Genomic DNA, 53,049 nt, shown 5'->3' with positions numbered 1-53,049 from the left:
TGCCACGTCAATGTTCCAGACAAGTTATTGCGGGACCTGCTCCCTGGACCAGTGACTCTGGTCTTGCAGCGTTCAGAAGAGCTCAATAAAGACTTGAATCCATTCACATCGGTAGGTCTTGGCTGCAGGATTGATCTTTGGGGACAGGGGGCTGGTTTTGTGTTGCTGCTGCTGTAATGTTTGTTCTTACCTGTCCCCTGAAGTGGTGCCTGTGCTGTCCTGCTGTCTGTGACTGACCTGGACATGGCCTAACCCAGCACTAAGGCCTGACTTAGTCWTGTGTTATTGCTGGTTCATCAGATGTAGATCTGTCAGTTCTCTAGATCTTCAGCTTTTAAGTCAGGAGAACTTTAGGCAATGCAAAATTAAAACCAGTTGATGTAAAACTCTCCTCTCCTTCCCTACAGCTGGTTGGTGTTCGCATTCCAAACCACCCRTTCATGAGAGACCTGGCACGAGCCTGCTCGGGGCCGCTGGCTTTGACAAGCGCCAAYATCAGCTCCCAGGGCAGCACCCTGACCGTGTTGGTGAGGCTCTTTCATCCCTYGTGGATGTCACTGGGGCAGTTTGGCAGAGCCCCAGGCTCTCTCAGTGAGCTCAGCTTGAGCAATAAACCAAGGATTGCTCTGTTGCTATATTTTTATTTGTTTTAAATGATAGTCACAAACCACTGTCAGGACTGTTACCCGCAGCTGTCTTGCAGGAATTCCAGGAGTTGTGGCCTCAGCTGTCCTTGATCATCGATGGAGGCCCCATAGGAGACATCCAGAGCCCAGAGTGTCGCTTGGGATCGACTGTGGTTGACTTRTCTGTGTCAGGGAAATTCTCCATCATCCGGCCTGGCTGGTGAGTGTACCTGGGGCTTTTCCTTTGCTTTAAATGAAACAAAGCTTTTSAATAGGGGTGGGTCATGCWTTGCTTTGCTTTGCATTGCTCTGCTTTGTTTGCTTTGCTTTGTGTCCCTCCCCAGAGCACTTCCACCTTCCCATTAATATTAACTTAATTACTAGAAAGAATAAAGAAATAAGAAATCCTCAAGAGCTCTCAAATTCCCCTTTCTCACAGCTTCTGTGTGAAACTGTAGTTTCTGGAAGTCATGTTCTTGGTTCTGAGTGCAGTCCTGTGCCTTGCTGATTGCTCCTCCCCAGCAAATGCATTTCAACACTCCAAGTCCCTTTTTCTGATGGCTCTGTTTCTCCCTGCAGTGCACTGACACCCACRGTTGAAATCCTGAAGAAGTATGGCTTGGTAGCAGAATCTTCCTAACCCTTGGGACTAGGAGCTGGTGGAGCTGGGCACTGTGTGCCTGTGCACTCAGGAGTGTGTGATTATGGCCTTGTTTAATAAGGTCGATGGGTTATATCAAGGTAAATAAAAAAAAAGTTTTAAAAAAACCCTAGAAAACCCTTTCTGACCTCTTTGTGTTGCTGTACCTTTCCCAAATGTGTGTTCTGTTATCCTGGTCAGGCTTTGTGAATACAGTGATTATGAAAATTAAACTACCCTACCCTAATGCCCTACCCATTTCTGAGTGCTCATTCCATGCCATCTGCACTTGAAGGAAAGCAAACATGGGATAGAGGGGTTTGGAGCTTTGAGGGTGTTACAGCTGTGGTGTTCTCTGTCTGCTGTTTTCTGTTCTAAACGTGATCAAAGCCTACTACTGAGATGAAACTGTCACTGCTTCTGAAAATTTGCAGTATTCAGATAACCTGGGCCAGAGCTGCTCAGAACAACCTGCTTCCACCTAATGCAGAGAATGAAACAAGCTCTTGKCATGATGATCTTCCTTCATTTAAATGTGGAATTCTCTCTTGATTTTGCTCTGAAGTGGTGATAAGCTGAAGTAAACAGGGAATGGATGAAAGTGTCCACTGGTGTTTATCATTCATGGAAAAGTGAAGTCACTGGGAAGTCAGGAGAGGGTGGGTTGGGCTGTGTAGCCAGGGTGCTGTATCTGAGTGGAATGGCTCTGCTGAGCTCCCTGTGCTGCCCATATGTGCAGTGAGTGGGGTTTGGGCTGGTTTGTTTCCTGCCTGCACCCAGCCCTTGCACAGCTATGCTGGGGTGATTTGTCTGTGTCTTGAGGGCCATGGAGAGGTTTTCTGTTGTTACTGCTCACGAGCAGCTCTCTCAGGCACTGCTAATGGATTGTACTCACACACAGCTGACCCCTGAGTCATCATTGCCTGTCTGGAGTTGCTGTAAAATTCCTGAAGCACCAGGCTGGATCAGTTACTGTCATTTGCAGATTGAGTGCATGAAGGGTCTGTGGCTGCTTCCTCTTTCCTGCATCTCTGTTCTTACCTCGCCTTTCCCAGTCAAGTATCCTGGAGGATGAAGGGGCTGAAGGAATCAGAGGGGACATTTCCTTTTGCTGTGCAGGAGCCCTTGTCCTGCCTGCCTAGGCAGGCACTGCTCTGAGCAGAGGCTCTGGGGTTGTAGATGGTACTGAGTGGGGCACAGTGGTYCCTCTGAGGGCTCTGCTGGGCAGTGGATCTGGGCAGTGGATCTYCACATCCCCCAGTTCACACCAGCAATGAGCAGAGCCAGAACCACTGCCCTGGTGCCCTCACATGGGGGGTGCAAAAGGCTGTTTGGGGGCTCACTGTAACCTCCACCACAGTGAGCAATTTTTCTGTTGGATTCGCACTGTGAGCAGCCCCCACCTTATTYCTCAGCTCATCAGCTATTCATTGATCCTTGCTGGGCTCCTCCAGCTCTCATCCATCACTCTCACACCTGCCATCCACTTTCCAAATGTTTCCTGTTTTCCCAGCCATGTATTTCCCTGCTCAGACAAGCTGATCCTGCAGCATCAATAACCGGGTGCAGMTGTGCCCTGCCCTCTGTGCTGGCACAGGCTCTGCCCCATGCCAGTGGAGCAGCTCAGCCACGGTGGCTGCTTGAACCTTGCAGCCTCCAGGAGCTGCTGCTGTGGCTGCAGGGGCTCTGCTGCAGCAGGTCCTTCTCCCCCTTAGGGGCTCTGAAATGTGCAGGTGGAGCTGGTGCCCTCACAGCCAGGAGGGGCTCATTCCCACTGCTGGGTGGGGAGTGATGGTTCCTCAGGTGAGGCACAGCCCCAAGGAAGGGCAGCCTTTCCTGAACAGGACTGGCTCTGGAGTGTGCTCTGGGATGCCCAGAACCCCATCTTGGTCACAACTGGAGTGGCATTTGTGAGCAGCCTTGGCAGGCAGAAAACTGGAGAAACACGTCACCAACTCAGCTGGTGCCTCTGCTCATGGCAGTGTTCAGTGTCCCTGCRAGTGACAGCTTTATTTGTACCACCACCATCAAGAGGATGAACCACACAACAGGCACGGGTGAAAAGGGCTGCTGCTGTCRTTCCCTTGCAGAAATTGCAGGCACTATAAATCCCTCTTTCCTCTGCCTTCTGGCTGTCTGCAGGGCACTGTGCTGTCAGCGTGATGTGCTCAGCACCAGCTGAAGTGACAAACCTGTGCATCAGCATCAGGGCACTGTCAGCACCTCTGGAACGCACCAGCATGAAGCAAAGCTGGGATTTGTTGCTTACTCAGGTGTCCTTGGTACTTCCCAAACTGGGACCCTGCTGCTACACTGAGTGACTGCAGAGTCCTGTGTGTTGTGAGCGAGGGATGTGGCAGTGGGATCTGAAACATGATGACATGTCTGCTGGGACACAGTGAAAAAACTCGCCAGCCCAGCCAGGACATGGGGATCAGCTTCTGCTAGAGCAGGGAGGTTCCTTGAGAGCTCTGGTAGGTTGGACTATAAACACCCTCATAAATCCACTCACAGGCCAGGGTGACCCTTGTGTTTGCAGCCTTATGGAAATCACGCTGGTGYGAGCACTCAGAGCAGGAGATACATGGTTTGCATTTTAATCAGCACTTGCCCTGCAAACAAAAACACATCTATAGAGCCTCTCTGGCACAGTCAGCTCAAACTCGTGGAGCAATGGTTAAAATGARCAACACCAGGCCAGGCTGCCTGGGCCAGGGCTGGTATTGGAGGTGAATCTGCTTTCCTTTACCATCACTGCAGGRTGAGAGAGATCTGTGATGCTTGCTGCTACTGCCCTCATTCCACTTCCCAATACTATGAAAACCAGACTTGGGCTAATTAAGCTAGAAGCACAAAATTGCAATTTGCAGCTGATGAAGTCTTTCAAACGATATTTATGTTAATCTTCTGATTGATTTTCTTGTAATGCCTTGACTAGGAGATAATCTGCTGCATGGGGAGATGCTTCCAGATGGAGCCCAGCCCACCCTGCCAGATGCTCAGTGAGGGTTTCTCAGCCCACAGCCAGGAAAGATGATCTTGTCTGTCTGGGCCAGGCCTGAATGCAGAGGGAATGCTGAGGTCCAGTTGTTGGTTTTGCTGCAGAGTGAGTCCATCTGTGTCAGGACAGGGCTGTCAAACAGTGCTTGGGAAGGGACACACACTGGAAAACCAATTCTTGGCTGGGGTGGTTCTGTCTCTCCTGCACCTCCCAGCCACTGCTTTGCTGTCACACGAGGAGGCTGCTGTGAAATGCTCCTTTGAGTTTATCCTTGCAGACATAACGGTCTRTTGCAAAAACCCAGTTTCCTTCTGCACACTGCCCTTGCATATCCACTTGGATTGTCCTCCAGCCCTTCTTCCAGCTCCAGTGTTGGCAGAGTGCCTGGCAGATTTGCACAGGATACTGATTTAAGGAATTAATCTGTAGAAGYGTAGATGATAGAGACAGAAGGGACCTTAAGGCCATCAGCATCCCCTCTTCCAGGTTACCCCAGGTACATTTGTAAGATTTGCTCTCAGCTCCCTTTTCTGGAGGAAGTTCTGCCTGGCTGCTCTTCTTCCTATTTTCCAGTTTCTCAAAAAAGTATTTCTTTGGACTGGAATTTTTCAGGGGTTTAAAGGTAACATGGTCTGCGTTCACCCACCTCTTCTCCATTTTTTCCCTTTTTCAGAATGGCTGTGGTTTCCATGTGTTGGGGATGGCTGCAGGGAGTCCCTGGGGTGGGGGTTCAAGGCAGCCCAGGTTGAGGTGGGGAAGTGCTGGGGTGCCATAGGATGTCACTGCTGCCAGAGCCATGAACAGCCCCTGCGTGCAGGGAGGACAGCTCCAGAGGTCAAGGGCTTTTAACTGTGGAATTGTTAAATTAACTATTAATTTAATTTTGATTAAGTTAGACCCTCTTTTTTTTTTTTTTTTTTTTTTTTTTTTTTTTTTTTTTTTTTAATTTTACCAGCAAATGATTCTCTGCATAATTAATGCTGGCTGAGACTGCTGATTCACWTGCTGCTKCGTAACAGAGCATTCASTTGCAGTCCAAACTGTGCTGGGCTCCAGGAGCAGTCCTGTAGGAAAGCCACACATGGCCCTGGGGAGCATTTTCGTCCCCAGGACAAGGAAAGCACTGGATCAGATCCTCCCTTGCAATGAAATATTCATTTTTATTGATGAGCCCACTCTGCCTGGGGTCTGGGGTGATGCTCCCCACTAACTCTGCCCACAGGAGCTGGGAATGGCCTGGCTGCAGCTCTGTCAAGTGCAAGTTCTTCATTACTCCATGATGCAGGCTGTCATCAGCCACAGCTTGATTAGATGAGATTTCTGAGGAATGAAGAGTTCCCAAGCTTGTGGCAGTTACCAGCCCAATGCAGGCAGAGGAGAATTTTCAGGTTTTTCTCCWTGGTGTATAATTGTATCCTCTAAACACCCTTCAAACACTGACAAGKCTTCCCAAGGTGTGGAGAGAGCACTTCCCTGCCTCCAGGAGTCTGAAGGCAAAAGAAATTATGAGTTCACAGGGATTTGGGGTTTTAATAATAAAACATCATCTTTTAAAACCTGCAGTGTGAGTGGCACAGTTGGTTTCATTATCCTGAGCTTGTTTGGCCAAAATCCTTTGCTGATTAGCAGCCATCCATTGCCCTGTGCTGTGTGCAGCTTTGGGGAGATGAGTGGTGGGGCAGGGATGAGRGATGGAGCAGGGATGGAGCAGGGATRGAGGYTGGACTGGGATGAGCTGTGCCCAGGACAAGCTGCTGTTAATTCCTTTGCATCTTAAARCTCTTTGAARATGWAAGCATGGCACAGTGCTGCATAGTCTTATCTCTGGCAGRGTCTGTCACCTGCAGATGTTTCTGGCATATTCAAGAGCATGGCAAAGGCTCATCCCTGCTGGGACTGAGTTCCTGGAGTGTGTCCCCTCYCCATATGGTGCTTTTCCAGTTGTCAGAGCAGTTGTGTGTGGTGAGAGGCACCATCAAGGTACTGCTGGAGCTGGGAACAGGCTGGTCCTTKCTGGTGAGAAGAGCATTCAGTGCAGAGTTTGCTCTACTCGTGCCCTCTGTGGTTAACACTCTGCAAATAACTTCTTGGCAAAGATTCCAATTAGGCCAGGACATCTCCCTGTAATCTGGATCCCTGTTGTGCTGTCAAACTCAATTCAAATTTAATTTGCTGAAGGTGTGTATCAGGCAGCTTTTTTCCTTAGCACAAAACWGAGGGGAAGATATCATTGATTGAAAAAATAATACAAGTTCATATTCTTCTTACCTTAAGGATGGAAAAGAGATGCCAGAAAACTTGGCCAAATTTACATTTTAATGGGAAATGTTCTGACTGCCTGCTCCGACAAACACAAATTGCTATCCAGATGGGACCCTCACTTTGTACCAAAGTGCAGGGAATTAAATCCAGCAGTCTCTGATGAGATGAAAGGGATATCTGGAGCCTCAACCCCCACACCAGCCAGTGGCAAGGACAAGGTTGTCCTGTTGAGACTGGGGGCACAGGCAGCTGCTGGGACTGATGGACACTGCTCCAGGCTCCAGGGGCTGCAGGTGTCATTCTGGGGGGTGGGGGGCTGTTTGCTATGTTACCTTGAAAGGCCAGTTTTTAATAATGACACAGACACGGTTACAGGGATAAAAAGGGTTTTACCTCGGKATTTGGGATCCCAGGTGCACAACTTGATGGCAGAATGCACACCGTGTACAGCACGGGTACAAGTTTTATAGGTTTCAGGAATTAGCATATCTATCTAGGATTCTCTAATAAGAAACTTCACAAATGCAGTAATGTCCCCATATTCTAATGAATCCTTCCCCTGGATGAGGTCAGAGCCCAGTTTACACAAGATGTTCCAGACAGAAGGCTTCACCCAAGGCTGGAGCTCAGGTTTAAGATGGCACAGGGCACACTGAGCCCTTCCTCAGGATGTTTGGTCTCTCTGCCCTGCAGAACTCCTAAACTAAGCTGGAATATCAGGATACAGGAATGACAAGCATGTGGGCTAAGGGGTACAGAAGGAGGTACATAGAGGGTACAGCAAATGTAAAAAGAAAAACCAAAAATCATCAGGCATCAGCTATGTGTTTCAAACCCTGGGTGACTGTGCCCCTGCCCCTGCTGTGTACCCCAGCACATTTTGGGGGTGCTGACAGAGGGAGGGCTGGCTCAGAGGGCTCTGTCCTCATTTCTGTGTGGCTCAGAGGGTCTCCTCTGCAGTAACTGCCCCAGCACAAGCACCATTTCAGCCATTCCTGTTGGCAGCTGCAGTGGGAGCCCCTGAGTGCYCATGCCCAAGGCAGTTCTGCTCTCCAGGGTCTCTGCCCTCTTGTCTGCTCCTCATCACAGCAGCTCAGGCTCCAGCAGCCTCTCTGCAGTGCCAGCTCAGTGTCTCAGGCTCCCATGCAGCCACAAAAGCTGTGCCCAGGAGAAGCTGCTGTTAATTCCTTTGAATTTTAAAGCCCTTTGAAGATGAAAGCATGGCACAGTGCTGCATAGTCTTATCTCTGGCAGGGTCTGYCACCTGCAGATGTTTCTGGCATATTCAAGAGTATGGCAAAGGCTCATCCCTGCTGGGACTGAGTTCCTGGAGTGTGTCCCCTCCCCATATGGTGCTTTTCCAGTTGTCAGAGCAGTTGTGTGTGCTGGAGAGGATGTAAATTCAGTGTCCTATGGCAAAGGCATTACTCAGACAAGGAGACAACATGCTTATTGGGGATGCTTTCAATCCAATAAAATAAGCAAAATCTTYCCTGTTAGAGGCTCAATCAGAGCAGATGTGCTGGCACCCACAAGGCTGCTTCCCTGGGGGAAAGACTGTCACTGTCTGGAAAGCAAGACAGTGATAAATCATAGGTGACCTTCAGTAATTTGTTACTGCCTTGTGCAGAACGCTGCTGCTCCTCTGGGCCAGTCCTGGGCATCTGCCTGGGATGACAATAATTCCAATCTTTACTATCATAATGGGTTTGTCATGGGTTAGATAATGACAAAAAGCTGCAGATGCAGGAGAACACAGATGTGCARCTGCTGGCAGCAGAGCAGAGGTGGACCAGTGGCAGGTACTGGCAGTGTTTTCTGCTGTGGGGAGAGCCCTGCTGGGGCTGCAGGTGGGGCAGGGTGGTTCAGAGGTTCTGGTGCCTCTTGTGCTGGGACAGAGGTGATTTCTCACATTACAGATTGCCAGACATCACCAGCTCAGTCCTTCCTCACACTCTGTTGGTAGCAGCAGAACGAACTCTGTTAGTGGAGCAGCAGGAGCAGCACGGGGCACTCATGATGAGTGTAGAATGGCAGATGTTCTGGTAAAGAACATCTCAATGGTAAAGCTGGGAATTTGGGTTTCACAGTGATGTGCTGAACTCCTGCCCAAATGTGGAGCCACATTTGAGGGAGATGGGTGGGTGCTGTGGAGCTTGTTGGTCACACACAGGAACTGTTGGGGTGAAGCTGTGGACTGGAGCTGCATTACAGGGTCATGGTGGAGGAGAAGATGTTGGACTCTTCAAAAACATCAGTGGGCATCTAGTTGGATCCAAATTACAGGTTTCAGTGCCATGATGGAGGAGAAGGTGTTGGACTCTTCGAAAACATCAGTGGGCACCTGGTTGGATCCAAATTACAGGTTTCAGTGCTTCCCCTTCGATAAGCAGTCTTGCACTGTTCTCCCTGGCAGCAGCATGCTCTGCACTGAAATACAGGGAGGGCTGGGACCCCCTGGCCATGCTGGTGTGAGCTGCCAGGGGTGCTCATGGGGTTCTTGAAAACCACACCAGCATTTAAGAGAATTCTGGGCACTCCCTGCAGTGACTCAGGGCAGGCCCAGAAGCAGGTGCCTGAGTTTAACCAGCTTGAATGTGACAAGGATACTGTGGGCTTGGCTGGAGTGAGTGTTATTCCCTCCCAAAAAAAATCACAGGGAGACAAAACACCTCCTAAAAYCAAAACTTCCCATGGTGCTTCAATTGTGAAGGGAAATTTATGTTTTGATTTTGGAAATCAATGGCAATTCACAAATTAGTCTCCTGTGCTGCCACAGGTCATCTGTCAGCGTTGGTCTCTGCTTGACAGGAGCCATTACGGGTTTCATTTGGTTGTTTGTTCGATAGCAGTGGTTTGTTCAGCTGCTCTTCAGGTCAGCACGGTAATGACAAATTACAGACTCATGGGCTTTTTTACCAAACAGTKTTAGAAAATGCAGCTGGATGACATCATCCCAGTGCCACTGAGCACACCTGTAAGAGACCGTACGGAAGTCCCTCATCTGTCTCACGATCATCTAGATATTCAGAGACTGAACACCCCAAAAACCCCAAGGGGGGGAAGGGGGACTTTTGCTCAAAGGGGTCCAGGCCAGTTCAAGGTGGGATGTCTGCCAAGTGGAGGTGCCCAGGCTGCTGAACAAGGTGTAAGCTATGGATGGCTGCACTGTTGTTACTGCGAAGGCGAAGGAGAACTGCATGCTCTGTGCTGTACACCTTACAAAATAATGGACATTCTTTCCCCACCTCTGGGCCATTTTTCCTCTGCTTTGGAACCCCTTGGCCTGAACACCCTGATGAGATCTCCCCAACAGACTTAGATGAATCCATAGAATCCAGACCTCGAGGACTTTGTCTGAGCCGTTGGTAGCTATAACCCCACGCTCTCTCTCTCATTTTCTCTCTTTTCCTCCCTCTCACCCTCTTCTATCACATAAATCCAATAAAATTGTTCATGATTTTGAATACATATTTGCCCCTTCGTTTCTTTTGCACTCTGAGATTCGGTTAACGAACCACAATTTCTGCTTGAGTTGTGGATCGTGACAACACCTGCACCAACAGCTGGGATGAAGCAGTGCTGAGGAGGGCTCGTCCCCAAACATGTGAGCACCAGGAGAGTCTGGTGTGGGGCTGGAGCTCCAGAGAAGTGGCTCAGACACTTCTGCCCCTGTGTCCCTTCATTTTCCCCAGATTGTTTATCCTTGTGCCCACTGACAGTCTGGAGGGAGCAGAACAATTCAGGATCACTGCTGCTCCCCTGCTCTGCCCCATCTGTGTTGGGATCCTGCCTGTGCTGGGGTCACCTTTGCTGGTGATTCTTTAAGTGACCTTAAAACTGCCCTTCATGACACTGTCACAATGTGCCAGAGGTGCTGGGTGTGGTGGGATGCACTGAGTGCCCTTGTGCAGCAATTTTGGGGGATGGAGCAGCATTCAGAGCTCATGGGGACACACAGGGGGTCCCAAGCTGGGGTGGGTGTCCCTCAAGGAAGGGTCTGTGATCSTGGCACTGGAATTGTTCCAGACCCACTGGGGCTCTTTGCCAGCACCAGGCCTGTGCTATTATGGGCAAATTACCTGTGGAATGCTTTTTTAATCCTGAGAGAAATAACTTGATTAGTAATTATTGGTGCAGAACACTTGGGAAGTCACTGCTGAGGGCGAAGATGGGCTGTTTCACTGGAGCTGCCTGTCAGTTTTGTCACCTAATTATAAGACTRTTCCGTGCCAAGACTCTGGACAGACAGAGGAAAAAAACCCTCAGTATAATTGTATTGGTCATATTTTATAGCCACTAATTACTTGCTTTGCAATTAGCATTTCTCTGGCTGGCTGGGGAGCTGTCACAGCCCTGGCTCAGACACAGAGCTCGCTGCTTCCATGGCACCAGGAGCTTCCAGAGCTGCCAGRGACAGGGATCAGCCCCACAGAACAGGGAAAGGGGACTGCCTGTCACTGGGGTGCAGCTGAGGGACAAATCTGGGACAAAGTGCTGGGTCTGGGGTTGATGGTTCCACCTGAGCTCAGCGTGATCATAAATCAAAATCCTGACGTGAACTTTAGCTGCATCCATAAATTCTTCATTTATCATTATTAAAGATACGTCAGCATTCAAATTCTGATTTATAGCTGGAAATTTACATTGTGTATTGTCTCTGATACAGCAAATATTCTTGTTCAAAGCCCATCATGTGTTTTTTTTATTAGGAATTAATGACTCATAAAACAGAGCCAGAATAGGCTGTTGGTGTGAATGAAGGGAAGGCTGTGGATGTTGGGGTTTCCCTCCTGAGGAATTATGAAGGGACCCCAATAATTGGGTCAATCCATGCTCTGAGCAGTCCTGGGCTGTGTGTCATGGTCCTCCTGGCCCTCTGTGGGATTTGGGGGCTCGGCTGTGCCAGCCCTGTCAGGCTGCACCACCAGCTACTCCACTCTTAAATCTTACAATACATATGTTAAACCTCTGGTTCTCTCTGCACTGGCAAATCTTCAAAATCCTTCACCTCCAGGAAAGACTATCTGCTGCTGCAGCACCATGGAAACAGCTTTCAGCAAGAGAAAACTTYAGCATTTCARTTCACCCCAATTCCACAAGTTTAGTAATTTACTGTGCCTTTCGCAAGTTTTTTCTCTAAGTCTCTGTATGGCTGGTGTTTGTTTGGGAAGTTTTAGGGATTTTGCATTTGTGCAAGGGTCTCAGAGTTGTCATGATATGGTAACAGAACTTGTCCAGTCTGAAACCACCCTGGGCTAATGTGCTGTGCTGACACTCTTCCATAAACACATCAAGAAGTAAACTAAAACTCTTCTAACAACTAAATTAAGTGGATCAAAGATAAATCAGAAGTTAAATGCATTTGCTGATGCTGGATGCCAGTGTGGCACTACTGGTGGACAATGGGGCTGATGTGGCAGCAGGARCTGCAGCCTGGCATGTTGTCCTGGGAATCAGAGGAGAAATGGTTTCAAGAGGGGTTTTACTGAATTGTTTGCCCATTTGTTGCTCCCTTTTGGCTTTGCAGAGGAAGYTTTGCCTCCCAGTGCCTGATTTGTGGGACCTTTCCTCACTCTCTGGGACAAACTTGTATTTTGACTAAAGCATTACAGAGGGACACAGTGTGATAGGATGTGCAAYGTTATCTCTAAGAAGCAATTATACTTCATAATGTGAATTAATTAAAACTTTACACTTTAACCAAGTATCTAATTACAGACCTTTTAACTTAATAAAGATAGAGTGTGGGAAGGGATAATATAAATGGTAATTACTGAGTTAAACGGAATGTAATGTGCATCCAGGGCTCACCCGGGACATCTCAGTCAATACTCAATTACTTCACTGCTCTCTGAAGTCTGTGGCACATGGAGGCTCACATTTCCCTCCTGTGGCATCACCAGTACTGTGATGTGATGTGCCCATGGCCGGGGCTGGTGGGTGAGCCATGCCAGGGCCAGAGAAGGTGTCTCTTGAGGCTGCTGTGCCATTGCAGACAGCTCCCAGTCCATGCCTGACCAGAGAAGGTGTCTCTTGAGGCTGATGTGCCATGCAGACAGCTCTCAGTCCATGCCAGGCCAGAGAAGGTGTCTCTTGAGGCTGATGTGCCATGCAGACAGCTCTCAGTCCATGCCAGGGCCAGAGAAGGTGTCTCTTGAGGCTGGTGTGCCATGCAGACAGCTCTCAGTCCATGCCAGGGCCAGAGAAGGTGTCTCTTGAGGCTGCTGTGCCATTGCAGACAGCTCTCAGTCCATGCCAGGCCAGAGAAGGTGTCTCTTGAGGCTGCTGTGCCATGCAGACAGCTCTCAGTCCATGCCTGACCAGCCCACCTTGACCCAGCCACCCAGCCCGTGGCACGTGCTGCTGCTCCAGCTCTGCCCAGCTCTTTGCTGTGGCTCTGAATGGTGCTGGACTCCAGCCATGGACTTTTCTGCTTCCCAGCCTCCAGAACTCCTTGAGGTTTCTGACATTGCTCTGTGGTGTGGGTCTGTGCCACTGGCAGAGCCTCCAGCCCYRTGCAGCCTTGCCCTGCCGAGACCCYGRGCTTCTTRATTGAGCATCATTCCTGGCATTGCACAGCCCTTACAGTAACACAGAGGAGAAATTCATTTAGCAAGACTTAAGGTCAGATTCTGAGAGTTAACACTTAYGAGGTCAGGAGCAGAGAATTACAGCAGGAAACAAAACACAGACTGCAGTCCTACACCAAGTGCAGGCTGCTCCCTCGGCTCTGGTCACGGTGCTGCAGGGCTCCAGCAGCATGCAGCTCCATGTTAGTTGTATTTAGTTACATTATATTGTTAGTTATATTATATTGTTAGTTATATTATATTGTTAGTTATATTATATTGTTAGTTATATTTAGTTATATTATATTGTTAGTTATATTTGAGGCCAGCAAAAACAGAGGCAATGCTCCTCATGCCTTCCTGTCTGAAGGGAACGGATGGGAAGCCATCCCATACCAAGTGCCACATTCCCTTCTGGGGATGTCTGGTAAAGTAAACCTTTCTGCAGGCAGAGGGTAGCCCTGGAGAGCTGTCAGAACTGACCACAGCCATCCTGGCATTGCAACAACAGCCTGACAGCTGATGTGAGCTTAATGACTGGATGTGAATGTACTGACTGGCAGGCATTGGGACCTGCTGGCTGGGGAACTGGTACTTGACACAAAGCCAGAGGTATCTGGCTGGAAAATTCCGGCTTGCTTGGGAAAGGTCACTGTGATGCTTCAACACTTGAGCTAGCTGGATTATGAACAGCTCCAAAAACGCAGCAATAAATGAAAAGTGGGATAAGATGTCCTGTGGGTTCCTCGGCAGGTGATGTGGACAGGCCAGCTGATGTGCACTGTGGTGAGGCTGGCACTGGGAGAGGGAGAGCAGCACCCAAACTGCACCCGTGGCAGGCACAGGTGAGACAAACTGCTCGCCAAAACTCAGTGAGATGAGGTGAGGGTGAGGAAGGGCTGGGTAAGGATGGCAGCTGTGGGCAGCTTGAGGACCTGTGGGCTTGCTGTGGTGAGAGCATGGCCGTGGCTGGCAGAGGTGCTGGAGGGACTGTGGCAGGAGACACCCTCTGGTTGGCTGCTGATAAAGGGGGGACAGGTCCTGTGACCCCCAGTCCTGCAGCAGAAAGGAGGACTGCCTCCTCCCCTTTAAAGGCAAAATGCTAATTCCTGWCTGAGCAAGAAGAGTCTCAAATTGTATATCAGCCCCTTTGTGTGTGTGCTGCAGGCAGCACCTCTGCAAAGGGTTTGAAAAGGGATGAAAACACCCTGCTAAGAACAGAGGCTGGTGAAGTACCTGAGTACAGTGAAGGCTGGCAGCTGCTCCAGGCAGTGTCTCAAAGCCTGGGGTGCCATCAAGGGTCCCCAAGCATCTGCATGGGAAGGGTTTCTTCAGAATTACAARCAGTGGCATCCTGTGTCCTCTTTGGTCCAAGCTGATGTTTGCTGAAGGATACTGGAAGAATTAGTAGAGCTAYTTCTCTTTAATCCTTTCCCAAGTGACAGCAAGATCAAACTAAAAGGTGGGAGATTGTGTTCTGCTGTTTTAGTCAAGAGCCCAGTGGTGTTAACAAAGGCTTTTATCATTAAGGGGGATGTTTGATTTAGAGAAAGAAATATCCAAGGTAACAAAGCTGGATGAATTAAAAGCTGATGAATATAAAAAGTGTTATAGCCCCACAAATTATTCAGTGAACTTGTCTGGGCTAARCCACTCCTCTTTGAGGCCAGTGACACTGCCAGCCAGTGCTGTCCTTTCCTCTGGGTCTGTTCTGTTCTTGGTTGCTGRATTTGCCCTTTCTAGGAAAGAGGTTTTAGGGGCAGGCAGTTGGTGGCTTTTGGCAGGGATGCAGCACTGTGTGGCTGTTGGAGGGTTCAAAGAGGCAGGAGACCATTTCTCGCTGTTTGTGGTTTGACTTTTATTTGATGAGTCAAGGGATATAAATAAATGGACTGTGTTTGCAAGGGTGATGYTTCTGCATCTCTGACTGGCATGAATAAGGGCTGGAGGGAGGAGGGGAATAGTGGGTAAGGACATTTCTGAGAATCTTCTTCAGCCTTTGCCCTCCTTTCCTGGCAATATCAGCAAGCTCTCCAGCACCGCTGCTCTCTAATCRAATCAGACCTAGGGAAACAGGATTTGCTGCAGTGTCTGACCACTTAGATACCCACCAGCAGAGTAAATACCAGACGTGTTCTGTGAGAATGGCCAAAAGCTATCCCAGYCCCTGTTAATGCAGAGACAAGGTCTCTGGAACCTGGACCTCTTCCTGCTTTGGGCTTGTGCTCCAAATTCCACCACTGCTGGCTTTCAGCAAGACTCTGCAGGTGGGTTCATCAGTACAGAGGAGGATTTGTACATCGGGAGCTCAGACCAGGGGTTGTGCAGCCCCTTACTTGTCATGAGCATTTATGGATGTATTCCAAAGTGTTTTCCTTTAAGATTCTTGATTAGTAGATAAAAGGCCATTTCTTCTTTCAAAGGAGTCTCTGATGCTAATGGTCTTCCTCCAATCAGATGAAGGTGTTTTGGCCCATTTTACCCTAATGGAGGATGATAGAGAAACATCTGGTTCACAGCTGGCTCCTCGCACTCTCACTGTGCTGTGCTGCTGACATTGAGACACTGCCTGCAAATTAAAAAAAAAAAAAAAGGCTGGAGGAGTTCACCCCTCCTTTCACAGGGGCTTCAGTGCTCGCTCCTTCTGGCCTCTTCTGCAGGTACATTCTAGAACCATCCCAAGAAACACAGAGAGTAGGGGAAAGGCTGTGCTGGGGCTGTGCTCACCCCACAGAGCTCCTGGGGCAGCCGGTGCTGCAGTGACTGCCCTCCCTTCCTGCAGTGACTGCCCTCCCTTCCTGCAGTGGGAGCTGTGCTGCCCTCCCTGCCTGGTCCTGCCTCACCCTGCCCACCCTGCCTGGTCCTGCCTCTCCCTGCCTGGTCCTGCCTCACCCTGCCCTCCCTGCCTGGTCCTGCCTCACCCTGCCCTNCCCTGCCCTCCCTGCCTGGTCCTGCCTCTCCCTGCCTGGTCCTGCCTCTCCCTGCCCTCCCTGCCTGGTCCTGCCTCACCCTGCCCTCCCTGCCTGGTCCTGCCTCTCCCTGCCCTCCCTGCCAGCCTCTGCCACGTCCAAGGGCAAAGCAAAGCGCTGGAGTCTGCTGGATAATCAGAGCTATTAGATGCACTCGTGTGTGCAAGAGGGTGTGAAATGCAGATGGATGGAGAACTCTGGGGAGCAGGAGAGAACAAGTGGGGACGTGCCCATGTGTCCACTGAGGCCAGGACAGAGCACAGGCTGTGGTTGCTGAGCTCCTGGTGTCTCTGAGCTCTACWCAGCCATGGGCATCTCTGACTGGCACAGAACAACTCCACAAGCTGTGGTTAGTCCTATTGTATTAACAAGGCATCACTTCTGCATTTTAAGTGTGTGCTCCTTGATATTGCCCTGCCTCTAAATGATCCKGGAAATGTATTGTCTACTTAACTACTTTTTAATTAAAAGTCAGGGATATTAGAAAAGAGAAATCAATTCTTGTCACAATTAAGACTCGGTTTGAACATTTGCAGCATGTTTCAGTGAAGGATCCTCTCTGGGCTTATTGATCTGTATTGTCATAATGTCTAGGTTGTTGCCATGGCTCAGACGGTCTTAAATGAATATTTCGCCTGAATTATGTATGTTATCTGGCAGGCAGGGGAGGCTGCCTGCTGCCACTCAGAGCCTGCAGGRCTCCCCGAGCCCCTGTGCCTGCCTGGGCTGGRATGAGCACCTTGTCTCTGACAGTGTCAGGCTGCTCTGTGAGTGTGATGATTGTGACAAGGCCCTGGTGACCATTGGGGCAAGTCGAATCTGCAGCTCCAGGAACTGTCTCAAAGCCTGGAAGCAGCCACGGGGCAGCTGGTGGCACCAGCTGAGCAGGAATTGGCATGGGGCAGTGCCCACAGAGCATCCTGCACCTGGCACAATGCACAATGCTGTGTCTCCCTGCTAACAGGAGCTGGGGCAGGAGCAGGAGGCAAGGCTAGCACAGAGGCTGAAGCCTTCCCCACATGGGGCTGTGCCTCCCCCTTCTCTGTCTCCTTCTCCTTCTCTCTTTCCCTCTTTTCCTCTCTCTGTCCCTCTACTGAGAGGGGCTGGTGGGAGGTCTCCAGTGCTCTCCACTGTGGGAGTGAATTTCCTGTCACTCAAAATCTAATATGATGAAGGAYCTTTTTAAAGGTAGAAGATGTCCCATTTATGGTTTTCCTGCTTTTTAAAAGTTCTTGAAAACTAGGGGTCTTGGAGGAAAGAAGGTTGATTTCTCATGGTTTTTCTTGTACCCTGGGGCARAAAGTAAATTCAAAGGGGCCCTGCCATGAAAGGTCAGAGTCTGCTGTTGTGGCTGAGAATGAGATCTCTCAGAGATAAATAAAAACACTTGGATTTTGAGTAGATCACCACAGAGGATCTACTGGTTTAACCCAAGATTTGAATCAGGAAGAAGGGAGGGCACATGCTAAACCTTGTAGAAGCAAAAGTGGCAGTAGTAATGCTGCAGCCCCCATTACATTGGTGCCAGGGCTGTTCCCTCCTGCCTGGTGGTGCCTGGCACATCCARCACCTCCCCACAGTTTGTGCAGAGCCTCTGAACATCACCAATKTACCTTTCACATCATCAGTGCTCCTTTACATGCAGTGGCACATCAGCATCAGCTCCYGCAGCCGTGCTCCCTTCTTCCTCTGCTCCCCCCAAACTGGGGGGATGGGGAAAGAGAACCCTGATGGCCTCGACAACATTCCWTGTTAACCAGTGGCCATGGTTTCCAAGCCTGCAGCCCACAGGATCCCATTTACTTTGTGATAAGTAGGATTCACATAATAACTTCTGGCTCTTATTAATGCTTTTAATCTGTGGACCTCAGAAAGAGATGAGCCAGAGAAAACCAGGACAGAGATGCTCAGAAAAAAAAGAAAAGAAGCAGAGAAAAGTGAGTAGGATGAACTCTTTACCTCTCTATCCCATTAGCACATTTGCCATGGATTGCAAAATCCTGTTAGGCGCAGGCAGCCTGCAGATCTTGAGGCAGTGAAGAGCCTGTGATRTTGGAGGTGGCTTTAGCTCTGCAGTGGTGCCAGGGCTCTCCCTGCATGCTGGCTGCCCCTCAGGGTATTGGGGAGGGCTCCAGCACAGCTTGCCCCTGGCTCCAGGTGCCTCCCCCTCACTGGRACTCCCCAGCTGCAATATTTGTTGCTCTCAGTTTTGGGTTCAGTGACCCTCAGGCTCTGTGTTCATGCCTTTGCTGTGTGACTAATTGGAGAAGTGTCTAATCCTGTCCTCCACCGATGTCACCGTTAYGCAGCCTGTGATTAAACGTGCTGTCAGCTGCTGCTGTTTACAGATAATAATGCTGCTTTCTCTCATTCTTACATTATCAGACTCATTAGGGAAGGTTTATGGATAAATTAGTCAGTCTGGGGTGGAATAATATCTGAAATGCATGYACTGAGCACTGCACCCTCCTGCTCTGGGTGGTCAGATGTGACGGTGACCTGAACCACTGCATGAGGYCCAGCCCCATACGAGGGTGACCCCCAGATCCAGAGCCTAATTGCTGCCCCTATATGGGMTCTCTTCATGGAGACCCTTCCAGGCGTGAGCCTCCCAGTTCTGGTACCAGGCTGGAGACAGCCCKAAGTGTCTGGCTGACAAAATCCTCTCAGATGCTTCATTACAGCRGAATCTGCAATACATACAAAAAGAGGCTCTTTTCCCACTCCTATTATATGAAACACTCATACATTTCCAGAGAAGGTTCCTGGTAGGTTTGGTGCATGGCTGTTCAATACAGCAGGAACAAACTGCAGCTGCAGATGGGAACAGGTTGTTTCTGCCATTTGTTATTTTTTCCCCTAATTATGATGCAGATTGGATGCTCTCTCCAGCATTCCCTCCCTTTCTGTTTATTCAAGCAGGATTTTTGTGAACCTATATGCCAATTTTGTTCTAGGCCCGGAGTGCCCCATTTGAATAGAGCAGAATTTATTGCTTCCCTGAGCTGCAGCCCTTTCCCCAAGTCCCTTCTACCACTAGCCAGCACTGAGCWGGGATGGGAGTGATGCCTTAGGATTTTTTCGTTTCTGTATTTTCATGCATCTGTATTCTTGTACTTCTCTAGTAYAGCACTAAAAACTAGCATTTTCTCATCTTTAGACAAAACAATTCCTCTCTGAGCCTGAATCCAAGGACACYTYGCTGCCTCAGAGGCCCAAAATATRKAAACAACAGYGAGTTGGGGGGGAGCAAGTTTGGGGTGATTGACATCATCACCTGTAAWGATCATTGKAGAATTAAGACMYAATATGTTAATAAGGCAGAASTTATAAAAGGTGAAGATCTCGTGACCTGGTGTCCATTTTGGGTGTAGCCTCAGGAGGAGGCTTTGTCTGCCCTAATGTACCAGTAGGGCTGTTAGGCCTGGATTAAAGTTGTGTATTCTCATTCTCTTAAGTTTGTCTGGCCTCTTTTTCAGATCAGCCTGATTGATAAGGCATCAGGAGCAGTGCTGGGATGTCATGCTGAGGAGGATTTCTCTCTCCATCTCAGGACAGGGCTGGCAGGACTCCCATGGCAGGTATCCTGGGGGACAGTGTGGCCAGCAGCTGGCAATCTCTCTCTCCAGGGCTGCATCCCKCCCTGGCAGCGTGGCAGGAGGAGCAGAGGCACCTGCAGGCATGGAAAGCTGTCCAGCTCTCTGCTTTGCAGCGAGCAATCTGTAATTACTGGAGAGCTTTCAGGGAGCTGGACACACCATGCTGGTGCCTTATTTAGAGTCTGCCCGAGTGCTGAGTCCTGGAGTGCAAAATGCATCTACAAATTAGCCCCAGCTGGAGTAAATTGCTAATTATCATTTGCAAAGTGTATTCCCCTCTTCTATCATGGACAAATGAAAAAGACTCACTCTGCATGACCTCCCTGTCACCCTCACCCTGTGATGGGGGGGATAATTGGTGAATGTCTTGTGGTGATTGAGTTACCAAGTGAGTCCTGAAGTGTCTTTCCTCATCAGTGTGTCATGCAAGTGGCATCTCTGATTTGCCTAACGAGTAAGAGCCAGAGCAGCATCACCCCACGGAAATCCACAGCAGCTCGGTGCTCTTAAGGGGTATTTACTGCCATGTTATTGAGGAGCAAAGAAAGTTAGAAATCTTGGTAATGTATTTTAAATGGTGATCAGCACGAAGACTTAAACATAAAAACGCTCTTTTCAAATAGAGGACACACCATGAAACTGGGGAGTCCAGGCCTCGGATGCACTTGCACTTTGGGGTGCACACTGGTCCCCTCAGGGGCAGTGAGAACCAGGCTGCTGCTAACTTAATCTCCAAATTAACCAAAGTTTGGGTTGCAGATTCAGTGCAGTGCAGCTTGGAGCTGCCAAGGGAGGTCTGGGAAGAGCTCAGCTGTGGAGGGAGCCTGGCACCAGAGTATGCACTGGCTGTTGCTGTGGCCACTCTGGAGCTTCCTCTCTGGCACTCAACAGTGGGCACTCACCTCAGGAGCCACACAAGCAGCAGGACTGGCCTGTCTGAAAYGCCTCTGACTGTGAGTGATGGCTGCATGCTGCAGATTCCTTTGTGAAATGGAACCAGCCTGCTGAAAGACCATTTCTGATGCCACTGAAAAAGAAAATCCTTACAACAGCACTTCAAACAGGACTGCTGCAAATCTCTGTAAGTGGTTTCAATGAAATCAGCCAGGAAGAGAAGGAGAGCAAATCAAAGGTAGGACAACTCCTTTGTTCAAATTACTGTAATTGGTATCAAAATTACGTTAGTGGTTGTTTGCACCATTATATTTGAGGTACATCCTCATTTCTCCCTCAGCTCTCAGAGGCTCACACACCTGAGGTCTCACTCTGCACCTCTGTCTTTCAAGCAGAGCAAGTGAAGGCAGAGCAGAGGGGCAGGCTGAAGGTGTGTGCAAAGACAAGAGTGCTGGCATCCTGCCCTGTGCTCAGCACCACCAGCAAAGCATCTCTGAGGGCAGGACCTGCCTCTCCAGGGAGCTAGGGTTCCCTCTGGTGCAAGCCTCCATCGCAAAGGTCTGCACTGGCTGCGGGTCCAGGCTGAAAATGGCCCTGGCACCTGTGTTCATTGGCAGTGSGAGTGCAGGAGGTCAATATTTCTGGTCCTACTGCTCAAAATGACTGAATGGGGGGGCCAGAGCATGGTCACAAATTCAATATGTTTACTTTTAATTAATTAGACATTAATTAGCACTGAATTATGGCCAGATTCCTCTGGGGCTCTAAATTACTTTACTATTGGCACCAAACAGTTTCCTGTTGCTCAATGTCACGCAGGTGAGAGTCAGCACAGCAGCCAGCAGTGTCTGGGTCCGAGGCACTGGGGTGGACCTGCTCTYGCACAGGGGATCCTATTTCCTTCTCCCCTTTGGCAGCTGCCTGGCTCGGCACAGCAGAAAGCCCAGCATGGATCCCTCACCACAAGCCTTCCCACTGCTCCCAGAGTGCRATCTGGGGTATTTCACACGCCTCGACGTGCCCTTCATGCTCTGTCACCAGATTRCCATGCCTGGATCTCTCCTATCTGGTTCTAATTAATAGCATGTGGTAATTTGTCTCTGTTGAGCTGGAACTTAACAACGAGTGGATCCGTGCCCCAGCCAAAGGCAGGGTTCATACTGATGATGACAGAAYGGGGTATGACTTATATAAGTGTAATGATATTATGCTGCCTGAAGCTCTGGATTTTCTCAGTATATGACGAATGTGAGGCATTTAAAAAAATTAGACACTTACTCATTTACATTATTTTACATTATTTTCTAGAAYGTGGATATCTGTGGGCTGTCTGGAAATCCATTAGCAAGAAATGTAAAGATGCTTAAAGGCATTTACCCAGATTAGCTGCGTTTATGCAGTCAAGGGTCTTTTATGTGATTACCTTAAAAGCTAAAGAACTGCTGCAAAACATTTATAGTGCAGAGATCCTGAAGCAAAGACTACACATCTGACAGAAAGCCAGAGCTATTAAAAACAACTGCACAGCTCTGGTTGCTTTGTATTTGCAGACAAACAAGGCAGAAGGTAGAAGGGTTTTCCTTTTGCAGCTGTGAGACCTGGCTATGCAGCTTGGAGCATGAGATTTATGGGGAAGCTTTACATYAACTTTCATTTTCACTCTGATTTCTGCCAGTCAGCAGGAGGGGATGAGCAGGGATGGGCCAGCACTGGCTGTGATGGAGTTTTGTGCCCCTGGGAAGTGGTGTCTGAGTCCTGCCATCAGCTGGGGGTGGCAGACTGGGGAGGTGCCATTGGGACCAGATTGTCTGAGCCACCTTCCTCTGTGGGATATTCCCTAATGCCAGGCACACTCGTGTGGTAGTGCTGCTGCTTCCTCTGCTCTGGCCCTGCCCTTGTCACAGCAGAAGCAGCAGAAGTCCTGGAGCATGTTTACGTGACATACACAAAACCATACAAAATTGTAGAAATCCCTTGTTTTTCATTGTATAAAAATACTTTCAAGTGTGGAAGAAAAAGGAGCAGTGCAAAAGCTACTGCGAGGTTTCTGCCTTCTCTGTCTTTTGTCAAGGATTGCTCTTTCAGCTGTGCATTGAGGCCTCCATCCTCACGGCTTCTTTGTCCTTTAACATAAAAAGTAATTTGTCAGCAAAAGAAGYAAAGTTTTATTTTTCAGTACAGATCTGGCTGTCCTCCCACTGAGACTTTCAACTCTTTATCTCAGGAATGGATGGTCTCGGATTCTGATTCTCTTTCCTTGGTGTTTGTATTGATTTTTTTTTTTCCAGGAGGGTTATTTTCACTGTGGTGTCAAAACTATCTTTCTGTCTCCACTTACAGCAGGTAATAGCTCAGCTTGGCCAATTACATGTTTTCTGGGCTGGCCCCACTCTCCACACACGTTCCCCTGACAATCTGGAGCCTGGATGACCCCGTGTCTTTGTTTTCCCTTTGCTCTTGTCTCTACAGGCTCCCTCTGCAGCTGCAGCAGCAGTCAGAGTGGGTAAGGGCAGCAGCCCCAGGGCTGGATGTGAGCAGCAGAGGTGACAACATGGATATTCCTTTTCCTTCCTGCAGAAACTGGCCTCTGGCTCTTCTTGGTCAGCTGTGCCATCCTGGGGACAGCATCCTTTTGTCCTGGCCCTGGCTTGGCTTTGGGCTCAGAGACCCAGCCCTGCTCATTTGGTGTACCTGAGAGTGAAGAAATACAGTAGTGTCCATTAAAGGCTGCTTTGTTTCTTTCACTTCAGCAATGGCTTTTAGTCATCTGCTGTTGCTAAATCAAAATTAAGGAGATCATTTCCTCAAAACATGATACKTAAAATCTTAATTAAAATACCTCTGGCTCTTCTAATACCAAGATTTTAGAAGTGCTTGGAATAATAGTTCCGATAAATGGAAAAGCWGTGTGCTCTTGACAGACTCTGCTTCTAGTAAAAGATTATCTAACATCAAATCCTCCACAYACTTCCAAAATCCTCTTCCCTGCTTGGCTCCTCAGTGACAGGAAAGTGTTCATGCCTRCGGAGCTTTGTGGTGAATGGAGCTGTCCCAGGGGTGTGGATTGATTTGCTTTGTGACATTGATACCTTCCACTGTCCCAGCAGCAAGATCCAGTGTGTGAATACTGAAAGGAAGCTGCTATGCCTGGAGGCAGGCAAGCGAGATCCTGTATATTACACTGTGAGAGTTGTGTGTCATATTAGAGCAATCTGGCTTTAAAGGGCATCTTTCAAGCACAAACTAGCTTTTTCCCACACTTGACTGATCACACAAATAACTGTGATTAAAGGTCAAGTGCCTGGGTTTTTCTATTTTATTCCTTAAAAATTTATATGCGAAAGAAAACCTAGAAGTTAACATAGCATGAAATTGTTATGCAGTTCTGAGCCTTTAACGACAACTAAATATCACTTTTCTTCCTGGGTGGCTTGAGAAATCTTCAGTAATAACGGGTCACTTCTTTTGGTTTCCACTTGAGGAAGATTATAAATAAATCCTGCCTTTTGCTTCCCTGCCCTGTAACATGATGGAGGAAGGGTTTTGATTGTATGAACTTGTGCCCCCAGTCAGCAGGGCTGTTCCTGGTCTCACCAGGAGCTCCTGGGTGGCAGGTGCATGGCAGGAGGGCCARCTGGGTCACACAAAGCACTGATCCATGCTGGGCTCTCCTGCATGGGAAAAGCATCGATAAATGGATGGGAACTTCCTCACCATTAAAGCTAAGACCAAGAGAAAAGGTAATGACCATATTTGAAAAGAGCTGAGAAAAGAAGAGAGAGCTGGAAACATCCTCTGGCTCCAAGTGTCCAGCTGGGCTTGGCCTATGCTGGGCATTGGGTACCAATAGCCCGGGCTGGGCTGTGCTACGTGAAGGCGCAATATTTTTACTTCAGACCTGCAAAATTTTGCATTTGACACATAATCACAGCAAAGGGAACATCTCACAGGAACAAATGTTTCCTTTGGTGTCRTGGTATCTGCCATCAGGTGGGAAACTGGTGGGTGTTCAGGCTGACTAAACTTTGCAGGGACCTGCAACAGCTACAATTAATAATAATCAAACCTTGCTGAGTTCTTCCCGTGACACAAGAGGCTATGGGCCTGGTGGCACATAAACTCAGCTTCAGTGAACCAAGAACCATACAGCTTCTGGGTGCTGTACCTGCTGCCACAGCACTGTCCTGGGTGTGGATCTGGCAGGACTCACCCTACCCAGGGCTGCCTTTTCCTGGTCATTTTTGCTTGCACAGTAGTTGTTGGGCTTGCTGGACCTTGAGATGAAGATGGAAATAAAATTTCAACCCAGAAAGGCAGGACATATAAGGCTCGACAAAACTGATATTCCTGGGCACGGCTTGCAGACCAGGGCAGGGGCTACCCCAACACCCTTGCTCGCTCTCAGCAGCAGGGAGCAAACATCATCTGAGGATGGGGGCGGCACAGCACTGCTGGTTACGGCCGCAGCATCTCGGACTGCCCGTGTCCCAGCGGTGCTTTGGTTTCCATGGAGAGGGCATCCCCTGCCCTGAGCACAGCTCCCACAGCCCGGTCCCTCAGCGGCCAGCGCCGAGGCTGAGCGCGGGCCCTCACCGGCCCGGGGGCTGCCCTCAGCCGGCTCCACAGCGAGGGACATCCTCAGCCGCCGGCTCCACAGCGAGGGCCACCCTCGCCGGCCCGGGGTCGCCCTCAGCCGGCTCCACAGTGAGGGGCCACCCTCAGCCGCCGGCTCCACAGTGAGGAGTCGCCCTCAGCCAGCTCCAGGCGAGGGGCCACCCTCACCGGCCCGGGGTCGCTCTCAGCCGGCTCCAGGACGAGAGGACGCCCTCAGCCGGCTCCACAGTGAGGGGTCGCCCTCAGCCAGCTCCAGGACGAGGGGCGACCCTCAGCCGGCGGCTCCACAGTGAGGGGCCGCCCTCAGCCGGCTCCACAGTGAACGCCCACCGCCCCTGGCTCCGTCCCCCCGCTCCCCGCCCCTGCCGCCCATTGGCCGCGCGGTTGGCGCGCCTGGCCGGGGCGGGGCGCGGAGCGGGAGCGCGGCGGCGGCGCGGGGCGCGGAGTCGGGGCGCCATGGAGACGGCCCTGCCGCTGCTGCTGCTGCTGCCGGTGCTGCCCCGCGCCGCCGCCGAGCAGGGTGAGCCGGGCGGGGCGGCGGCGGCTCCCGCTGCTCCGGCGCTCCCGCGTCCCCGGTCGCGCCGTATCCCCGGTGCTCTGGCACCTCCGTGTCCCCCTGCCCAGCTGCGCGGTGTCGCCGCATCGGTCCCGACGCTGGTTGCCCTCGGCGGGTCGGGCTGCGCGTTGCGATAGCGGGAGCGGCCGTCTCGTCTCGGCTCGGCGGTGGGGCCGCTCCGGGGCTGGCCGGACGATTGTGGGGCGCAGAAAGCTGCGGGTGAAGCGAGAGAGGACGGACGAGTCCCCGTGGAGTGACCGGGTCAGCTCGGGGTGTCCCGATCCCCGCGATCACCCGAGGCACTAGGCGCGCTGCCGGTACCGTGACAGGGAGACGGTTCGCGCCCTGGCTGCGCTGTCACAGACGGAGCCTGTGGTCTCGGAGGCGAGAAGAGTGTCTSGGAGCATCCCGGAGCGCTCCGAGCGGAACGGTCGGCAGGGATGTGCCCGCCGGGGATGCGCCGCCGCGCCCCTTGTTACCGGGCTCTGAGCTCCAGACCAGGCTCAACCTGCCGGTCTGGGGCTGTGGCTGTTTGCTGCTTGTGGAAAGATCGTGAAGCTGTGAACTGAGGGAGATAGCTCTTCCCGTCAAAGATGGAATTGTCCGTTTTGTGGGAAAAGGGTGTCGTCTGCCAGCGAAATCCCTCTGTCAAAGCAGCTGCTGGTACCTTTCAGTTCCAGCATCCACACGCTATGGGCATGATACAATGGMAGTGTTGTTTGTGGTGTCAGAGGGATCGTCCCTGGGAAGGCACACTCGTTTGGGCACTGATCAGGCACCAGCGAGATTGTTCTGGGTGTGCAGTGAGGGCTTTGCGGTGCTGCCATGGCTGGTGGAGCCAGGGTGGGAGCTGTTCCCGTGCCCTGGGACCTGGCACAGCATGGCACTAAGCTTATCAGTGGATGGACTGGGTGGGTTTTACAAGCATTTCTGTGTCAGTGGTTTTGCTAACATGCTGTCTTCTCTGCAGTTGTCCTGCTGGACTCAAAGGAGTCACAGGCGGAGCTGGGCTGGACCTCGCACCCATCRAACGGGGTAAGCATGGAGGTGGGACTGTCCCTCTGTACCACTGGAAAGGGTGAAAGCATCTGTCAGCTTCTTGGTGCTCAGCAGCATTTCAAGTCCCGTGGTTTGAGCACTTTGCTTGCCACAGAGCTGGGGTAGGGGCTAGCAGCCACCGGGACTCCTCATTCAGGGTCGATGGGCAGCTTTGCACGATCAGTGCCAGGAGMCCCTGGAAGCAGAGCAAGGAGTGAGGCATTGGCTATGGAAGCACTGCAACTGGCATGGAGTCCCTCCTCAAAATGGATTTTACACTACTAAAACAAGCAAATAAACGCTGGCTAGTTAAGGCTTTGTGTTGTGGTTTTCACACCAGCATGAGCACCAAGGGTCAGTCCAGCCCTTAGAATCTGAGGGCTGTGGCTGGGGAAGTCATGGGGAGCTGTAGCGTTTGTTTGGTCAGTTTGGTGTTGGTCTAAAGTCGCTTTCAGGAGACTGTGTCAGGAAGCTTAGAGTTGTGTTCCTTGCAGCTTTGGTTTCATTTTCCCAAATGGAAACAAAACATTCAGAGGGAAGAGCAATAGATCTGGAGTAGTCTGTGTAGCACAGCTGTTTGTTTGCAGAAGAAACTCTGTTTTGGGTWTCTTTTGACTATTTTGCATAAATTTACCCCAGAAAGAATTGCTTTGGGAAACTGCCAGGTCGTCATTCAGGCTGCAAGGGTTGAATCATCATTTCACTGATCAGAATCTCTGCCGATAGCTTTGGGGAAACACCGTTTCACTTGCAGTCAGAGGATTTGTCCTGTTGCAGCTAAAACTTCTGTCAGACAAGCTGCTGCTGTTGTTCATGAAGGCGTTTGACATCCTTGTGTGATGGTGTGACTGGTGTCACATCTTCCTGGACATCTTGGATTTCTCTGGGTGGCTCAACCCTATCCAGCGTCACACTGTGTGGATGCACCTTCCCAGGGACAGCAAATCCAAGGAGTGTGTGGGAGATGAACGCTCTGGCTCCTCAGCRCATGATGTGATGAGAATCAGGCTTTGTTTTCCAAGATCTGCTGCCAGTGCTGCCTTTCTGGTTGTGTCTTTGTTTGCAGCTCTGCAGAGAGCTGAGGTGTTAGCTGGCCCAGGAKCAGGGTTACTGCAGCTGGTGGGTTTGGTGGGCTGAGGACTTCCAGTGCCTGTGGAAGGGAGGGGAGGCTTGTGATGGCACATTTATACTGGTTGGTGTGTCTCTGCTGGGGCAGCTCCTAAGCTGTTACAGCTCTTTGTGTTCTCTCCCCAGTGGGAAGAGATCAGTGGCGTGGATGAAACCTACAGACCGATACGCACGTACCAGGTGTGCAACGTGATGGAGCCAAACCAGAACAACTGGCTGCAGACGGGCTGGATTGCCAGGCGTGACGGCCAGAGGATCTTCATCGAGCTGAAGTTCACCCTGCGGGACTGCAACAGCATCCCTGGCGTGACAAGCACCTGCAAGGAGACTTTTAACTTGTACTATGTCGAGTCTGACTCTGACCTGGGCCGCAGTGTCCGCGAGAGCAAGCACACCAAGATTGACACCATCGCTGCTGACGAGAGCTTCACACAGGGGGACCTGGGCGAGCGCAAGATGAAGCTGAACACTGAGCTGAGGGAGATTGGGCACCTGAGCAAGAGAGGCTTCCACCTGGGTTTCCAGGACSTGGGTGCCTGTGTGGCGCTGGTCTCCGTGCGGGTCTATTACAAGAAGTGTCTCAGCACCGTGCAAAACTTGGCCGTGTTCCCGGACACAGTGGCGGAGACGGCCTTTGCGACGTTGGTGGAAGTTAAGGGCACTTGTGTCGCTCATGCTGAAGTGGATGTGGATAATCCCCCACGGATGCACTGCAGCGCGGAGGGCGAGTGGCTGGTTCCCATAGGGAAATGCATGTGTGGCCCTGGCTTTGAGGAGAAGGACGGGGGATGCAGAGGTAAAAGTGCCCATTGGTGTCCTGTCAGTTCATGCTGCTGCCACACCTCTCTGGTGCCTGAGCACARTTTGGACAARCAGAATTGTCTTTTGTCAGCAATACRTTTCTTTAGGTGATGGCAGCTCCCCAGCGAACCACCAATCCATTGTTTGGAGGGGGGCAGTTGGAGGGYGTGGGGCTGCTCTGCAGCATGGTGCTGGTTGGGCAGATGTGTCAGAGCWCTGGATGCTGTCAGGCATTGCCCACAGCTTTATCTGTAATGTTAAAATTACTCTAGAACATTAATATCCCTGTTGATATGCTTTGGACACAGTTTAATAATTCGGTGACTTTACAGCTTACAAGGTTAGTTTAAAGACAGCTGCAAAAATGGTCATACTGTCTGCCTTAACAGGCATCCCACTAATGAACCAGGGGCTGTGAGCACTTGCATCTTTTCCTAAGGCAGGTGAGAGACAAGTGTGGCATGCTGGCTGTCATGCTCTTTCTCAGAGTGTGTGAGCATCTGAACAGAGAGAGTTGCTGGGCTTGTGCCACCCCCTAGCACCTTCTTGCCAGCTGGGACCTGGGAGAGGRGATGTGTTCTTCAGTAAAACACATCTGAAAAGACCCTTCGCTACCCATGCAGGTGATACCTTGGATCTGTCCCTTTTTATCTCAAAAACAGATTGAGAGGAAGGCTGAATAAGTCCCAGACAGGCAGAGTTCCTCCATGCTGGAGGCAGGTGGTGCAGCAGCAGAGTGAGCTTTTCCCGTGGAATYGGATCTGCCCTTCAGGAGCACCTCGAGGCTTTTCAGTTTTACKCTGTGCTGATGGTGCCGCCTTCCTCCCGGTGGTAGGACGCCCTTCCCGGTACTCTGGGCAGTGGCTTCTCCTTAAGAAGACCTTATTAAAGCTATCGAATTGAAATCTCAGTGCTGTTGATTGCTTCAGTGGCTGCATGGCAGCTTGCCATGCTTTCCACATCTGTTTRGAGTGGGGATTTACATAGTGAGTCCCAGAAGGCTTTTGCTAATGTTTCAGGTTTCTCTGTGTTGAGTTTAAATAATTCATATTCTCTGAGGAAAAATATTTGAAGTAATTTAATGGACATAATTAAGTTTTTCTCCCCTCTCACAGAAAGCAGGTCATTAGTCACTCTCTGTGGAGCAGYGTCTGATGTCTGGTCAAATATCAGGAAATAGTTTTTAAGGGTTGAAAGTTTTGGGTTTGTTTGCAGCCCKACATTAGCATAGTGCTAAGTGAATAGCTTTAAAAAATTTCTGATGAAAGCAGCCAGGGCTGTGGAAATTCTTTGATGAGGACAAAAGCCCTTGAGCTGGAKGCAGGTGTACAACATGTTAAGTTCAGTCAGGTGATGGCACAATACACCTAGCTCCACACTGTGATCCTGTGGCAGCCCTTTGGAGGACTCAGTGAGTCTGCTGGATGCTGCTGGCCCATGAAACTTCTTGGCCAGTCTCTGTTGCAGCTCCTGTGGCCCTGAGAGGTCCAGGTGGTGGTCTGGGGTGGTGGGGGCTTTGCTGCTGCTGGTGCCTGTGGGGTGGCATGAGTGCCAGGTCACCTTGTGGGTGGAGGTGKCAGCGGGACTGTGGCACTGGTGACAGCTGTGGCACAGCTGGAGGATGCAGGAGATGAACTGGTGAAGGTTTTTGAACGTGRTGGCAGAGCTGGTGTCCCTGTAACCTTGATTTTAAGTGTTGAAAGCATCCTGCACCAAGGGAAGGTTTGTGTTCCCACTCTGAAATTARGAGAGATGAAAAAAGACCAATAGGACTTACAACTCTGCAAACTYCTGCTGCAGGAAAGCTGAGTCTTTGTATGACCATCCTCCTGTCCTGCACCACTGCTCCAGAGGGACTCCAGCACTTGTGACAAGTTTGCACATTTCTGATGAATCATTTTGGCATTAGGTGGAGTGCAGCCATCTCTGGGGTGGGACTGCACAATTTTAGTGTCTGTTTAACATCCACTCAGGAAGAAGAGGAGAGTTTGTCACYGAAAATGCGTTCAGACTGCTTGTCTTGTCTGATGTATCTCTATAGCCATATGCTGCTCTGTGCATAAAACTCTGACCATAAAACCCATTCCCAGAAGATGCACGGCAGGCAAGTGGGCAGTCCTGTGCTCTGCAGATGATCCCCTGCCCATCCCTGTTTTGTTTTCGCTTGTCTTCTCAGCTCTGATGTCTTTTTTACCATTAATTTTGCCAGGCATGAGCTGTAGCCCCTTTGTGCCATTTGTTTTGTGATGTGTAGCAATAGCTTTTGTGTAAATGAAGTTGTGATGTGGGGGATCCACCCAGCATTTTCCTGTAAAGTTGTCTCCTGTTTCATCTCYTCTATCCAATTCCCAGTAATATCTGCAAGGAGAATTTCAACAAAGCCCAAGGTTAATATTAACCAGCCAGATTTGCTGCAAATGAGACAACTTCAACCAGACATTGAATTAATATGATGGAAACCAGTTACCAAAAATAGCTGCCAGCCACTCTTCTTTGACAGAAACGTAAATTTGTGCTCTGGCAAAGTTTCCTCCTCGATTTATTTCCCTCCACTTCTGACAGCAGTGGCAGGAGCCAGCTCTGCACTGCTGCTGTGCCCCATGCTCTGCTCCCTGTCACCAGCACCKGGAGCCCTGCTCAGTCTGGTCAATGATGGCCTCATTAGTGACTGTGTCCCTTGTCCACATGGCAATGACGTCACTGAAAACAGTTTTAGAGTTGAAATAGTTTCTAGTGCTTTGTTAGGATTTTTATACAACCTTTTAAAGAGATGAGTGTTGCCACTTTCCTGGGGAGGAAAACCTCACACTGGAGGTGTCTTCAGTGTCAGGATGCTTGTGGCAGCACAGGGAGCAGCTGCTGGTGTTCATGGTTGCTGTTTGAAATGGGGAATAACAGAAATCCCCCCCTCCTTTTCTGCATCATTGAATGGATTTTTGAGCAGCATATTGAATTCAACCTGCTAGGAACAAGACACAAGAAAGATTTATTTTATCTTTCTTAAGGAGAAAGCAAAGGTTTAGGGTGGGAGTGGGATGTGGGGTGAGTAAGATGCTCTGCTGTCCATTGGATATGTCCCACCACAGCTTTGTGTCACTGTSGTGTCCTTAGGTGGAAAAGAAATAGTTCAATAGAAAGTTAGAGAAATTTAAAATAAGCAATTACAGTATTTTGTCATTTAGTGCAAAGATACCTCCTGAAGCCCGAGGTCTGCTTTTCTGTTTAAATACAAAATAGATGGATCCAAATGTACAGCGCTTGGAGCTTTTGATTTGTTTCATCTTTTATACATTAGCTTACAAACCTGTATGTGCTCCTGGAGTGTATTTTATCTGCTGACTGATGCTGGAGGATTATGCATAAGTTTATCTTTCCTCCTGGGACTCTGTAAGTTGCACAAAGCACCAGGTTTTACTTTCATCASGGCTGCAGCCACAGGCATGCCCCTGCTTGGTAGGGCTGGAGCTGTGAGYGCTGGGTGGTGGGTGCTGCTTTCCATCACCCGTGGAACACCCGTGTTAAATGAGCTCTCTCTTCAGTCTCTCTGGAGTAATGACCAGGCTTGGAGGTGTTTATCAYTGGGGATTGCATGTTACATTGCTGGTTCACAGTGTGTCTGAGATAATTACGGCAATGGAAGTTGTGACAGATGCAGACACAAATCGCTCCGTGACATTTCATTTCAGAGCAAACTGCTCTGACAATTACAAGCATCACAGGTTGTTTGCAGAATTCCTGTCAGGTTAAGGTCATGGATATCTGYCTGCTGGATGAATGTGTTGAATAGACTGTTGAAATACAGAGGGGACATGTTTTGCCCACAGCTGAGGGTGTCTGTGTGAGCTGAAGTGCTTGGCAGGCGTGGGGTGCACTGGACAGTCCGGTCAACCAGTCCTTCACCAAGAACAGTTTGGTGGATCCATTAGGGAGCTGAGAGAGACAACAGTAAATTGCAGTTGGCTCAGTGGATGTGCCTGCTTCAGTGTGTCCTTGAGGAACATTCTGGCATAAATAGCAAGGAGGTTCTGTCAGTCCTGGCTGGATTCAGCAAATGCACTCTGTTAGATATATCAAGACTGTCTTTCTTCTGGRCTAAATCACTGAATTTAATTTCAGCTGTTAAGAGCTCATCGYTGGGGATGCACAAGGATCTTGCCCTTGGACACAGGTTTTCATTTTAGTACTCCTCAAATTATTTAACAAGGACAAAAATTACAGAGTAGCATTGTCTAAAGGTGTCGGAATTGCTGGGAATGTGTTGGACCATAGGCTGCTTGTTGAAAACCAGTTATTAAAATCCTCCAAACTGTGTGGGTGCTTTTGGATCCTCTCAAGTAGTGCAGCCCAGAGTTCCCATCCTGGCAGACATGGAACCRAGGTGAGGAGCTGGAGAGCCCACTCAGTGCTTGCATTGATCTCTCCTCATGCTGACTTTGTCCCTCTCACAGCAGCACAGAGATTGGACACGAYTGCTGTCCCTTCTCTCTGCCTGCAGTATTGATTACAGCCGTGTGGTGTGACAAGGTGAGATCGCAAACTCAGCGTGGAGGAGGCAGGAGCCTCTGTGTTACCCRAGGATATTTGTTGACAAGGCTTTTTGGCTGCCTCAGTACCACTGAAACTTTATTCTGTCAGTGATTTACACAAGGTGCCCTGTCTGCTTTGGGCAGCGTGTCCTCGTCCATGGGCAGTGGCTGGCAGTGTCTGTCCCTCCTTGGGGCTGCTGCCCCTCCCCACACTGCCCTGAGGCACCGATGGAATGTTTGAAACATAATAAACAGTGACTTGCTTGGCTTGATAATGGAATTAAGATAGATGGAGTTTGCCAAGCCTTGTCCAGCGAGGGGTCAGCAGGAGCAGGAGCTCCTGGGAAAGATGCTGGTGTGACAGTGGTGAGATTGCAGGTTTGAGTGTTGCTCAGGGAGGGCTGGATGCAAGTCTGAGAGCTCAAGGGGCCAGTGCTCCCAGTCTGCCCTGTGCTGGGAGGGATTTTCAGGCTGCTGGGGTGCCTCAACCCGTGGTGCTGTCCTGGTCCTTGCTGTGGCACCCGCAGTGCCAGCTGCATATTTCCCCAGCTGTGGCTTTCCTGARGAACATTTTTATAAATGCCTGCCTCAGCAGAGGAAATTAACACACATTAAAGCAGATGAACTTTGTCAAATACAATTCCATGACCAAAACTGGAAAGGAATTGATTTTGGAAGACAACCGAGTTGTASTGTTAATTATAAATGCCTGTATAGGCGTTTTGAGTGAGGCTGCAGCTGTTATTGATTCACGCTGGCACACATGGTGCTGCTGCTGGTAGGACTTCACTAGAAAGGGAAAATGAAAGCTGTCCCGTGTCGCTGGAGTAGGGAACCATGCTTTTTCTAGCTCTGCATCCTCAATTGCCCCTACTTTCCCTATGGCACAGGCTGGGAATGAGAGAGGACGTTGCTGTCTCTCAACAGAGACACCCGCTCCTGTCTGAGGAGCTGTTTCAGATGGGGAGGTAAGAGTGGCCTTTYCCTTGGTTACTCCATGCTGGGTAATTGGCCAACCTGCAGCATAAATCAGTGTAGCTCGTTCTGCTGCTGGTTTGACAGTATGCAGACCATTACACTGAGTGGGGAATGTGCTCTCTCTGTCAGTGATGTGGATCAGGCATGCTTGAGGAGCTTTTGTGGTGGAGCTGGAGAGAGGCAGATCCATCYGACCCATCTGGCTGCTTCTCTTTGGTTCTGGGACAATGAATTACTGGATTTCATTGTTTAATAATTTAGTTGTGGTAGTACCAGGGGACAAGGTACAGGATAGAAAGTAGTGTACAAAAAAGGATTTCATTCTATAAATTGATGACCTGATCTCCCGAGAGCTGTTATGTGCTCACTGCAGAAATAAGCACTGTGAAATGACAGGGACACCTAAACCAGCTGGAGACCAAGAAAAACACTCGTAGGATGAGGTGGATGAGGGTGGGAGTTTGTCTGAAAAAAGAAACAGAGACACACACATGATGCATCACATGTGCTGGRCACTTTTGTTCTTCTCAAGGGCAAGTTTCGGACAGCCAAGGAAAAAAAAATAGCAAGTGAAGCCCATGGCTTCTCGTGGAACACACTCACATGGRGTTGTGGTGCCTGCTCCTGGGACATGCAAATTGGGGCATTTTGTGCCATTGTTAATGACACACACTTCTGTAAACTTACTTCTGGCTCTTAGAAAACAGGGAGGAATAGTCTGAGAGACACTTCTAATTGGAAATGTTCAGTTTGCTACGATGAGATGTCAGATTGGTGTGACAGGCACGTCTGAGGGGTGGGGGCTCTGGGCTTAGTTCTTGGATCCCATCATGTTTGTAAACAGGATTGATCTTCCTGTCCTGCCTGATGCAGTGATATTCCTGCCCTGTATYGTGGTCAGTGCTGCCTAACTAAAGAAAAAAGCAAAGTCTGTCACCATTCTATGAATATACCACTGGTTTTGGTTTGGTTTCTCAAATCTAAAGAGGGAACTGGAAGTTTTGGGAGTAATTTTAGCATTTGCTATTTTTTTCCTGGATTATGTAGCACTCTAGATGGGGAATGACATTTAATATGAACGTCAGYGCAGAGCCACAGCACCCAAATATCTCTTCTGGGTAAAACCAAGGGACATCTCTCTTGGTGCCAGGATCATGCAGGTGCTCAGGGAAAGCAGCTTAGAGGGTGGTGTCTGCTGGCTGGTGGCAGCAAAGGATGTCCCAGGAAACAAGGAAATGCAGTCATTAGACATGTTYCCATTCATCCTATGCTGCTCTTCCCATAACACCCTCTCTCTCTTTCAGCTTGTCTTCCGGGGTTTTACAAGCTCTCCCTCCGTCTCCCTGTCTGCTCTCCATGCCCTGAGCACAGCTTCACACATGAGGAAGCCTCCACRTTCTGTTTGTGCCAGAAGAATTACTCCAGGTCTCCTTCAGACCCACCATCTGCCTCCTGCACACGTACGTCTGGCTGGAACGGCAGCTCTTTGTGGCGAGGGAGCCGTGTCCAGGCGCTCTGTCTGTCCTGCAGCACGGAGCTGGGTGATGCCAGGGCTGTCCCCGGCTCCCCCTGGGTGCTCACCCATGGGAACGTGTCCCCGAGGGTCCCATCTGTGCTGGGGTGACACTGCAGTGGGGAGAAGGGGGATGGAGGGGCTGTCCCTACAACCCAGAGCTCGGCTGTTGAGACAGACACGCAGTCAGGCTCGCAGACTCCCCGGTAAAACCGAGGGACACACTCACTATAGTTCACAGATTTTAATTAAATGGCCTCTAGTTAATTGGACTGGACTCCAGCTGCTCTGGTGATGGATGCTGTGCAGCTGCCAKCACGGTGATGAGGAACCCTCCATCTTTGCTGAGTGGAGTGTCCAGCGGCTGGGCAGTGTCCACCCGGCAGTGAGTTCCCAAAGTCTGGTGATGCTCAGGGAGGTGCTGGGTCCAGCAGGGTGCTCCTTACACAGTGTGAGCTCGTGGTGCACGGACATCCCTCCAGCTGGGATCCTCTGTCCCACATCTCACTATGCCTCGTGTCCCCTCGTGTCCCCTTGTGCTGTGGCTGTCCAGAACCGTGGACAGTCGCTCCACCCCCTGCKCTCTACCCCCTATTTGCCCCAATTTGCACTGTCCTATTGCTCCCAGGGGACCTTTATCTCCCAGACACTGTTCTGCCCGCAGGTCCACCCTCCGCCCCGCGGAACCTGGTGTACAGCCTGCGRCAGTCATCGCTGGTGCTGCAGTGGAGTGCCCCGGCGGACGCGGGCGGCCGCAGCGATGTGACCTACAGCCTTTGGTGCGGCCGCTGCCCGCCGGCGCTGCGGGGCCGCTGCGAGCAGTGCGGCAGCGGCGTGGGCTTTGTGCCGCAGCAGACCGGGCTGGTGGAGCGCACCGTCACCCTGGTCAACCTGCTGCCCCACGCCAACTACACCATCCGTGTGGCTGCTCTGAACGGTGTGTCGGCCGTCAGCCCGCTGTCGGGCCAGCAGTACGCCGAGGTCAACGTGTCCACCGGCCGGGCAGGTACGGTAGGGATCGCTGCTTCGCCCTCTGGCACCGAGGGGGTGGTTGTAGGGGCTGTCTTGCTCTGGCAGGGCARCTCTGGGCTGTAGGGAGCTCCTCTGCGGGCAGCTTGGTGGCTTTGCTGCTGTGGTCACTGCGCTTGGGCTGTGCATGCTTGTGTCGTGGTAGTGCCCCGACGGTGCTTGGTTTGTCCCCGTGCCTCAGCCGTGGTGCTTTAGATAGTGCCACCTACCCCGTGGCAGAGGGGTAGGTGAAGACTGCTTGGTTCCAGTTGGTGCCATTGGGAGGCAAGGAGTGAGCGTGGTGAAAAGTCTGGGCTGTGAAGGGCCAAGTCTGCTCAGTGATCTGGCTGCAGTCTGAATTTACAAATCACAAAAAAAATAGCTTTGATGAAACAATATTTTCAGCCATTCATACCCCCCCCCCCTTTAAAATAGATAATTCAAATGTTGGCTATCCTTCAGAAATAAAAAAAAAATTGATTTTCTCTCTCTATCCTGTGCTATTCTGCGACACAATTTCTTACTGTAATTGTCCCCTTCCATTTCCAGTTTGGCATTTCTGTTCCCTCAGGTAGGGGTAGGTGAGTGCCTGTGCCTGTGGAYGGGTCCCTGAGCAGAGGGGTCTGTCCTTCCTCAGTTGTTGGCTGTGCCAAAGGACAATCAGATCCTTCTCTGCTGTTGGAGRGATGCTATGCTGAAGGACAGTCGGCTCTGGCTTGTTGTGTCCTTGTCYGTTCCTCTGTGGTTACGTTATTAATTTGCATGAAAACCCTTTCCCAAGCCACGGTTAATGGAGACAGATGATCCTCACGTACTTCTTGGCAGGAATTGGCCAACAATTTCATCTGAAGAGATTAAACTTTGATCTTGTTATAAATAATTTTCCCACCACTTGATCAAATGTTTTTGTGCGCGTTGTTGCTTTCTCTTCCCTCGTGCCATAATCCCCGTGGCTCCGTTGGGGGATGCTGTGCTGCAGACTGCTCCTCAGCGGAGGTGTCATTCCTCATTAAGATCTTTGCTGTTCAAGGATGGATTTAGCTCTGGGAAGATCTCCTGCCTCCTGAGCCCAGGCCAGGGGAACAGCGAACAGGCTGGGGAGGGGTGAGTTTAGAGCAGTGTAATAATGAGCCATTCCTTCAGTCTGGTGCAGGTAGAGGGTCTGGTGCTCTGGAGTCGCCTCCCTACCTGAGACCTCAGGTCTGAGTGGGGCACAGGATGCCAGGTGTGGCACTGAGTGCCTTGTTCTCTTAGTAAGCAAAGCAAGTTGGTGATGCCAGCCCATGCCTTGGCTGCTCAGAGCAGCTTTTCCCCTGGGGAAGGGGGAATCTCAGCCCCTTGTTTGACATTTTGTACTCCTGAGGGAGCTGAAATGCACATAAAGAATGTGGATAATTAATCCTGTAATCTGTTCAAAATCAATGTCTCTTGTTGAGCTGTCAAGTGTCTGGATGCAGATGGTGGCTCGGAATTACCTGAGCAGCTGAGGCTCAGAAGTTTCTTGGAACGCTGACAGTTTTTATTGCTGAAGGTGTTCCCTTCAGGCAGTGCCAGGCTGGGGCTGCCCTGTTTKCAGGCACCCAGTGCCCTGTTCCTCTTGCCTTTGYRCTGCTGGCAYGGAGTGACAGTGATGGTWAACCTGTGCCCATCRGCAAAGAAGGGGAGAAGGYRGGAKAAGGTTTTCTCCTWGGGAGGTGGCTGCACAGCTGAGTTCTGTGACACCCCAGTGYGAGGAGGGGACGCTGTGTGCTCCAAACCCGGAGCCATGGCTGCAGGGACAGCATGTGGAGCTGCTCCTCAGGGCARTCAYCTCTTGGAATCCTGACTCTGCAGCCTCTCTCACTAGAGCCCACCACAGAAGTGCTGGATGGRGCCAGAGGTCAGGAGGGAGGAGACTCCAGGGATGTCTGAGCAGTGGTGACTCCCGTGCTGGCGGTCATGCCGTGGTCTCGGAAGTAGTTTGCAGCAGCAAGGGAGCTCTGGCTGCTGATATGAAGTTCAGATGCAAAATTAAACAAGAAATAAGACCCCAATTAGCTGTCAGATCCTGCTCCTCTAATCCAGCTCCGAGTGCAGCTCCATGCTGCCCTTCCCCTCCATCACTCACCAGAGGGAATTGTCCATCGTTCCCTGTATTTGCAGGAAAAAGAAGAGATGCAATTTAGTCTGCAGGTGGCAAAATTAATACTGYGTTTTTTCTAATCTGTCCCCAGCATGGGACTAAATAGAAGTGTTTGAGGAGCGAATGGAGCTGTTCACCTGCAGGAGTGGAGCTGCATTAGCCATGTAAATGTGYGCTCCGGGCCCACGTCATTTGTATTCCCGGCAGGAATACAAGGCTCCTGCCTTAAAGAGCTTTTAAATCTGCTGCTGATTAATAATGCAGCCAGTGCCAGAATGCATCCTCCTTCCTGAGGCTGGAGAAGGGGTTTGAGTTGGGTTTGGTCCTCCAAAACAGATTTGTGTTTTTCCTCTGTGTGCCCAGGGCTGGTGCAGTGACCATGGAGCAGTGGGGCCACAGGATGAGCCAGCTCTGGGGCAAATGTTTGCACTCCTGGGGTCTTTGCCCTGAAAGGACTGCCTGCTGAGTGGTGAGGGGGCTTCTCTGCTTTGGAATGGAGATCTGTGAGGCAGGAGCTGCCTGGAATGGTACCCAGGGCATGTTCTGTGTTGGGATGTTGGTGCCTGGTGAGGGAGGAGAGAGGTGGCTCTATCTGGCACAAGCAGGGCAGGCTGCAGGGGTGTTTGGTGTCCCTCCCTGAGTGCAGGTGTTGGAGGCAAAGAATCGTTCCAGGAGGGACATGGTGCCACATCGAGTTTTATGCCTGTTSTGCTGCTACACTGGTTAATCAAGAGGAGAAAACCCACGTACAGGGGAATGGAGTTTATAAAATCAGGCAGAGTGGTGAATAATTTAATGTTTGCTTTTGCGAATAGACGCAATGTTAGGAGAGCTTAAAATATTGATGGGAAACACATTTTTTTTCACAGTGTGAAATGCTTTATAGCCCGTGTGATTTTCTTTAATGTTTTTTAAACATGTTTGAGGCTGGGACCTACTTTTCTGTCACGTACCATGGGCTCTGCTCTAAAGCCCATCCCTGAGTGAGTAGGATTTTTCCTGGTGACTTTGTTAACAGTCAGGACCACACAGTCAGGTGCCTCCCATCCATTTGCTGGATCCAGAGATACAGGAGGGCAGCTGTGTGRTATTTTATTGATGGGAATCATATAACACAGCAAGGAGCACTTAGCTTAGCTTACAGGAGCAGGACCCAGGGCAAGTGTTGGGGCAATCTTCACYGCAGGCAGGTGCTGCCAGCACTGGCCCTTTGCTGCCACACAGAGCATTACTGATCTTCCTGCYGTGCTTTGTGCTGGGGCTGAGCTCACTTCTGCTCCTTTCAGGGGRACAGTTTGATATCTGCTTAAAGGCCATCCCTGGGGCCAGTGAATTTGCTGGGGAATAATGTTTGACCATGTCCCACACCATGGGGTGGGTCACAACACAGGGAGCTGTGTATGGGCACTGAGCTAAAGGAGCCCCTTTGACTCCTCTCACACTCTCATTGGAAACCAAAGGGGACTTGGAATCAAGTATATCATGRATAAAACATGAGGGCTTTTTATTTCAGCAAAGATTAATGAGCTAAGTAATAAATACAAAATTTCACAGATACTTAAGTTTACTTTTTAGGGACTTGTTTCTCTCCATAGGAGTCTTGGTGGGACAGAGACGGGTCCAGCAAATGCTCTGATTTTATGGGAAWTAGGACAAACTGGAAACAGTCAATGTCCCCATGCAGCCTTTGCTGTGCCTGGGGGCTATGAGCTGCTGCCTTCACAGGCTGGAGACTTGTTTGGAGCCAAGCCTGGTTAAAATGGGGATACTGGCAAGCGCATCTTGCAGTAGATGAACTAAATGGATGCATGTATGTCAGGGAGGGAGTTTGTGCTGACCAGACACAGACTGAGCTCAGAGTGGGGCGGTGGGGTGGCTCTCCCATACTCCCAACAGTCTGGTGACATGGGGTAAATCCAGAGTGAGGTGGATGCCTTGGTGYATCCCACCAGCCCTCCTGATCAAAGATTGTGTTTTGCCTTTCCCAGACATCCTTAGCAGGTGTTCAGAGGCCAGAATGTGAGTCCCTCCTCAGGCCCCTCAGCAGCACCAAGGGATAGGGTGCTTCAAAAATGCCTTTAGGATTTTTGCCAGTGCTCCATTGGAGTGTTCCAGGCTGCCCATGGATCACAAAGCTGTTGTGTTTTACTGCTGTCTTCTCCCACTGCATGGTCCCCAGCTTGGAGTCACTCCAGTCCTGATTCAGAGAGAGGGGACAGCTTGAGTTAAAGGTTTTACTGAAGCAGCCCCTCAGTCACTGCCCGTTTCCTCTCTGCATTTCCAGTGCCAACTCCYGTCACCGACATCCGCACGGATAAAGTGGAGCAGAAGAGCGTCTCCTTGTCGTGGCAGGAGCCGGGATTCCTGACAGCCAACGGCACCGAGTACGAGGTCAAGTACTTTGAGAAGGTARRCTCAGGGCTCTGCTTGTGCCCCAGMCAGCTCTGGGTCMTCCCCTTGCCAGCCAGGTCCACCCTCAGGAGCGCAGTGCCRGGTGCTGTGTGTGCCCGATACCTGTCACCCATCCCCGTGTGACACCAGCTGGGCAGGGACTGGGACACCACAATGGATTCTACATCCTTGAGGAGTCGATCTCTGCATTCCCAGCTCTGGGAGAGYGTTGGACCTTGTGGTGTGCACTGGTTTAGGACTGTGAGCCACAAGCCTGTGACTGTGATGAACCATGAGTGGCCATTCTACATGGGAGGGGACCCAGCAGTTATTTTTATGACAGTTTCCTGATTATGAAAATTGCTGTTGTTTGACAGGTGCAGTAGGTTGGGAATTTTAGGAGAAATACCAGTGGGCAGAGCAGGGACAAGGCTCTAAATCAAATAAATGCAGTTTATGACACAGTTCTGCAAATTACCTTATCTGCGTGTGCTCAGGCTCGTTATGGAGCTGATGGCATGTCAGGCACACTGTGCAGGTGACATGTCAGTGTTCTGTATTTAGAAACAAGCCACCGTGAAGCTGATTCATATTAATGTGATTTTCAGCATCTGATAGATTTGAGAGGAGGGATCTGTGGGGGAGGGCAAAYGCGGGAGCCTGAGACGGTAATTCCTGTGCAAATGGGCTGCACTAACACGATACTTGGGGTATGAAATGAGGAATTGTCCTCCTTGGGTAGGGAATTTAAGTATAGTTTAGCAGTTATTCACTGAAACGAGCCTCTTGATGCTGACATGAATATCAACTTAGTTCCTAATCCTTGCTTTTAAAGCMTTTGTTTTTACTGTGAAGATTCAAAGGGGAAAGAGTGTTGAATGGAAACACATTTGGTAATGTTGTGAGCAGTGCAGGGAGTGGCTGCTACCCGTGCCACACTGTAGGGCTGGGACAATGCCTGTGCCGGATTGTGGGGCTGGGACACTGCCCAACTGTGGGGTTGGGGCACTGCCCATGCTGGACTGTGGGGTTGGGGTTCTGCCCGTGCTGGATTGTGGGGTTGGGACACTCTCCGTGCTGGACTGTGGGGCTGGGACACTGCCCATGCTGGTCTATGGGATTGGGGCACTGACCATTCTGAACTGTGGGGTTGGAGCACTGGCCATGCTGGATTGTGGGACTGGGACACTGCCCATGCTGGACTGTGGGGTTGGGACACTGCCCGTGCTGGACTGTGGGACTGGGACACTGCCCATGCTGGGCTATGGGGTCGGGACACTGCCTGTGCTGGACTGTGGGGTTGGGACACTGCCCGTGCTGGACTGTGGGACTGGGACACTGCCTGTGCTGGACTATGGGGTTGGGACACTGCCCCTCCCGGACTGTGGGGCTGGCACACTGCCCATGCTGGGCTATGGGGTCGGGACACTGCCTGTGCTGGACTGTGGGGTTGGGACACTGCCCGTGCTGGACTGTGGGACTGGGACACTGGCCATTCTGAACTGTGGGGCTGGGATGCTCCTCAGAGCTCCCCCTGCCCTTTTCCAGCCCACCCAGCTTTGTTCCCATCCTCRAGCAGCTGAGGAGGGGAGCAGGCAGGGGCGGGCTGGTGCCACAGCTGAGCCTGGCACAGGGGGTGACACTGCTGCTCTCCACCAACCCATCCTCTGCCTGTTTTCATAGCATCATCTGGCTCCATCTGCCATTTCCTGCGACCTTCCCATGTCATTCCTGTTGATGWGACATCCAGTGAATGTATTTTTTCCTTGGGAGGCTGGCTGTTTGGACAGGCTGTCCTGATGGAGCCCGGAGTTGAGGATGTGACTGTGCCGTGCTGGCTCCGTGGCGCAGCTGTCACTGCAGCTCCATCTCAGGTATCTCATTATTTCACAGGATCAGAGAGATCAAAGTTACTCAACTGTGAAAACCACATCAACGGCCGTGACGGTCAATAACCTGAAGCCTGGTACCCTCTATATCTTTCAAATCCGAACATCTTCCTCTCCAGACTACGGCAACTACAACCCTGGCATTGAAGTGGAGACACTGGCAGAGTGTAAGTGCAGCAGGGCTGGTGTCCCTTTCAGGGCTCTGAGCTGGCCCTGGGGACTCTGTCCAGCTGCCCCTGGTTTCATGCAGCAGCTCCTGTTCCTCTGGTTCTGCTTCTCCAGGTCTAAGGGAACTGTCCAGGAACTTGCTTTTCCTCACGTTTTCCCATTAGATTTTGATGAGGTTGGTCCTGCTGCCCTGCCAGTCCTGGGGGAGCCTGTCCTGGCTCTTCTCAGTGAAGATTCAATGAGGGCAGTGATTCTCTGGCTCCTTGCTCATGAGGAGTCTCGGCCAGTCTCTGCTCTTTGGCTGAGATTGCCCTAAAACACGTTTGGCTCGTGACTGCTCCCTGCCTCCTGCTGCTGTCCTGGCTCAGGAGGCGTTTGGCTTGTCCACTGCTTGGCTGGCTCAGGGCAGCYAGCATCAGTGCTATCTGCTGAGACGACTTCTTTTAAATTCCCATTCATAACTGTGGTCCAAAAGCATCGTATTTCACTAACAGAGGGCTGGAGGGATGTTGGGCTTCWGCACAATCCCCCACGCTGGCTGGAAGTGTGAGCCTGAGCTGGCTGGCTCAGAACAGCTCCCACAGATTGTGTTTAACAGCGCTTTAAATTGCCTTCATTTGCCACACAGAAGACGTTTCAGAATGAATTGAAGCCAATAAAAATTTTATAGAGAATGTAGCTATCTAATACCCTTGTTTGCAAAAGCAGGAGGAAAAGGGATTAATGTGATGAAAGGAAACTATTTGTAAGCCATAAATTTTGATATTTTCCTCTGATAAACAGGAATCTTCCTTAGCCCTGATTAACAAAACTAGGAGCTGGTGCAGCAGTGCTGGGTTCCTCTGTCTGTGTCTGCAGCACTGCCCAGCACATTGGGCTGAGCCCATCAGTTCAGGCTCCTAAAGCTGAACCAGARCATGAATTGATGTGAGGATGGTGAAAAGCTGGGTGGCTGCTCCCACAGCCCTGCTGGAGGACACAGGCTGGCCATGGGAGCAGTGTCCGAGGCAGCTCCTGTCTCTGAAGCTGCCCTGGAGCACACTGATGACTGTCTGTGCTTCCCTCCTCAGTGACAGTGGCCTCCAGCGAGCAGAACCCTGTCCTGATCATCGCAGTGGTGGCCATCGCAGGGCTGACCGTCCTGGTGTCCATGGGGATTGGCATGATGGTCTGGAGGAGGTGAGCAGGGCCAGGCACAGTCCAGGCTTTGAGCTGGGGTAAGGGAATGCACATCTGTCCAGGTGCTGGTGTGCATCCTCGTTCTCTTTGCAGGCAGTGTGGGTACAGCAAAGCCAGCCAGGATGGGGACGAGGAGCTGTACTTTCACTGTAAGTGGCACCCAGCCATCATGGGTCATATTTATCACTGTTAATAACCCACCAAAGCAGCCCTGAGTCCTCACTGTGGAAGTGTTGTCATCCTGTGTTGTTCCAGAGCAGGGATCAGCACATCCAGGCTCTCCAAGGACTGTAGCCTTGGCAGCCCTGTGAGCCAGTGTCCATCCTGTGTGTGGATCATTGTGGAAATGGGGATGCTTGCAGCTTTCCATGGGGTGCATGAATTACCCCATCAGCTTCTCAAGAACATGGGCAAACATCCTTGTTTTCTGGGGCTACTCTGGATTATTGAAAAGCAGTGATTTTACAGACAGCAGTTGTCAGAGGGAATTCAGATGTTGGGATTGATGAGTTAATATTTRATTCCTTGCATATGCCCATGGAGTGCACACGTGCTCTTCTGTTCCCCAAAGCAACTCGGAGGCAGTAGAGCTGTCTTGACCATTTCACCTGGCTTTGGAGGGTGGGAGCTGCACTGGAGCAGAGAGGCTTCTTTCCTTTACCCAGAGGCTGTGGCAGTGGAGCAGAGCAGTTGGATTCACTTAAACCTAAAAAAAATTATTCGAAACCTTAGACCTGAGTCTTTTGCTTTGCTTATAGAAAGTTTGAGATTGATCCTGCCCACAGATGGGGAGACAGACAAACTGGGATAATGTTTCCCAGAATGGGTGGGTGGAAGCTCTGCTGAGCCCCTCTCATCCWCCCTTTCTGCCTTTCCTGCAGTTAAAATACCAACCAGGAGGACATATATCGACCCCGACACCTGTGAAGACCCCATGCAGGCTGTGCACCTCTTTGCCAAGGAGCTGGATAATGCCAGCATCAAAATTGAGAGGATTATCAGGACAGGCAGGTTCCACGGGGTGGTGGCTGTGCCATGGGYTGTGCTGGTGGCTCCCCTCTCCCCRTGACATTGCTCCAGTYTTGGGGGTGCCTGCCTGCAGCAGAGGATGGGAATGGGGCTGGWGAAGATTTTTTCCAGGAGCTTTGTTCCACATTCCTGGTGTTTTCCTGAGGCACTGAGCACAGCCAAGCGAGCGCCACATGGACCAGAAAGCATCAGCAATTATCTGCATCTGGGCACTTTGACAGCAGCGTGAAAACTATTTATAAATACGTGAACCTAATGATTTATTGATTTTCATCAACTTCACTGCCTAAAACTTAAAAGCAAATTAAAATCCCCTGACTGGACCCTAGAGCCTTAATGGCTACTGTGTGCCAGAATGTGGGTAACATGATCATTCTTTGTCATTCCTTTTCCTAAAGATAAATTCAGCTGTAGCAGCAGCAGAGGGGGAGGAAGGGAGGAGGGGAGGGCTCTGCCTGCAGCTGAAGGACAGTGTTGAAGGGGAGAGGACATTGAGGAGGGGATGAGGTTGTCCCTGAACTGCAGTGTGGAGCAGCTCAGAAGAGCCCCATGCACCTTTCATGAGCAAACTGATGTTGGAAAAATCAAGAAAGAAATTAGTAAGGAAGACTTTTAAATTTAAGGAATTTGGGAGTGTGTTTGTCTCAGTGCTGATCTAACAAGAACCTRATTTTCAAATCAATAAAGCTGTTCATAGATACACACTTTTTGCTGTAAAGCCAATATTGGCTTTTTATGTTGGGAATTCCATAGCTCCTGTTACAGAGCGTGTGGCTGTGCAGTGGGATGTTCTTCTTCAAGGATTGCAGGAATCCTCCACCCTGCTCCTCCTCTGTGGGATGCAGACCCCACGCTGCTGAACCAGGAGGCAGAACTGTCCAGGTCTGATCAGGAGCTCAGTGACAGGGGGTTAACCCTTTCCTAGGATAAAACACAATATGTACTGAAGCAGAGGGTGGAGAGAGCAGCTGAGAGGCTCTGGAGMYGGCTGATGGTTCTCAGGATCTGKGAGATCTGGGGCAGGTKCTCAGGAYKGCCTGSYRTGRATRTKTCTAACCCATTTCTCTGCCGTGCAGGAGARTTTGGGGAGATGTGCCGTGGCTGCCTGAAGCTGCCCAGCAAACGTGAGCTGCCTGTGGCCATCCAGACACTGCGGGCAGGCTGCTCTGAGAAGCAGCAGCGCTCCTTCCTGGCCGARGCCTGCACCATGGGCCAGTTTGACCACTCCAATGTCATCCGCCTGGAGGGAGTCATCACCAGAGGTACGGGGGTCCTGGGGGGCTCCTGTGCAGGAATGGGGTTAAATTGCTGCATTAGAGAGGTGACTTGGTGCTGGAGGTGCAGTTGGCTCTCTGGTTTGTTCTCACAGGTATCAGCTGGGTTTGCACTCTGAGGATTAATAAAAAGCTTCCAGCTAGTTTAATAAATGCAGGTAGAGGAACCGGCTTAGCAGCCAAACACATGCTCTCTTAATAAAAGCAAATTGAAGTGAGATTCTGTCAGTAAAACAGATGGGACTGACTGCTCCAGCTCTCTGCCATGAGCATGTGTGAGGAGCCAGGCTGTGGATGTGGTAGTTAAATGGATATTCATGTAAATCCAAAGAAACCAGAGCATGTGTGCTGATTCTAACTGAGTTTTCATTAGCAAATGAAGTATTCTGGCATTGCTGGTTGCTTTTGCTTGCACTGGGCTGTGCTGTCCTTTGTGATGTGGTTCAGAGTCCTGGTGAAAGGAACTTCTGATACTGGAATCCATTCCTAGCTGGGAATGACAGGGAAGCCTTGGACCCACTGCTCATTTCAGCCTGGCTTAGATAACCTCCTTACATCCCCCAAATGCTAATTAATGCAGGGGTTGGCACCTGGATTTGTAACCCTASAGTGTCTGAGCTGCCTGAGTGATGGTGGCACTGTCTGTCTGCAGGGAGCACCATGATGATAGTGATGGAATACATGGGGAACGGCCTGCTCGACTCCTTTCTCAGGGTGAGTGCTGACACATCTGCCCAGCCTGGGCTCTCCTGGCCATGTCCCCATTGCTGAGCTTTGGCTTTTCCTCCTGTGCTATCACAGAAACACGAGGGGCAGTTCACAGGCACCCAGCTCATCTGCATGCTGCAGGGCATTGCCTCAGGCATGGCATACCTGGCAGAGATGGGCTACGTACACAAAAGCCTTGCTGCCCACAAGGTCCTGGTGAGCAGCAGCTTGGCCTGCAAGATCACCGGGTTCAGACGGCCACAGGAAGACAAGATGGAAACCATCTTCTCCACCATGGTGAGCTGCATTTCCATTTTCTGTTGTCAACACCTTTCCTAGACTCTCATTCCCTTCTTCAAGTATGAACAGGGACTCTGCACCTTGAACTTATTTCTCAGGTAGAAATCCAGTGTSTGTGGCCAGGGAACTGCATAGCAGTGACCTGGCACCGTGCCTGCTCTGGCCACAACCCCACTGACAAATCAGGGCAGAGGGACTCGTGTWTATACAGCTGTGAGGTGGTTTTCATTAAATATGAATGTGTAAAAATGCCATCAGCTCTTCCTGGGGACATTCTCCTCTCCCATTAATATTTCAGGACTCATATTTCCATGTAACATACAGTTGCAGTGACATTTTAAACAAATTGAGGAAAAAGTTTTCTCTTGAGTACTAAATGTGCTGATGGCACATGGGTCTGTTTGGTGATGCCAGGCAGGGGACAATGAACAGTGAATTTCTGCCCAGGAACTGCCAGCACTGGCACGTCCTGCTGGGCAAACACTTCATTCCTGCCCTTCTGCCTGTCCAGCGTGGGAAGAGCCTGGTGCTGTGGTCTGCCCCCGAGGCCATCCAGTATCACCACTTCAGTCCTGCCAGCGACGTGTGGAGCTTCGGGATCGTCATGTGGGAAGTCATGTCCTACGGCGAGAGACCCTACTGGGACATGTCACACCAGGACGTGAGTCCCTGCAGCTGTATGATGATGATGATGATGATGATGATGATGATGGTTCAGCCATCACTGATGGCGTGTGCTGGCTCTGTGGCACCCAGAGGAGCTGTCTCTGCTCCTGGCTGGAGGGGAGGAGGGAGGCTGGCCCCAGGGGTTTGCCCCAGGCTTTGCCTTCCATTTACATCGCAGCCCCTCACGTCCTGCAGGTGATGAAGGCTGTGGAGGATGGGTTCCGCCTGCCCGCCCCGGTGAACTGCCAGCCCCCCCTCCACCAGCTGATGCTCAACTGCTGGCAGAAGGACCGCAGCCAGCGGCCCAAGTTCTCACAAATCCACAGTGCCCTGAGCAAGCTGGTGCAGAGCCTGGAGCCCCCAAAGTGCTCCACGTGCCCCAGGTGACCACCCTTTTGCCACACCTGTCCGTCCCTCTCTGCCATGCCRTGCCCCACTCCCTCCTCACCACCCTCTCTGTTGGCAGGTCCCATGGCACATCCATCCCCCTCTCTGAGAGAACCTTCTCAGCCTTCCCATCTTTCAGCTCCGTGGGTGAGTGGCTGGAAGCKATAGAAATGGGCAGGTACAAGGACAACTTCACTGCTGCGGGTTACTGCTACCTGGAGTCGGTGGCCAGGATGACAGCCCAGTAAGTGATCTGCTCTCCTGGTTGTAATCTTGTGTTGTGAGTGCAGTTCCTGCCCCTGCCAGAGAGCAGAACCAAATCCAGTGTGATTTCCTGATAAGCTGTTGTGCTGATGCCTTATCACTCAGGCTGATCTGAAAGAGAGGCCAGACAAACTTAAGAGAATGAGAATACACAACTTTAATACAGGCTTAACAGGCCTATTGGTACATTAGGGCAGACAGAGCCTCCTCCTGAGGCTGCACCCAAAATGGACCCTGAGTCACGAGATCTTCACCTTTTATAAGTTCTGCCTTATTAACATATTGGGTCTTAATTCTCCAATGATCTTTACAGGTGATGATGTCAATCACCCCAAACTTGCTCTCCTCCCCCAGCTCGCTGTTGTTTCCATATTTTGGGGCTCTGAGGCAGCGAGGTGTCCTTGGATTCAGGCTCAGAGAGGGATTGTTTTGTCTAAAGATGGGAGAACGGTAGTTTTTAGTGTTGTACTAGAGAAGTACAAGAATACAGATGCATGAAAATACAGAAACGAAAAATCCTAAGGAATCAGTGCCATAGCCCAGGGTGATGGGGTCAGAGCTGTCCCACTCCTGGCATGCTACAAGCTCCTGTGAGCCCAAAATTCCTGATCAGTGTCAGTATTGCTTCAGCTGGGACTAAAGATTGGGGGTTTCTTATTTGTGCATGTTTGGAACCTGCGTTATTCTTGCCTGGAAGCAGTTAGTGCTGGGGCACGTGGTGGTCAGGGCTGGTTTGTCCTGGCTGACGTTTATCCTGATGCTCGTTTTGCAGAGACATCCTCAGCCTGGGGATCACGCTGGCAGAGCACCAGAGGACCATCCTGAGCGGGATCCAGACCCTCCGTGCCCAGGTGATCCAGATGCACGGGCGGGGCGTGCAGGTGTGAAAGCAGAGCCCTGCACAGGGCAGAGCACCGGCACGGCGCTCCCGGCGAGGAGCAGCCCCATCTCTGAAAGCTGGCAGGCTCAGGTGGGCTGTGAGAATCACTGGCAAGAGAGCAGAGCTTCTGTCCCCTGTGCCCAGGCAGCCCAGGATTGCTGGGATGGTGCAGCGAGCCTGGGTGGACACAATTCTCCCCAGCAGTGTTTTGTAAGATGATTCAAACTGTRTCGATGCCATTTCATGTGGTAGTTGAGTTCACACGGTGGGATGGACCTTTTTGCACTGTTTTAATCCAGAGCCAACATTTCTGTATCTAGCATCCTGCTGGTGAATCCATGGGTACTTTTATACAACCTGACAGATCACAGCAACCCCACAAGGAGTTTATATTGCTTTTATATTTAGAGAGCGGCTCTCACCCAACGCCCAAATCCTGGAAGGTGACTTTCCTCATCTGTGCTGAAGGAAACTCTTTCCCAGTTGCATTCCTCCTGCTCTCTGAGTTCCTTCACTGAGTGTTGACACCGCAGTTGGTGAACAAAACCAAATATTCTCCAGTGAAGGGCAGAGGAAATGGTGCTGCATCCACACAATCTGGGACACACCCAGATTTTGTTTTGTGAGCACCGTGCTGCCTGCCTGGCATGCCAGCAGCTCCCACAGCTGCAGCCTCATCCCTGAAAAGACATAAATAGCTTCTCCTTAATAATACAACTTTCCTTGAAGTGAGTTAATTAAATGGGTCTTTGCAGCTCAGCACGGAGTTTTGTAAGGCTTTTATTACGATCTGTAAGTATTGCAAGTTAATTATTAATGCTGAAAGGCAAAGATTTACATAGGGGATGAAGGCTGTGGGTGATGCTCAGAGTCTGATTGGAAATCTGCTCCAGTCAGACCCTCCTGTCATCCTGCTCCAAGAGGATGAGGGTCTGACAGGATGAGGCTGAGTGAAGAGCCCCTTGGGGCTGGCAAGGTGACCACTCTGCCAGGGTGAATGCTGCWTGTGCTGTGGGGAAATTTATTGCTCTCTGGGGAAAATGAGATCTCTCCTTCCCCCTCTGCACTTCAAACCATGCTCTCTCTCCAATGTCTCTTGGTCAGTGTTATTTTTTAGCAGAAATAATTTCTCTACATTTGGCCCATGCCCAGCTGGGTTGGTCACTTGCCATTCTGCTGTTTCCCACCCTGAACAGGAATAGCAGTGAAYTGAGCTCTGCCTTTGGTGAAATGCCTGATCCCAAGGATCAAGTGCAATTAGTGTGCTCCTCATGTTTACATTTTACCTCTAGAGAAAGTATATTACAGGTCTCTAGGCAGGGGGTTGAACCAGCTTGATTCTGGGTCTTCTGTCCCCTCTCCCTGCTCATCCTGGCTGTTGGGATGTGGAGCCACACRGGGAAATTGCTGCTGGAGGAGCTGGTCTCTCCTTCAGGAAAGGAAAGAAAAGCCCTCCAAGGAAGCAGCCTTCTAGCCCAGCTTCTTAAAACAGTAAACACTTTTAATTCAGCTCCTCACCAACATGGGATAACAAAATTAAAAAATTAAACTATAGATTGTTGTTATGATATTAAAATTAACTTGCATCCTCTCAGCCCCTCGCCTTGGGGAAGTAGTATAATTAAATTAATCAGCAATGTTGTTTTGGAGCTGCTCAAGCAAGGGAAATGYCTCAAAATGATCCTGGTCTGTTCCCATCCAGCTCATGAGGCTCTTCCCTCCTCCAGTCCTGTCAGAGCAGCATCTGCAACTCTCCCCTCACAAGAAACCAAATGGGAATCAAGTTGGTTCATCTCCAGATGCTTTTATATTCATTAGGCACGTGTTAAATATTGTAAATACACACTTGAGAAGTTAATATATATTTTTATAAGCTTGAGACAAACGTAATATAATATCGTAAGGGACTCTGTGTGCATCTCATGTTTGAATTATAGTCAGACATCTCCAGGGAATCTCAGTTGGTTTGGAATATTTAATAATAATAATAATAGTTATTGTAAATGCTAATAAAAATCTRTTGACATTTTTGTTAATTTTATATTTATTGAACCACTCTTTAAGATGGCAATAAGGAGATATCTRAATACCTGAGTAAAACCAACCTGTAATCCTGCCCTGATTTGTCTGTGTGGGTAATTTCAATGTTTTGGGGGGAAATACARCTTTATCAAGGGTGGCATGTGGCAYGTAARGGRCAGTTTTARTAGCATCAAGGTGTGAAGTGATGCCTTTTTTTGTTAACAKCTATGCTGAGGTGCGAGCCTGTGCTCTGGCTGTAGAGTGGCTGGAAGTGGTGGTTTCTTGCTGCTGGCACTTTGTAGCGGGGACAAAAGCATTTCCCTCACTTTGCTGGTGTATTTTTTGTGGTCAGAAAGGTGCATGGCCTGGCCTGTGGGGCCAGGTTTTGTTCAGGAGGGTGGGAATCTCTGCCACCACCCCTGGAACCAAATAAACTCAGATGTGTTCACGGTGTGGAGCTGTCAGTGGTCAGTCTGACACCATTCTGGTGTGTAAGTGTGGGGATATTGCTGAGCAGGGGGAAAATCCTGCAGAGTTCCTGCRCTCAAGGCATGGAATTAATTGTTTTATTGAGTAAATGAAAGCTGTGTATGGCCAGCACATTAAATGCTAACTCAGCACAAAYGATATTTAAAAATGGCTTGACGCAACTCTGACTCGTTCACATCTCTTTTTTCCCAGGCTGTTCAATGCCCAGGARCAGGCACAGGAGTCCTGGTTGGTGTGGTGACAGCAGTGACAGCTGCTGGGAAAGGATTCAGTGGGTGCTTAGAATGGGTGAAGTCTATTTGCCTTCTGTCGATCAATTAATTCAGGCAGCCTTCGCTCGGAGCCTGGCCAGGGTGGATCTGGTGCTGTAAAGAAATAATCAGAGCTCTGGAGCAGGATGATGAGCAGTGGATTCCCAGTCATAGCAAAGTAGACGCAGATTTTGCACAGTTATTGGCACATGTAAGGTGTGGAGATGGGTTTGTCTCATTTGTGAGACCTTCCTGGCACTGTCCCTGCTGGAGACCATGGGACATCTCCTGTCCTGGATACACAG

The 53,049-nt window shown here is 50.4% G+C and overlaps 2 protein-coding genes across 2 annotated transcripts in view; both read left to right on the top strand.

The window, feature by feature from the left end:
* YRDC (yrdC N6-threonylcarbamoyltransferase domain containing) overlaps positions 1-1,864 on the top strand; it is a 2,658-nt gene extending 794 nt beyond the window's left edge. The window contains exons 2-5 of the mRNA XM_057383810.1: positions 1-111; positions 408-527; positions 704-846; positions 1,206-1,864. The exon at positions 1-111 is cut by the window's left edge and continues 3 nt beyond it. Of these exons, the coding sequence (XP_057239793.1) occupies positions 1-111; positions 408-527; positions 704-846; positions 1,206-1,266 (435 nt within the window). The 3' untranslated portion in view covers positions 1,267-1,864. The remainder of the gene's footprint in view (positions 112-407; positions 528-703; positions 847-1,205) is intronic.
* Positions 1,865-26,711: 24,847 nt separating this feature from the next.
* On the top strand, positions 26,712-52,092 carry EPHA10 (EPH receptor A10). The gene is made up of 16 exons (XM_057383818.1): positions 26,712-26,768; positions 28,026-28,695; positions 35,509-35,664; positions 36,382-36,723; positions 41,132-41,256; positions 43,132-43,294; positions 44,366-44,474; positions 44,568-44,623; positions 45,356-45,481; positions 46,580-46,765; positions 47,430-47,491; positions 47,579-47,782; positions 48,297-48,446; positions 48,647-48,834; positions 48,918-49,082; positions 49,875-52,092. Exons 2-16 carry the CDS (start codon positions 28,092-28,094, stop codon positions 49,987-49,989), a joined length of 2,751 nt encoding a protein of 916 aa, XP_057239801.1. The 5' UTR covers positions 26,712-26,768; positions 28,026-28,091; the 3' UTR covers positions 49,990-52,092.
* Positions 52,093-53,049: the final 957 nt, after the last annotated feature.

This window comes from Malurus melanocephalus, unplaced genomic scaffold, assembly GCF_030028575.1.
Source record: "Malurus melanocephalus ecotype Western Australia unplaced genomic scaffold, MMel_1.1 scaffold_661, whole genome shotgun sequence".
Lineage (NCBI taxonomy): Eukaryota > Metazoa > Chordata > Aves > Passeriformes > Maluridae > Malurus > Malurus melanocephalus.
The sequence above is the reverse complement of the archived record's forward strand: the minus strand, read 5'-3'. Positions and strand labels throughout refer to the sequence as shown.